This window comes from Gastrolobium bilobum, unplaced genomic scaffold (genome assembly GCF_033153095.1).
Source record: "Gastrolobium bilobum isolate Gb01-03AN ecotype WA unplaced genomic scaffold, APGP_CSIRO_Gbil_v1 utg40026, whole genome shotgun sequence".
In the NCBI taxonomy this organism is placed as follows: domain Eukaryota; kingdom Viridiplantae; phylum Streptophyta; class Magnoliopsida; order Fabales; family Fabaceae; genus Gastrolobium; species Gastrolobium bilobum.
The window spans coordinates 17,549-89,637 of NW_026899792.1; the positions used below are offsets into that span (position 1 = coordinate 17,549).

Here is a 72,089-nt window from a genome sequence, read left to right on the forward strand (position 1 = left end):
TTCTGTAATTTGGCAGCTCTAATCCTTGTTGTAAGTACAAAAATCAATGTCTGGAATATTCTTTCCAGTATTAGTAAATAACTAAATATGCTTTTAGCCTCTTTACTGTGACTGGGTACAAAGTGGTATTTTGGTTGTTATCATCTTAATGCAATTTCATAACTACAATTGTATGTTAAATTAATATTGGGCTACTGAGATTTGGTCTTATGTCTTCTGAACATAGTACTTTGATATGATAATTGCAGAATATTTCAGACCGAGGTGTACAATTTGTTGCTGAGAGTTATACAGAACTAGAGTCGCTGAACTTGACTAGGTATCTGCAGTGATTTATAACAGATTCCGTGAGATCTAGCACATATGTGATTGTAAATATCATTTCTCAAATAATGAATCATACAGTCATTTGTTAACAGATTTAACTTTTTTGCATTAGCAGTCAGAAAATGTTTAATTGGCAAGTAACTTTTGATGGCCATTATAAGTGGGGTATCAAAGATTTTTGTTTCTAGTTCAACGTTTTCGCTGAAATATAAGTTAAGATTCCAAACAGCAGTCTGTTAAGATGATGAAATTGAACATTGGGGTGAATTATACCTCTCTTCTGGTACTTATATCTCATAATTTGATGCTTAGGTGCATCAAGTTAACAGATGATGGGTTGAAGCAGTTATTGCACAAATGTCTATCTCTTCAGAGTTTGAATCTCTATGCATTGTCTAGGTATATTGAAACTCAACATATTTAAGTTCAAGTTGTCTTGCCCTGGAATTGGATTAATTCACATTACTCTTACTCAGTTTCACAGATGAAGCTTACAGGAAAATATGCCTTTTGACACGTCTAAAGTTTTTGGATCTCTGTGGTGCCCAGGTAAAATCTTGGGGTTCCAAAGATTTCTCTGCGAAATCCTATCTAATGCAGACTACTAATAGATAGAAGTTTGGCTTGCAGAATCTTTCAGATGAAGGACTTTCCTGTATTTCTAAATGCAAGAACCTTGTATCCCTCAACCTGACATGGTAAATTAATCATCAACCTGAATAAATATGTTCCTCATTGTATGAAAGTAAAGGGTCTGCATCTCATTTATTGTGATAGGTGTGTACGTGTGACTGATGAGGGGGTCATATCCATTGCACAGAATTGCACCTCTCTTGAATTTCTAAGGTATATCCTAATTTGAGAAGTTTGCACCTGTTTTACATATACGGTACTCGATGGTGCACTACTGACTTCAGAAAATATCTTGTTGGTGGCCTAGTCATATTACAAATAAATGTGCTTCTCAAGATATATGGTAGAATTTGAATGTTCACTTTTTTGTTTTCGCTAAGGGGCATTTGAATGTCTCTTACACCGTTTACAAGTTTGCATTCAATACTAGCACATGGCTTTCATTTTCCAGAGCACTTCCATTTTTCTATAATAGCCTCTGAACAGCTGGTTTCGAAACCTGTAGACTATCAGTCTTTCAGCTCAACTGAGCACAAGATACTCATTTAGCATCCAACATTTATTGAGGGAGCTTCCTGAGCTAAGACTAGATCTGGCTGAAGTTTGTTTATGTATTTGAGCCAAATGTCCTTACCGAAGTTGGTTTTAAATGGTGACATGGTCATGCAATGCATTGTTATTTATACATGGACACTTGCATACATAGATAGTTACTGTTAAGAGATCTAATAAAACCATTCTCGTGCCTTCACTCAAAGGAAGCTTCTGGAAAAGTTGGTTGTATAACATGGAATTAGAGCCTGTAAACAAATAATTTAGAGTTTGATCCTTGTCCACCCCATTCTTCTAATAAAAAAAACTAAAGTGAAGCACAAGGTAATAGAAAATAAAAAAGTAAAAAAATGGGTCAATATATTATCCACACTTCAAAGCCCATATTGCGTGAGGGTACATGTTAAGAGATATATATTTATAATAGGGAAAAATGTTTCTCCTACAACAGGAAATAAAATTATCTCCTGCAATCTTAAAATAATGTCATTTTGGGGTTCAAGAAAAAAAAAAACACAGGACATTTTGGAAATTTTACTTTTCTCTTGTATAATGAATTTTACTAAAATACAATGTATTTTTTTTTTCAAACCCCAAAATAACATCGTTTTGGAGTTGCAGTAGATAACTGTAGCTCTAGTTACAGGAGAAACGTTAATCCCTATATAATAAAACCATTATTGTGCCGTCACTGCAAGGCTTAAGCTTTAGGGAAAATTGGTTGCATAACCGTTACAAATCCTTTTCTGCATGAAGTGACCTTCTCTGCATTGATTGTTATCCTAAATTCACTTCTGTTGCTGATGGGTTGAAAGAACATATTTGCAGCTTGTTCGGAATAGTTGGTGTGACTGATAAATGTCTGGAGGCACTCTCAAAGTCCTGTTCCAACAAAATTACGACCCTTGATGTGAACGGATGTATTGGCATCAAGGCAAATTCCCACTTGAAACTAGCTCTATATATGTCACATATTACAAGTATTATTGGCTGGACCTGTTTTTCTAATAGTTCGTTTACTCCTTTGCAGAAACGAAGCCGTGAAGAATTGCTTCAGTTGTTTCCTTATGTGAAATGCTTTAAAGTGCATAGTTAATGTGTGGTTAGTGGAAGTTTGGAAATGAAAGCAGTCTTTTTGACAATGAGGCATATAACCTGTAAAAGTTGCAAATCCATTGTCAAGCAATTTCATTTTTTTTTATTTTTTTTTATTAATTTTTTAGCATTCCTTTCTGCCTGTGGTATATTTGTTATAATTTTACCAATTTGTTGTAAAACAAATTTGTGTTTCTTGGGCATTGAAAAAAACCTTGTAACCAATTATTCTGAATGATTATATATAGTTATCATTGGTGAGTTCAAATAGTCATCAAAGCAGATCTTTTGCCAATTAAGATGAGTATGAAAATGTATCAAAAAAAAAAAATATGGGTATGAAAAGCTGCACTTCGTCTCGTTTGACCGAAAATAACCGCATGAGATCAAAATAAAAATTAGATGTTTACAAATGCATAGGATAATATTCCTTAGTTATGAACTTATCTCCCAAGGTTCATGTTTTTGATTACTTTCAATTATAGACGTTTTGTTCTTGTTGGAAATCGACAATCACACAGAATCGAGAAAACAGAAAAAGAGATAAGAGTAGAGAGATTGACACGATGATTTACCCTGGTTCACCCAATATAGGCTACGTCCAGCTTGTCTGTACTATATTCACCTCACCGCTACTCGTTACAAGTCTCTCGGTTTACAAGGCAAATATAAATAGGATTACAAGAAACCCTAACAGCAGCTATTCATGGGCCCAAGCCCAAACTGCTAAGAAAATTACAATAGAAACAGAGGCCTAAACATTACCTAGCCTCTACGGGCCTGGGGGCGCTGCCCCCCGGACCCCCGCCCGCTCACCTGGGAGCGGGACCCCAGTTGCCTTTCTGCTGACCCCGACAATTAAGGCCAACATCATCATGTGAAGTATGAGTCATACCCAACATTCTCCCACTTGGTGAATGCTTCACATGTTTCTTCAATCCCAAAGCATCTGTACACCATTCAAACTTCTCCGAAGTCACTGCCTTGGTCAGAAAATCAGCATTGTTGACCTTTGTGTCAACCTTCTCCAGCAATACAACCTTGTCTTCAATCTTCTCTCTGATGAAGTGGTACTGTATGCCGATATGCTTGGTCCTCGCATGGAAACCTGGGTTCTTAGCCAAGAAAATGGCGCTCTGACTGTCACACCCAACGATCATCTCTCCTTGTGCAAAGCCAAGCTCTTTGCACAACCTCCGTAACCAAATAGCTTCCTTAACAGCATGTGTCAAGGCCATGTACTCAGCCTCTGTAGAAGATAAAGCAACAGTGCTCTGCCTCTTACTCATCCAACTGATAGCTCCGCCAAATGAAAAAACAACATATCCACTTGTAGATCTTCTACTATCAATGTCACCTCCCCAATCAGCATCCACAAAGCATCTCAGCTCTAACAATGTCTGTCCCCTTGAGCCCTTCACGCCTTCATAGCATAACCCAAGGTCAGACGTACCACGAAGATAGCGGAACACACGCTTCACAGCCGTCCAATGCTCATTTCCTGGCTTGGACATATACCTGCTCAATACTCCCACTGCTTGAGCAATATCAGGTCGAGTACAAATCATGGCATACATCATACTCCCTACTGCACTAGCATAAGGAACTGACGCCATCTCTTCTTTTTCTTCTTCAGTCTTGGGACACTGGTCAGCCGATAACTTAGAACCAGTAGACATGGGAGTCAACACAGGCTTGCGGTCAGTCATCTTGAATTTCTTCAGAACATCTTCTATGTACTTCTGCTGACTTAACCATAATCTTCGTTTGTCACGCTCCCTCTTAATCTGCATACCCAAGATCACATTTGCAGCGCCTAGATCTTTCATTTCAAACTGCTTTGCTAGCAGTCCTTTAACAGTGCTGATCATTTTCAAACTGTTTCCAACGAGTAACATGTCGTCAACATACAAAGTTAGAATAACAAAGTCACCTTCTAACCTTTTCACATAAACACAGTGATCAGCATCACAACGGTCAAAGCCAAGCTTCAGCACATAAGTGTCGAACTTCATGTACCACATCCTTGGGGACTGCTTCAGGCCATACAGAGATTTATTCAGCTTGCAGACTAGCTCCTCTTTGCCTCTTGCAATGAACCCCTCTGGTTGCTTCATGAAAATAACCTCCTCCAAATCACCATGAAGAAAAGCTGTCTTCACATCCAGCTGCTCCACCTCTAGGTCATATGCAGCTGCTACAGACAAAACGAGTCTTATGGAATTTAACTTTGCAACAGGTGAAAATACCTCACCATAATCAACCCCTTCTGTCTGTGAATATCCCTTTGCAACCAATCGAGCCTTGTAGCGTTCAATCTCCCCATTGGCACCAACCTTCTTCTTGAACACCCACTTGCAACCAATTGCTTTTCGGTCTGCAGGTAGATTCACCAAACTCCAAGTTTGGTTTTTCATCAGAGACTTCATCTCTTCTTTCATAGCTTCCTCCCACTGTTTGGCATCCTCCGAGCTCCTCGCATGTTTTACAGTGCTCGGATCATCACCTGTAATACTAAATGCACAAACATCATCACTAGCACACAGGATATAATTTTCAGGTGTATACCTCTCAGATGGTCTTCTTTCCCTCGTGGATCTCCTCAGCACTGGTGCTTCAACCTCAGCCTCAGTTTCAGAAAATTCATCCTCTACCTCATTATATTCAGCAGCTTCAGAATTCAAATTTTCCAATTCAATCTGTGAGTTTATTGTATCCTCTTTCAAACCCACATCCAACTCCACCGTCTGTGACTTTTCAGGAGCTTCAGGAAAAATCTGATTCAACTTAGATTCTTTGAATACAACGTCTCTGCTGTAAGTTACACTTCTAGTATCCGGATTCCACAACTTATAACCTTTGACGCCATCCTTGTACCCAATAAAGATACACTTTTCAGATTTACTGTCAAGCTTGTTTCTTTTCTCCTTGGGTACGTGCATATAAGCTTCACAGCCAAACACTCTGATATGAGATACGTCTGGCCTTTTTTTAAACAGTGCTTCATACAGAGTCTTCTCCTTCAAAGCTGATGTAGGAGATCTGTTCTTCAGATAACAAGCAGTAGCCACTGCCTCTGCCCAAAACTCAGTTGCCAAGCCTGCACCGCTCAGCATACTCCGTGCTTTCTCCATGAGAGATCGATTCAACCTCTCTGCCACCCCATTCTGTTGAGGTGAGTAGGTCGTAGTCTTCTGTCTTACAATCCCATTGCTCGCACAAAACTGGTCAAATTTTGTTGAACAGAACTCCCCTCCATTGTCAGTTCTCAGCACCTTGATTTTTTGATCAAATTGATTTTCCACCAAAGCCTTGAACTCGCAGAATTTATCGAACACTTCATCCTTGCTGCGCAAGAAATATAACCACACATATCTTGAAAAATCATCAGTAAAAGAAACATAATACCTTGATTTTCCATGTGATGCTACAGGTGTGGGGCCAAACACGTCGCTGTGTATCAAGTCCAGAACCCCCTCAGCTCTTCCTCCTATGGAATCAAAAGATACCCGATTTTGCTTCCCTTGCAGGCAATGCTCGCAAAATCCAAATCCCATAGAGCAGCTCGGAATTCCATCCACCAACTTCTTTGATGTTAGAGTCTCCAGACCTTTTCCTCCAATATGCCCCAGCCTCCTATGCCATAACATAGCAGTGTCCTCCTCCGCCTGTTCTGAAACATAGCTTTCACCACTGAATACTGTGCTACCCAGCAGTTTCCACAATTTACCATGACGCTCTCCTCTTGCAATAACCAAAGCTCCTCGAGTCAGCTTGCAAGAATACTTGTCACTGCTAAAATTAATACCAGCATCTGCCATACTACCAACGGAGATCAAATTTCTGGTAAGCCCCGGAATATGCATCACACCCGGCAGATTCTTGATTGTCCCGTCACTCATCTTCAGCTTTACCTTCCCACGCCCCACAATTGCATGAGTCGTGTCATCTCCCATTCTAACTGTACCGCCAGAATACGATTCATAGGTGCAGAACCACTCCCTATGAGGTGTCATATGAAACGATGCTCCAGTGTCAATAATCCAATCATTACAGTCATTATGACTGTCAAACGCCATGCACAGGTCCCCTGTACTATCATCATCATCCTTCTTTGTACCCGAAGCAGACGGTTGTGAATCATCCCGCTTCTCAGGACCTACACTTTTACTTCTGCAATTCCTTCTCAGATGTCCAACCTTTTTGCACCTCCAGCACCTCATTTCAGATTTATCAGATTTATCACGGGACTTTGATCGTCCCCTCGATCTTCCTCTGTGATCAGACTTTGATTTGTCATCACTCCTCCCTCTAGCAACCAGAGCCTCATTGTTGGTACCTTCAGAACCTACCCTTCTCATCTCCTCAGACAATAAGGAAGCAACAACCGTCTCAAACGACAGTTTATTAACACTAGTACCAATTGACACAATGATGTGCTCCCAAGAGTTGGGCAGTGAACACAACAAGGTGCAAGCTTTGTCTTCCTCGTCCAGGTTAATGTCTATAGACGAAAGTTGTGCACAAATAGTATTAAATTCATTTAAATGAGCAGAGAAAGAATCACCTTCGCTCATCCGCAGATTATACAGCCTCCTTCGCAGGAACAGCTTGTTCACGAGTGACTTGCTCTGATAGAGACTTCCCAGCTTCGTCCAGAGATCCTTCGCGGTCTTCTCAGAAGTTACGTTCACCAGAACGTTATCAGCCAGGCATAACCAGATCAGGCTTCGCGCCTTTCGATCGTCTCTAGTCCACGCCTTCAACTCCTTCGACTCGCCATCACCTGACGTTTCTTCACCGACAGGTTTTGTTGGTACGGACGGCTTATCATCTTCGATCACGTACCACACGTCCCTGTCAACGAGCAGAGCCTCCGTCTTCAGCTTCCATAACTCGAACCCTTTTCCTCCGAACTTTTCAACCTCGACCCGTGATTGGCCAGTCGACATCCTCTCCAGATCAATTTCGCAGTTTTATCTATGCCAAGAAAAAACCCTAAATCGCGAAACCCCAATCTGTCACAGGAACCCTGGTCGCAGAACCAAAGCTCTTGATACCAATTGTTGGAAATCGACAATCACACAGAATCGAGAAAACAGAAAAAGAGATAAGAGTAGAGAGATTGACACGATGATTTACCCTGGTTCACCCAATGTAGGCTACGTCCAGCTTGTCTGTACTATATTCACCTCACCGCCACTCGTTACAAGTCTCTCGGTTTACAAGGCAAATATAAATAGGATTACAAGAAACCCTAACAGCAGCTATTCATGGGCCCAAGCCCAAACTGCTAAGAAAATTACAATAGAAACAGAGGCCTAAACATTACCTAGCCTCTACGGGCCTGGGGGCGCTGCCCCCCGGACCCCCGCCCGCTCACCTAGGAGCGGGACCCCAGTTGCCTTTCTGCTGACCCCGACAATTAAGGCCAACATCATCATGTGAAGTATGAGCCATACCCAACAGTTCTCACTGTGTTCATTGCTTATTTCTTATTATCAGAGCGTGATTATTTCACAACTATCACCGGTTCAGACTACTGTTGCGACCAAAAGTAATTTAAAGCGTTTAGGCTTACCTAATAAACAAATTTATCGAGAAGAATTAGGGGTATAAATGAATTGGATTATACTAGATTTTAGTTTATATAGGTCAAATTGAATTAAGATATTTTAAGCCTGACCATTAACTTAATGCAGATTAAATTATAGATCCAGCCTAAACCTATTAGCTTATTTAAACCTACAAGACCTATCAAGAATAAAAAAAAAAAAAAATTGAAATTTATTATTTAAATAATTGTTTTATTTTATTTTATTTAAAATAAATAACATGACATAGGAAATATGTAAACTCATTAGGCAAATATCAACTTTATATATATATATATATATATATATATATATATATATATATATTTAAGATCAGATTTTGTTCCATTTTATTAAATTTACTAGGACAAGTCTCATCTGATATGTGGATGGAAAGAACGATTCCTAGTGATTGAACAATTAATTTGTTCTTTGTCCTCGATTCGACTGGTCCAATTGGCCAGCTCACTTTAAATACCGAAGTTGTTATTTGGTTCTCAATAAAGAAACTCCCTTTTCTTTCCCACAACAAATATCAAACAAAATAAAAAGTAGACATTTTTTACCACATTCGTTTTGTATGGATCAGAGACGACCGTATTTCGTATTCCATTTTAGATCTTTACTTGAACAAACAATTTATAACACCTCTTAGTTGCCTTTTCGTTGACGTTGGAAAAGAGGCTTTTCTAAAGAAGCATCCGTGAAAACTTTCATTGACGAAAATACTTAGAAGAATTTTGCACATAAGAACAAAAAAAAATTACGTTAAGAAATTAAAAAGTAAAACCAAATGCTATTTGATATTATATAAAAAATTTAGCTTAAAAATTCAAATTGAAAAGAAATTGTTTGCTAAATTAATAGGATATATAATTAGATACCTCTACATTATTTAGATAAATACAATTATGATAAAGAAAAATAAAAGACAAACTTATTAAAAAAATAATACTTATTTATCATTATATTCAAAATTAAAAACAAATTTATTAATATGAATAAAATTATACACTACAATATCAATATAAGAATATATTTAATATTTTTATTCATCAAACGATTATTTACATAAATAAACAATTTAAGAAAAAATTTAACATAACATTTTTAAAATACATACTTTTTAATATATTGATATTCCATTCACATCCATATCCTAAATTTTAAGAATCTGAATGTGTTATTCATATCCCTCTAGTTTCTTAACATTTTTTGGGTCCACATCAAACAATATTAAGTGAATAAAATTCTATTTATTGACCTTAAAAATTATGTATGGACGCATAAAATGATTCAAATCACGACTCTATGCTTTCTACTTGCCAAAGCTTCGTGATTAACTTAATTATTCATCATTTTACTCATTCATCTCATCCACACCTAACAACACTCTTTAACTAATTATTCTCATTTCTTTTTTTGGTAAGACAAAAATGTCCCGCTACATATCCTTTTGAGTGTAAATCCATTTCAATTGAGCCGTAAATCAATTATAATACACACCGTAAATCAATTAAGCCGCAAGTCTGCCCATATCAAGAAAACAACCCATTAATGGCAGGTCCTTTTCCAACTTTCAATGGATAGGCCTACAAGAATATTTAGGCACAAGATCCTAGTAATATGTGAAACATCTATTAGATTGCGTATCATTCAAATAATCAATTATAGGACACACCACAGTCCACATACATCCACAAATGGCTTAAACAAACAAAAAATTGAAGTTCGATGATTCTGGTGATAAACAGTGGCCAAAAAGTAAAAAAAGTGAAATCAAAATAGAGAATAATCCCAACAAATCAGTCTGCTAAAGCACTATATATGCATTTTATCACATTATACTTGGAAAACATCCAAATAATTTTCTAGTAACACATGGATTGAATGCTCACCTGCTACCAATATATTAAAAAGGGATAGCCAAAAAATCAAGTATTTGACTTGTCATGCCCATTTTTACAATAATTAGCAAGCATCTCTTCCTATGTTGTAACAAATGTGGCTACAGTCATGACCATGTTAAGCAACTCACCTCCCTATGGGGGCGAATTCTTCTACTTCATTATCAATTATGCCATTGCAAATTTGTCAAGTTTCTGACGATCAGAGCAAATTAAAAAGTTACCTAAGTTTGAAGATTATCACTACATATATAGGAGATATTAGAGCCCTAGGCTCAGCAGCCACTATGTCGGAAGGACTTGGTTGTTTGCTAGGAGGTATCGACCCAGTGTGCTTCTATGAAGAAAATTTTGACTTTTGGAAGGAAAAGGATTAGAAGAGGCGGGAAAAAGAAAAAGGTTGTGTAGGAGTGATAAAGAGGCAAGTTAATATGACACAATAATAATTTTTCTATGAGATAAAGGTGACACAATACAAAGCAGATCATTGCAAGGATCCCACATGGAGATACCTGGAAAAGATAGGCATGATCTACCATTCTTACAATTAATTACCAACCAAATGCTTCTTTCAGCCTTTTTCTTTACGTGTCTGTGGATCTGACCTACAAAAATTGACAACCATAATCAATACAGAATTAAACCATCCATACACAAAAACACAGACTCAAACTCAACTGATATTGTAGTGAAACAAAAGGTTACAAAGACAGGTACGAACAAAATAAATTTGTTCAATCAGCACTTCATTGATGTGTTGGTCAATAGGTCCGGTGAAATATAAACTTCAGGATTCTTTTATATACAACAACATCACCTTTATCTCAAACTTGAAGATTCTTTTATATAACCAAGTAAAAATTATCTTAGTTAAGATTTCATCAGCACACTGGTGTGAATAGTCACAGTCACAGTTGACAAATTATACCAAATGGTATATACTACTTCAAATTGTGACAGTTTCCATCAAGTGTTCATGTCAATTAACCTTTCTTTGCATGAGATTCTGAAACAGCTGGTACAAAATCATCTGCCCGTTGCTCATATTTAAAAAGTTCAACAAAAAGGAAGGAAAGTTTTCAAAGGCTTCCCCTAACATTCGAAATTTCTCAATGCCAGAGCAAAATCAGTATTTCAAGGAATCAGAGACGTTGCAGTTTTACATGGGTGATACATGAATTGTTCGAATTTTTTAGGATCCTGCAGTTTTTTTACTTTAATGGTACATGCTTTGTTTGAAAATTAGTACCAGTAACATGATTCCTATTTTGTAAATCAAAATCATAAGGCCCTACTTTAAGTACTTCCAAGTTGTGCAAACTCTCATTATTTTCATCTCTTACATCCTTAGTCTCACACTCTCTAAGTAATACAACCTTATCAAGTTCACCCTTTTTCTTCTAATAAATCTGACATAGCAATGCCCACCCTTTAATGGAAGCAACTCCAATAGAAAGATGAAGGAATAAGAAACCAAAACCAAAAACTTCAACGTATATGAATTTCCAACTACAGAGCACCAGAACTACATAAACCTTAAGCCATCCATAAATTGATAACAAAAGAAATGAAAATGCCTACAGCCATTCATCTCTCCATACAATGATTATTAAACAAGCTGACCTTTTAACAACATCCAACGACAACCAAGCCAAAAAAATTATGGGAAACGAAAGGGGGCAAAGATAGTGCCTACCATCAAGTGTCAACGCCTAGATTTATTCTTGCAGCAGCGAAACTCAGCTAAGAGAGCTATATGATCTGAGGACCATTCAGGTGAAGGAAGAGCAGTGTCCTTTCTCAAACTCTCTTCATCCAATAACTCCAATAATGATTCCACAACCAATGAATCCGCTGAAACCATAAGCCACATCACTTCATAAAAAAGTTACCGACATATTAAATTTATCAAAATGATATAACACTGCAAGACATCTCACCTGTGTAAAATATATAATCTAGAGTGCCAATAAAATCTCTAGTGACATTTGTAAATAAAGGTTCATTTGTTCCGCCATCCAGTCTCCTTTTATGCCGCTCAAATCCAAGGCCAACTGTTCTTGCAAAAGACGAGTATGCACTGACCTAAAATTTTAAGTTACACACAACCAATAATAAATTAACTTGGGCAAAATTTTAAGGAGAAAACTACAGAAATAAAATGAGTAAAAAATCATATTTTAAATAAGCTACTCCTTTAAGAGATGGACTTTAATGAATATATTACCAGTGGCAACTGATGAACCAACTTGCTGTGAGGGCGTAAAATACTAAGTGGGTCAACTGCTAAATCGGGGTGTGAGGGATCTACCTTTCCCATTGCAAGAAGTGCATGAGGAGCACTGCAACAAAGTTCAGAATAACCTTTATACACACAAATTACTGACACTAACACAAGACCCTAACCAAATAAAAATAATAATTTATTTTGAAAAAAAAAAAAAGAAGTCACCAAACCTTCCCGGAACTGAATTAAAATCTCCACAAACCAACATTGGAATGTCTGCACTTGCAGCTATTTTCTCCAACCCCTTTAAGAGAGTATGCACCTAAAGAAAGGGGAGAAATTAGTAACTGTTACATACAAAACATACTGTTCAATATAAACAAACCAAAGAAATGACTTACTTGCCAGAGTTTGACATCCTTTAAATCTTGGAGGACGTTTACGTGTGTATTTGCCTAAATCCACATCCAATATTTGAGTCAATAGTAGAATACCAAAAAAGCTGTTTTGACCTAAACCCAAAAACGGGTGCAGGGATAGGCAGAAACAGTCTATCTTTATTAGAGGAAGATCCAAATTATGGTTTTCAAAAAACACTGAAACCGCACATCTAGAAACATTTCACGCCAGATCAACAACCATCACCAAGATTAGAAGCCACAATAGTCACTGGGGAAAAAGTTCAAAACCTAAAACTGCTTTAATATATATTTATGCCCTTATCGGATACTTGACAATGAACACTAATGACAATGGAAAATTAAGAAATCAACATCCATGAAGCATGGCACTAGATAAGGCCCTAGTATTTAACAAATAATGCAACTAAAATCAGGGTACTGGGGACAATAAACAAAAGGTATAAACAACGAAAATTGAACAATAAATATAAAATACATATCGTAGATCGTGAAGACATGAACAGAGAAGGCCACCTAAAGGTCATAAACCATAGCAACACAAAAGAGCTTACCACACAAAGAAGCTGTCTTTTTCCAGGATTATCAACTGGCTGATTGTTAACTTTTGCTTCTAGAACGACTATTAGTGCAACATTATCCTAAGAATATAGAGACAACTTGGTAAGCAACATTTACACGAGACAATCATTTTTTCCAAAACACAAAATGTAAAATGTAGTCTTTGGAGAAATAAGGCCACCTTAACCAGTCGATTCAAGGCAGTTTTCTTCTGAGTGGTCGGAATCATAGCATCGGTTAAAGACTGTGCAGCCTTATTAAATTCAACCTGCATCCAAGCACATCATTCTAATTTGTTTACAGACATAATTGAACGGTATACACAAAAATCAATTCCCAACCTCATATTTCTTCACATGTGAAAATCTGTCTCTACGGAAAAATGTCGCACAACCATCAATTGTATTGGGGTTGCCAGTGTATACCTGCAAACCCGCAATAAACATGTTAACATCAAAAATAATTTTGTGAATTATGACCACAAAAACCAAAATATTGCAACAACCTCGTTTGTTTTTCTCTTGTAAAGCCCATAATAGCCATGTTTGTCCAGTTCAGGAGCAAAAAATTCATCATAATGGTCACTTTGAACCTAGAGGGAAAAGGTTGTGTTAGCTGATACAGAAGCTATTAGAATATAAGGTCAAATAATATGTTTCTCATTTACAACTGGTAGCAATTCAAGTTTCAAAATATTAGAATAAGCTACCAGTGACAGATATGCTTGGTGCCCCCAATTCCATAATCAAGTCTTTATAAAAATCAACTGTGATTTAACTTTAAAGATGACTTCAAAACTGTGAAATAAATAAAAAATTAATTTAACACCAATATGATAAGAAAAAGTCTGGAAATAATATTGAGAAGCCAAGTTATTTAATCAAATTTTTCAACCACAAAAATCACAACCAAGAACATGTTAATGTACCTCCTGAAGACAAATAATGTCAGCACGGTAGCCAACAATTTCTCTTAACAAATTTTGCCTGCGATATGGCCATGAAAGAGCCCATGATGGGCAGTAATTGTATAGTTCATTTGAGGCATATGAATCTGACAATACATTATATGATAGAACAGAAAAAGTTCCAGAAGATGTCACGCGCCCATCTGCATCTAAATGCCCAATCTTATCAACAGGTATCAGCCGGCGTGGAGGAGGCGAGGGAGCAGGAATGACACAAGAAGTTACTACAGTGTTAACATGCCCCACAGGCAGGTTTGTCTCTGCATCAACTACAACACACTCAAACTTAAGGACATGACCAATGTCATCAGCAGTTGGGGTATAAGTCTTAGATCGCCCAACTTCAAACCAAGTTTCACCACTTCTTTGTGTGATAGCAGCTGGATACAAAGGTGCTGCAGACCCATTCGTCAAGCTAGCACTTGATGCAGAGGCAGATAAGCTCGAAGTAACTACTCCAGACCCTGAACTATTAAATCGCCCAAATACCTCGTCCTCCTCCTTTCCATTTTCATTAGCAGCACTTGCAGCACGGTCGTGTAAGACACGATGATGCTGCCAGGCATCTGAAAAACACTTTGGAGTGCAATGGTAGCTTTTGGCAATGGGTATTTTGGCCTTAACACAACCTAGGCACTGCAATGTGGCCTGCTCAGATGGATGTATGCTACAGACAGCAACCTTTCTATCACTCTGTACACGATACCTGCCAAAAATGAGGGCCAAATGATATAGTGTGAAACAAAGTAAAAAGTCCAGTTTCTAATAGCATAGAGAAGTATATTAAAGCAGTATACTTGAGATCAAATTTGATATTTAATCTACTCGATATAACGATGAGCTAACGAATATGTGCATCATTAAAAAGTGACAAATTAAGAAATCCAGAACATACCATCTAACCCAAAACATGATACAAAGGGGTTACTACAATTACAGAACACATCCAAAGACAAAACCCCTGTCACAATACTGAAGTTATATATGTCTCCATTTAGGCATTGGATTGCATGCATCATGATAGAAAATGAGACACAAAAGAATTATCTATATAATACATTTATAAAAGCTGAGCAGCCTTTAATTATATAGTTTTTGCACAAAAGGACATATCCTAGCACCCAAAAGAACTCAAACTATCTAATACTGGTTTTGTCCCCAAACAGGTCCAACCAAGTATCAATACCAGTTATGTTAATAGGTAGTAACACAGTCTCCTAAACAAGAACAGACTTTATAATTTACATATATATAATTGTACACTTATGCATGAAGATCAGACGCGAAACATGTATATCTTAACTCACTATGCTACAAATCATGCTAAATCATGAGCTAAATACAAAGTTTATTTTGCACAAAATTTGCCACAAAAATAATAACCAGACTCGATGCTACATATGCAAGTTGGATACAACAATACTTCCCGCTTTGCTTCTTCAGAGGCAGTTGGTGTGTCCGCCTCTTCACATAAGACACCCCAATATCTTGGATGCTTATTTGAGATACAACAGGCCATATCATGGAAATTTTGGTTATCAAGGAATCCTGTGTTCTTGGATATTCTACGCATAGTTTTAAATACATCAAATTGCCACACCAGACATCAGGATTGAATAACAGAGAATACTCACATACCAGGATGAGGATGATGATCTACCAAATATCCACTTCACAATATATAATAGAAGTAGAATATCATCATTAACTTAAATTCTATGCAAATAATATAAATTTTAGTATGTTATTTTCACTATTAAACACAATTATCTGAAAAGACACGTTAGAGGAATATGTATCCCATAATCCAGGAAAAAAAGTTTACGAACAAAACATCAAATGTGGTGTGATAATATAACATTGCAAATTTGTGCACGAGAATATTGCCATAAAGGAGAAGACTGAATAAACAGGACATAAATCAATTATCAATGCAACCCAGTACTGGCGATTTACTGTCATGATAATACATGAATAATCACACGAATTAGTAACAATGAAACCGTTAAATAATTTACAAAAGAAAGAACATAAAATATCCTGATGCCTGAAAATGCAACCAAAACAGGACAATCAGGAGAGATTCTTAATGTTAACGGAACACTACATGCTCTTAGCACTTAATACTTCATTCAATTAAAAATGTGTGGCATGAGCTTTCCTCCTATCTTAAATTTGTTTCTCCTTAACCTTTATACACGAAAAGAGTTTTTTTAATCATTAGAATTATAAAGCAAAGGAACTTAACTTTCCAAGAATGAAACAAACAAATACTTTCAAGCTAATATGAAACACTAAATACATGAACTACAATTCATATATGTTCAAATACAAATTACATAAATCAGAACTAAAACACCCATTTTTTTCTTTTCAATAACAAAAAAAAAAAAAACAGAACCAACACTCATAAACTCGAAGATAACCAATTTCTTAAGCAAAGAAAAACAAAAATCGAAAAAAAAAAAAAAAAAGCAACGAACCACTTGTAACGCATGAAATGGCCATCTAAGGGGGCGGTCTCGGGAACATCATCGGTAGTAAGGTTCTTGTCGGGGCGGCGCAGGAGCACGTACGGCGTGAGCTCGCAGCCTACAATGGGAATATCAGAAGGAAGGTGCACCCGCAGCACGTTCAGCATGCTTCACTCTTCTTCTCTTCTTCTTCTTCGAAACAATAACAACAACAACAATAACAATCGTCACAGCACTGTAACCCTATCACTCTGCTTTGACGGAACATTTACTTGACCCGAATACCCGCCAGAACGGACCCGAATCGAACCCACCCGCGAGGAAATCGAAAGCTATGAGCCACCGGCGGATCTGCGGATTCGATTCAGCAATCGGAGATCGAAGCTTCTAGAAAGATAGAGAGAGAGATTCAGATTGTAGAGAGAGAAACGCCGAAGGGATCGATGATTAGGGTTTTAAACTACACAGAGGAAGTGGAAGTAATCGCTCCTTTGTGCTTTCATTTTTCATTTTCTATTCGTAAGAGAGAGAGAGAGAGAGAGAGAGAGAGATAGCGAGATAGAGAGAGGAGTGTGTATTTGTAATTATAATATACGAATACGGAATACTATACATACGACCCTGTAATGTGTATTTTGCCTTTGGTTTGCGTTTGGGAAGATTACAAAGATATTTTTATTGACGTTCTCTTGGATTATTTTTTTCGTGGCATGTGGTATAAATGTTTAAGTTATTAAAAATTTAAATAGAATTTAATGTATTTTATTAAGAAATAATTAAGATAATTAATAAATAATATTTTTATTTCTTAACTTGTGTTAATTTAAAAAAATTGATATGTGTTATCAAAAAAAAAAAAAAAAAAAATTGATATGGGTATCTTCAAAGAATATTACATTTTGATCTCATAAACAATCAATTTAAGTAATTGGTATAATTTATTTATTTATCCATCCACTAAATACCCGTTTATCCCAATATAACATCCTACTTAAAAACATTCCCTCATTTTAGATTAAAGTAATTTGTAATTTTTTATAAAATAAATTGGCAGCGGAGAGTGTACTAAAAAAAAAATCCCTCCTAACTTAAAAAATAACTTTTATATTACAAACAAGAAATTATCATCATAAAGAACATTTTTATGAAGTTAGTAATAAAACAGAGTTCCAATAAATCCTGACAATTTTAAATGAGAGATTAAACCATAATCATAATTTTGAATAATAATAATAATAATAATAATAACTACATCTAACAAATATAGGATACATGTAATAAATATTTCTATTTATGAAAAAAAATACCAAGATAAAATTTAATTTGATATCTTATCCCAAATTTTGAGGGGAAAAGATGATGAAGCTCTAAAAAAAGTATGAATAGGTAACAATTGATAACTCACACGTAGGGGTGCTAAACGAACCATGGGTCTTTGGCTCGGCTCGTGAAGGTAACTTACATGTTTAAAATTGGTTGTTGGCACTAGGCTTGAATTTGTATAAAAGCTCGTTTAATAAAAAGGCCTCAAGTTCCAATTCAAAAGCTCGACCTTAGAGCCTCTCAAACTGGCCTAATATATTATTATTTTTTATATTACTTGTAATAGCCTTCACTTTCTTCTCAATCCATTTCACCTCATTTTATTGGTTAAACAGAGTTTTTGAGTGATTTTATTCTATATTATGTTGTTTGGATATATTGAATTTATGAATATTTATAGAATTATTATTGTTGTTGATTGTATATTTTGTTTGGATAAATGTTTTTTTTAAACAGACTAAACTAGGCTTTTATTTTTTATAAATAAGTCAGGCTACGGGCCGATAATTATATTTATAACAGGTAACAGGCTTGATCAGGCAGATGTAACACCCCGTATATATCCGGTAATGTTATCATACTATCGTATTAAGCAGCGCTTAATTAAAAATGCGGAATATCTTTTTCTTTTCAATTATGATGTCATTAACATTACCAACTTGCTTATTATTCAATTAATAAAACATCGCCGGTATGTAATTGCATTAAAACAGCTAACTGAAAATACCTCATAACATATATAATAAAAGTGTGGCTCTAGTCACGGAACTACAACAACGTAGACCAGACTATCTAACAGTTTATACAACTCCAATCTAAAAGTACTAACATAAAGTGTCATGGACAATCCTCATGCTCACTCAAATAAGGCAACACGCCCAACATCAGTCTCAACAACAACATAATCATAAATAGCGGAAAACATAAACAGCATCCATATCCAGTCATGGCAGCAATACAGCATAATAACATCAACTAAGCTCTGGCCTCCTGCCGCAGAGGCATCAGTCACCAAACTACTGGAACCTGAAATAAGCATTCCCCAAACGTGGGGTGAGATCTCTAAATAAGAAATCTCAGTAAGACAAAGGGTCCTCAAGGATCTTCCACCACAAGCTCACTTACATGTGCAATATAAGTTTAAAAACAGATATCATCATCAGTTCTAAAATAGTGCAATGCAGCAGATAATCATGTCATGTGTGTCAATTCTATTCTACTGGCCAGAGAAATGCAGGATTTACATACGCCAAATACCCACACTAGTGCAAGACGCTACTTGCATCCACCCCGGATCACCGTCTTGTATGACGCTACATACTCAGGCTTACCGTCAAGATGGAACAACACATGCATATTAAAAGCCATTACACATAAAGCTCAACAGCATTTCGAATATTCAAAGCATGTAACACCGCATGCATAAAACCACACCCCCATGGGACATGGTGGAACCACAACATGGCTAAACCGAGGACACAAAAGCTTACCTTGCAAGCTAACACCCAAAGCCAAGAGTCCACAGCTCAAAGTCCAAACACAGCAGATTCACAATCTGTTATGGACCAATACTATATCAACAATAATGCACCACAAGCATATAATATTAAGACAACGCCTTTCCTTTACGTTTTACGTCTTAAGGCTCCATACCAAGCCATAAGCCCTTAATCATACGATTCTGACTTAGTTCATTAATTACAGAAGTTCAACTTCATCAATCTAGGGTCCACAAACCCCCAATAGCCTACTGTACACACAACACAACTATTGTTCTACGAAATCCCAGAATATCCAGATATTCTTCGGGACCATATCCGGATATGCTATATCCAGATATTTCACTGTACATATCCGGATATACAATATCCGGATATCCAGATTCCCATATCCGGATATCTAATATCCGGATGTCCAAATTCCATATCCGGATATCACATATCCGGATACTTCTCGGGCACATATCCGGATATTTGAATGCAGAAATTGCATTTCGTGAAGATATCCTTCCAAGGTTGGGTTTTTACCGATTTTAAACACCTAAACATGCATTTCTAGGTGTGTTTGACCAACCTCAACATTAAGTTATCATCTTTTAACCTTTACATGCATCAATGTTCCATTTTTAAGCTCAAAGACTCATGATCAAAGGTGATGAAGCTTACCAAAGCTCAAACTCAGAAAAAGGGTGCTCTTGGAGCTCACACAACAGCTTCAAGGTTCTGACTTCAAGGGTGCACGAAAATACCACCCAAGCAATGATCTTTCTTCACAAAGATTGCTCCTTGGAGCTCCAACAACCCAAGGAAGAAGCTCACACACTCACACAAGGCAGTTCAGACCCCAAACAGCCTCCACACAGTCACCACACTCAGGAAAAGAGCTCATTTCACACTCACAATGATCTCTCCCACTTACCCAAGGTACAAAGTGAAGAGAAAATGAAGAAGATAGGTCACAAGGCTCACAAAATGGTGGTTAAGCAATGGAACAGTGGAACCAGCAGCTGACCAGTCTCACACTCACGTAGAGAAACTGTTTTCTAGGGTTTTGTGCCCTTAATAAGGGTATTTATAGCCACTTACCCAATTAACACACAATATTAACTTTAATTGCTACACTTAGCATTTTAATCCCAAACTTTGGAATCTGAAACTACACATTTTTCCAAGAATTATCATATTTTTCTTATAATTTTCTTAGCACCTTTTCGATACGCGCTTTTCAAAGCCAATAGTGGTTTCTAGCACCAGTTCTCATTATTTGGACTTGAAACTCGTTTTACAAGTCCTACATATTATTCTTGTAATTATCATGCACTTATTATAATTTTTCGGGATACTTTTTCGCCACGCATTTATACCGACTAGCAGAACCGGTATCTGCACTTTTCTTCCGAAAAGCGACTTTCAGCATTATTACTCACTTGCTATAATTATTAAAGCCTCGTAATAATTATTAGGGTCAATTATGGAATCATTTCCTATTTTCTCATAATTTATTAATTAAAATCCTTAATTAACGGTGCGGGTTCTTACATTCACCCCACCTTTTTAGGATTTTGACCTCAAAATCAGAAACATACCTGGTCGAAACTCGGGGTACTGCCGGAGAAGCTCGTCCTCACGCTCCCAAGTACACTCCTCAGGAGTCCTTCCGTTCCACTGCACTTTGACCATCGGAATGATCTTGCTCCTCAGCTGCTTCTCGCCGCGATCGAGAATCTTTAGTGGTCCGACTGGAGTCTTTAGGTTCTCCCGAACCTCCACATCATCCGGTTGCACCACGTGCGACGGATCTGCTATGTACCTCCGAAGCTGAGACACGTGAAACACGTCGTGGATGTTAGCCAGGTTCGGAGGCAAGGCAAGCCGGTAGGCAACAGGTCCTACTCTACCAAGAATCTGGTATGGCCCAATAAACCGCGGGCTCAGCTTCCTCACTCCGAGTGCCCGTCCAACACCCGTGATAGGTGAAAGTCTCACAAACACGTGCTCACCCTCACTGAACTCCAGTGGACGATGCTTGACATCGTAGTAGCTCTTCTGGCGATCTCGCGAACATAAAGCTTGGCCAACTGCTCCGTAGTGAAGTTCACCTTCACTGGAAGAAAATGGGCAGACTTTGTCAATCTGTCCACAATGACCCATATCGAGTCACAGCCAACCTGAGTCTTCGGTAAACCCACAACGAAGTCCATGGAAATGCTCTCCCATTTCCACTCTGGAATCTCAAGAGGTTGAAGTTTACCAGACGGCCTCTGGTGTTCAATCTTCACCTTCTGGCAGATCAAACACTTGGACACATACACAGCTATGTCCTTCTTCATTCCTGGCCACCAGAAATTTCTCTTCAGGTCTTGGTACATCTTCGTAGCACCAGGATGAACAATAAACTGCCCCTTATGGCCCTCCGCCATAACCTCTTCGGTCAAGGGACCTCGAGGAATCACAACACGCTTCTGAAACAACAGAAGTCCATCCTCATTCCAAGACACACCGTCTTGGTTCTTCACGTAGTCGAGACACTCTCTCTGCACTTGCGCCTCTTGGATCTTCTCCATAAGCTCATTCCTGACTCTCACAGTCTCCGTCTCGAGAAGTGAACCCCCAAACAAGGTGGTCACCTTCAAATCTCGAAACTTCTCTATGAGGTCGAAGTCACCCATCGACAAACTGGATAGACTCACGGATTTCCGAATCAAAGCATCAGCTACCACATTGGCCTTTCTAGGATGGTACTTCAACTCAAAGTCGTAGTCCTTCAAAAACTCCATCCATCTTCTCTGCCTCATGTTTAGCTCTTTCTGATCAAACAGATACTTCAAGCTCTTGTGATCACTGAACACCGCAAACTGCATGCCAAACAGGTAGTGCCTCCAGATCTTGAAAGCAAACACAATCGCAGCCAACTCCAAATCATGATTCGGGTAGTTCTCCTCATGAGGCTTCAACTGCCTCGAAGCAAAAGCAACAGCTCTACCAGACTGCATCAACACACAGCCCAGCCCCTTTCCAGAAGCATCACAGTAAAGCTCAAACTGCTCCTCAGGATCAGGAAGGATCAACACAGGTGAAGAAGTCAATCTTTCCTTCAACTCCTGAAAGCACGCCTCACACTCGTGAGTCCACACAAATGGAGTCTCCTTTCGGGTAAGGCGAGTCAAAGGGAGAACCATCGTGGAGAAACCCTTGATGAACCTCCGATAGTAACCTGCCAAACCTAAGAAGCTCCTCACCTCCGTGACTATCTTGGGCCTCTCCCAATCCAGTACGGCCTCAATCTTGTTGGAATCCACTGCAACTCCATCAGCTGAAATCACATGCCCCAGGAACTTGACTGATTTGAGCCAAAACTCACACTTAGAAGGCTTAGCATAAAGCTTTTTCTCCTTCAGCACTTGCAGAATAATCCTCAGATGCTCTGCATGCTCCTCCTCAGTCTTGGAGTAGATCAGAATATCATCAATGAAGACAATCACAAACTGATCCAGATACGGTTGAAAAATCCTGTTCATATAATCCATGAACACTGTCGGCACATTGGTGAGTCCGAACGGGATAACCAAATACTCAAAGTGACCGTATCTCGAACGAAACACGGTCTTAGGGACATCCTCTGGCTTCACCCGAATCTGATGGTATCCGGACCAGAGATCAATCTTGGAATACACACAAGCACCCCTGAGCTGATCCAACAGATCATCAATCCGAGGAAGGGGATACTTGTTCTTGATTATCACCTTGTTCAACTGCCTGTAGTCGGTGCACAATCGCATTGTCCCATCCTTCTTCTTCACAAAAATGACCGGTGCTCCCCAAGGAGACACACTCGGCCTGATGAAATCTTTCGCTGAAAGATCCTCAATATGCTTCTTAAGCTCAGCTTACTCCGGTGGCGACATCCGATATGAAGCCAAAGAAATCGGCCCCACACCAGGCAACAAGTCAATGGAGAACTCTATCTCCTGCTGTGGCGGGAACTCAGGAATCTCCTCAGGAAACACCTCGAGGAACTCCCCCACCACAGGAATGCCAGTGATATCCTCATGTGTCCCACTCACCAAACCTCCCAACATGACATAACCAAATGCCCCTGCTCTCAAGGCCTTCCTAGCCTGCAGCAATGAAATATATGGCGAGGAACTAGCTGTGGAATCACACGGAGACATCACCACGCGCTTTGCACAACAATCAATCAGTGCACAGTTTCTAGACAACCAATCCATGCCCAGAATAATCTCAAGGTTGGCCATCGGCAATCCTATCAGATTTACCGAGAACTCACGACCATCCCACTGAAATGCTACATCGCGATGAATAGTGGTAGAAACACAAACTTCTCCGGTGGCGGTAGTCACCCGCAACGGTGGAGAAAGCACAGGCATGGGCAACTCAAGCCCCAAAGCAATCGGGGTAGCAACAAACGAATGCGTAGCCCCGGAGTCAAACAATGCATCAACAACAATACCACCAATAGACACAGTACCTCTAACAAGGTTCGGAGCGCGGTCCGACTGATGCCTATCCAAGGTATACACACGCCCAACAGAAGGTGGCACTGCAGGTGCCGAAGTAGAAGCCATCGGAACCATCTGCAAAGGAACTGCCTGAACAGCTGCAGCTCTCGCCGTTGACGACGGACAGTCTCTAGAGAAGTGGCCCTCCTTGCCATACTGGAAACAAACCAACTACCCCGAAGCACAACGTCCCTCATGCTCCTTTCCGCACCCCGCACATCTCGGAGTGGAAGGAGGCCTAGCAAAACTCCCCTGCTGTGAAGCAGTCCTCTTGAACTGACCAGGCGCCTGCCTAGTCGCCAACTGTTTACCCTTGCCCTTCCCAGCAAACCTCTTGTCCTTCCAGGACGTAGAAACATGAGTGGAACCAATAGTCCCCTTGGTCTCGTCGACCTTGGCCCTCTTGGCCTTACTCGCTATACAGACATCCTCAATGTCCTTACACTGCTGAACCAGTGTACCAAAGTCACTCGAAGCAGCTCCAGCTAAATGCTCAACAATCACCTCACTAAGTCCCCTACGGAACTTAGCAGCCAGAAACATCGGAGTAGGAGGAACCATCCTGAAGTGTGCAAACTTCACCAGCTCATTAAACTTGGCCAAGTATTCGTCAACAGACATCGAGCCCTGAACCAATCTATCAAACTCTCCCTGCTTCCTCTCCTGCGCATCATAGGGAAAGTATCTGCCCAAGAAACACTCCTCGAAGTATGGCCATGTCAAAACACGACCTTGCATCTCATAAGCACGAGAGGTGTTCGTCCACTACTCATGGGCATCGCCCTCCATCATGTAAGTCGAGAACATCAGCTTCTGCAGATCTGTACACTGCATGACCCGAAATATCTTGTCCAGCGACTCCAGCCATCTAGCAGCAACAATAGGATCCAAAGACCCCTCAAACACAGGTGGCTTATGCTTCCTGAAAGCATTCAGCCGGCGGTCTATCACATCACGATCCTCAGCAGGCTCTACAAGAGTATCCCTCATCTCAGCGACATGAGCAGCACTGCCAATGTGACTCAGGCTCTCATCCTGAACACTAGGTGGAGGCGGCGGCGGTGGCGGTGGTGCATGGCCTACAGCAGGACCAACCCTCATCTCCTCCAACATGACTCTCATCATCGTCATGTTCGCCATCCTGTTCGCCTCGAGGACATCCTCAGTGGTCCTCCGGTTCGCTTCACGAACCTCTTCTGCGGCTATCCGGTTCGCCTTGCGAGCCGCGTTGGCCAATCTAGTGGCCTCCGGATCAGCTAACCTAGCCGCCTGCATCTCAGCCAATGCAGTCAGGATAAGATCGGGTTGATCCTCAAAAGTCTCTCGTGTTCTCCCGGACCTTACCATGACTCTGCACAAGTTACACAAATTATGAGTTGATCAGGCCCACGCAGTGTGATTACATATGCATTATCATAATAAAATTCGACGGAGTAAACACACAAGACAGACACAACCAAACATCCTAACTATTGCAATACATACAAGCTTTTCCCTCGAACCATTGCTCTGATACCATAAATGTAACACCCCGTATATATCCGGTAATGTTATCATATTATCGTATTAAGCAGCGCTTAATTAAAAATGCGGAATATCTTTTTCTTTTCAATTATGATGTCATTAACATTACCAACTTGCTTATTATTCAATTAATAAAACATCTCCTGTATGTAATTGCATTAAAATAGCTAACTGAAAATACCTCATAACATATATAATAAAAGTGTGGCTCTAGTCACGGAACTACAACAACGTAGATCGGGCCATCTAACAGTTTATACAACTCCAATCTAAAAGTACTAACATAAAGTGTCATGGACAATCCCCATGCTCACTCAAATAAGGCAACACGCCCATCATCAGTCTCAACAACAACATAATCATAAATAGCGGAAAACATAAAAAGCATCCATATCCAGTCATGGCAGCAATACAGCATAATAACATCAACTAAGCTCTGGCCTCCTGCCGCCAGAGGCATCAGTCACCAAACTACCGGAACCTGAAATAAGCATTCCCCAACGTGGGGTGAGATCTCTAAACAAGAAATCTCAGTAACACAAGGGGTCCTCAAGGATCTTCCACCCCAAGCTCACTTACATGTGCAATATAAGTTTAAAAGCAGATATCATCATCAGTTCTAAAATAGTGCAATGCAGCAGATAATCATGTCATGTGTGTCAATTCTATTCTACTGGCCAGAGAAATGCAGGATTTACATATGCCAAATACCCACACTAGTGCAAGACGCTACTTGCATCCACCCCGGATCACCGTCTTGTATGACGCTACATACTCAGGCTTACCGTCAAGATGGAACAACACATGCATATTAAAAGCCATTACACATAAAGCTCAACAGCATTTCGAATATTCAAAGCATGTAACACCGCATGCATAAAACCACAACCCCATGGGACATGGTGGAACCACAACATGGCTAAACCGAGGACACGAAAGCTTACCTTGCAAGCTAACACCCAAAGCCAAGAGTCCACAGCTCAAAGTCCAAACACAACAGATTCACAATCTGTTATGGACCAATACTATATCAATAATAATGCACCACAAGCATATAATATTAAGACAACGCCTTTCCTTTACGTTTTACGTCTTAAGGCTCCATACCAAGCCATAAGCCCTTAATCATACGATTCTGACTTAGTTCATTAATTACAGAAGTTCAACTTCATCAATCTAGGGTCCACAAACCCCCCAATAGCCTACTGTACACACAGCACAGCTACTGTTCTACGAAATCCCACAATATCCGAATATTCCTCGGGACCATATCCGGATATGCTATATCCGGATATTTCACTGTACATATCCGGATATACAATATCCGGATATCCAGATTCCCATATCCGGATATCTAATATCCGAATGTCCAAATTCCATATCCGGATATCACATATCCGGATACTTCTCGGGCACATATCCGGATATTTCACGACAGAATGCAGAAACTGCATTTCGTGAAGATATCCTTCCAAGGTTGGGTTTTTACCGATTTTAAACACCTAAACATGCATTTCTAGGTGTGTTTGACCAACCCCAACATTAAGTTATCATCTTTTAACCTTTACATGCATCAAGGTTCCATTTTTAAGCTCAAAGACTCATGATCAAAGGTGATGAAGCTTACCAAAGCTCAAACTCAGAAAAAGGGTGCTCTTGGAGCTCACACAACAACTTCAAGGTTCTGACTTCAAGGGTGCACGAAAATACCACCCAAGCAATGATCTTTCTTCACAAAGATTGCTCCTTGGAGCTCCAACAACCCAAGGAAGAAGCTCACACACTCACACAAGGCAGTTCAGACCCCAAACAGCCTCCACACAGTCACCACACTCAGGAAAAGAGCTCCTTTCACACTCACAATGATCTCTCCCACTCACCCAAGGTACAAAGTGAAGAGAAAATGAAGAAGAGAGGTCACAAGGCTCACAAAATGGTGGTGAAGCAATGGAACAGTGGAACCAACAGCTGACCAGTCCCACACTCACGTAGAGAAACTGTTTTCTAGGGTTTTGTGCCTTAATAAGGGTATTTATAGCCACTTACCCAATTAACACACAGTATTAACTTTAATTGCTACGCTTAGCATTTTAATCCAAAACTTTGGAATCTGAAACTACACATTTTTCCAAGAATTATCATATTTTTCTTATAATTTTTTGAGCACCTTTTCGATACGCGCTTTTCAAAGCCAGTACCGGTTTCTAGCACCAGTTCTCATTATTTGGACTTGAAACTCGTTTTACAAGTCCTACATATTATTCTAGTAATTATCATGCACTTATTATAATTTTCTGGGATACTTTTTCGGCACGCATTTATACTGACTAGCAGAACCGGTATCTGCACTTTTCTTCCGAAAAGCGACTTTCAGCATTATTAGTCACTTACTATAATTATTAAAGCCTCGTAATAATTATTAGGGTCAATTATGGAATCATTTCCTATTTTCTCAGAATTTATTAATTAAAATCTTTAATTAACGGTGCGGGTTCTTACAGCTGACACATTTAAACACATGCTTAACCTTTTAAGACCAAAGCTCGGCTCAGCTCGGCTCAGCTCGTTAACACCCCTACTCACACGCCTAATTGTCAAGGAGTTTAAGTGAGAATGACATAAGTCATTAATGATACTTCAACATGTCCACAAAATGAAAAATTGTGAATGACTCGCACATTCATCTCTCTATTAATAAAAGAAGTGAATGACATAAGTCGTTAATGATACTTCAATATGTCCGCAAAATGAAAGATTGTGAATGACTCTCGTATTCACCTCTCTAACAATAAAAAAATGAATCACGATAGAAAAATTCATTTGGTTCCCCTCAAGCTATACTATAGTGAAAAACCACTTTTACCTTCCCGCTTTTTACAAGTTGAAATATTGGATGCTTTCTAGGTGAAAAGTTGCGCCAACAATAAGAGGCTTAAGAGACCAGAGGAGAGGGGTAAAACACCTTGCCTTTAGAGGCAATACTAAGTGTAAAACTCTCTTCATGTTTCTTTATGATTGAATGATGTGAATGATGTGAATGTGAAGTTGGTGTAATAATTGTATATAACGTCATGTTATTTGTGAATGTATGCAGAGGCGGATGGAGGTTGAAGAGAAAGGGGGCAAGTGACCACCCTTAAATTATGATGCAAAAATACAAAAATACTCTTTTCTTAAAATTCAAATTTTTTCAATTTAATTTCAGAGTAGGATATTGTAACAACTAATTAGGGTTACTACAATTAGGGTTATTACCAATCAATTTCACCGTTAGATCGATTATGTTGATCCAACAGTTATATTTATTTTCAACTTTGTATGGTTATGATTCCCCATATTTAATACTTTATATTTATTTTCACCTTTGTCTGATTATGATTTTTCATATTTAATACTTTTACATTAAATATGAGGATCATAACTGTACAAAGATTTTTCATATTTAGTAACCCTAATTGGTTGTTATGATATCTTACTCCTTTAATTTTCCTCATTCCATTTTATTTTTCCGTGAATTTCTTTTCTCCTCCATCTTTATTATCCAAACCTAACAGCTGGGAGCTTTATTCGACACCCATTATTTGCATCTACGTATTGATTCATCTCTTCTCAAACCTCAATCTCCGTTATTAGAAGTTGGAACATTTGCTTCTTCCTCCATCATTGGTCTAGTTGAGTCGCAATCTGTACAGATCTAGATCTAAACCAGACTCAGCCAGTCGGCAGCTGCTCGCAAGTAGCATTTCAGACAGACCTTATTGAGTGGTGCCCACCCTTCATTAATTTCTTGGATCCGCCACTGAATGTATGGGAGTTTAATTACTATTGTAACCTGCTTAGTCTAAAACTTTATCTACTAAATTTATATACATAACATGGGACAATCTTGAAATAAAATAAGGAGCTTGAAGTTTACTATAATGTATGGGAGTTTAATTACTATTGTAGCCTGCTTAGTCTAAAACTTTATCTACTAAATTTATATACATAACATGGACCAATCTTGAAATAAAATAAGGAGCTTGAAGTTTACTATGTAATGACTCTTGTAAGTCATTATAAGTAATAGCTAAAGGCAAAAGTTTGATATGAATGTTATGATGATGTTAAGAATCTTGGAGATTGTATATAAGTTGGTGACATATATTATTAGAGTACTAACATGGAATGGTGCTCATTGTAACACCATGTGTGCACCCGGTGTATTATCATCAATTATGGTATTAAACACAACTATATTTCATTTAATATAAGCAAAAACACGAATAAACTTTTTACTTTTTCTCTATAAATTAGTTTTGAATCCTTTTACGTTTATTCCCTTTATTATTATTCATACATTAGCTAGGAATGTCCTACATTAGCCTACAATCACCTAAAATTTGGCTCACATAGGCCAAGAGGGGTAAAACTCAATACTAAAGTGCAGGGTCAGCGTGCTTTAGCGCGCTCCTGCATGTGGAATTTTCTCTATTTAGCACACTGTAGTGCATTGTAGCGTGCACAACAAGTATTCTATCACTCAATTAGCACATTGTAGCGTGCTCCCAACGCGCTTTAGCTTGCTAAGAGAGTTGTTAACTATCTTAGATTCTCAAAGCGCATTTTAGCGCCCTCGAACACGTTGTAGCGCACTCGAGTGAGCATTTTCTAATTCCCCTAGCATGCTTTAGCACGCTCAACCAGAAGAAACACGTTTTAATACTCCCTATATCGCTTTAGCGCACTCACCAATGGTTGGGTATTGCCTCAGACATTTCGAGCGCATTTTAGTGCGCTCTCCAGGACATGGAAAGATTCATTTGAGGAGTTGGACCTCCCTTTTCAAGCCATAAACCTTCTCAAGGACACCTAATTGATCACTATCTCAATATTTCCCATGATTTTGCATCAAGTATAATAATTCCATTGTTCATGACATAATTTTGTTAATCTACCCTTCATTACACATTCACATTGGAATTTATATAGCCATAGTCATTGTTTACATCAAATTTGGTCTCATGCCACATATATGCTACCATGACCAATTTCGCAATTCCAACAATCAAACATCTATACAAGCATTATATACTTGGTCCAATATTCTTTGGCTTAAAGCCATCATTTATATAACCAAACCATAGCTTGTCATTACTTGTGCCAAAAAGTCAATATTAATAACACATTTGGCTTTGTTTTACATGTATAACAATATAACCAAATTTTACAATCATGAACTATGGTATCAAAATACACATGTCTTCTCCCGGGTAATAACTTGAGCCAATATATACATGTATATCAATATAACCAATATATATATATATATATATATATATATATATATATATATATATATATATATATATATATATATAGTATCAAAGCCATTCCATTGGCCAACTTGCCAAACACAAGAATGCTCATATAGTACTTCCAAGAAAAGTCCCTACTGCTCATTCTCTCAAATTTTAACCACAAGGAATTTTCTCCACGTAACTCTAGTTCCAAGGGAAGTTCATATCTCATATTCTCCTTGCCAAGGAACCTCTGTCATGTATTCATACAAGCATATATTATCATATTATGCATCACTACTCAATTTAACACACAATGCATATCAATCCATAATACAATCACTCCTAATGGAGTATAGTGGAACAACAAAGGGAATTAACCACAAGGTCCAAAAGTTTACCTTTCAAGCTATATCCTCTAACTTCTCTTGACCCAAGTAATTCAACACCAACAAAATCACCAACACCACCTATTTCAAGTGAGTGGTTCCAATCAATACATATGTATATACATTAAAATCAATTCACATCCTTAAATATTAACAAAACATAGGTTTAGTAGCTTACCACAATTTCTTGAAATCTTAAAGACCAAAACCATAGTCCAATGGATGTTCAAATCTACTTTAAACACAACCCATAACACTCCTACACATCATAAATATATACCAACTTCCATCAAACTCATCATTCCACATTATAATCCAAAAACCCCTCATTTCCTTGAAACCCTAGGAAATGAAACTCTTAGGAATTCAAAGAAAATTAACTTCCTTACCTGAAAGCTTCACTTTAGGAGATTCCCAAGCTTCCAAGAGCTCAAAAACTCCTCTCCTTGGCTACCCACTAGTGACCTTTGAAAATGGGTTTTTAAGAAGAGAAAATGTTGGGTTCCTTTCTTGATTTCTAGCTTGGGATGAGTAGAGGGTTTAGTAACTATGAAGGAATTAAAGAAGGTGAGTTGAGTTCTTAGCTTAGTGAGGTTCCTTGAATAAGCAAGAATGAAAGCTACAATGGAGGTAGGAAGAGAGGGGAGGGGCGACGGTGGAGAGGGAAAACAAGAAAGAGATAGGTGAGAGACAGAAAGGGTTTAGATATTTTTTTAAATGTCTAACCCACACAATTACCATGAAGCCCATATCTTTATTTCCTTTTTACAACACATACCCTCATCCGTTAGATTTAATTAGAATGAGTTGATTCCTAATAGGGTGTGTCATGCACTTGATTCATTTTGGGTCTCACACACTTTGTGTATTTTACCTCATTAGTTCCACACTTTAATTATTTACACATTTGCCCTAAAAGGTGATTTAACTCTAAATTAGACTTTCCATCTAATTAATCCTCTAATTATATATTAATCTCTAATTACTGTAGTTTAATTATCGGGGTTATTACATTCATGATATCTGTTGTTGTGCTATAGTCATATAGGAAGAAGAGAAGTGTATTTATATGTAAGATATATGAAAACGTTAAGAATTATGAGGATTAACACTAACCTTCCATATTCATCTATGTTGTAAAAAACATTAATTTTGCAAAATGATTTTTGCATAGAAAAAAGTATGAATTATATGTTCAAGTAAATCTAGAGAATGGAAAATAATAGGTGAATTACTCTACTTTTGCAGTTTTGAAGAAGCTTAAGAGATATTTCGATGCCCCTCTCTAGGTTTGGCAATTCCCTACATGACCCATTAGCACGATACAATATCTACGTGTTTGGGTTGACCCACACACATTCACTTTGTGTTCACGTTGACAAAAAATGGGTCAACCTGCAAACATTATACTTGTAAAACCTTAGGGTACATAAAAGGTAAAAGTTTGAGTTTTAATGAATAACAAAGCACAATTAGCTATAGAAGATACGAAGCAAAAGTGCAATAAGTTGCAATAAGACCCAAATGATATTACAAAATCAGGCAACATGCAAAAAACCAAGAAAAAATCATCCACAATGTCCAAGCTTAAAAAAATAAAAAAAGGCCAAAAGGTGCAATTGTTGAAAATTAATGACTTATAGCCAAGATGAAGACTTATATAATTAGATTACATTGTCTTAGAATTAGAACATTCCAAACTCAGAGATTAACATTCCAAGTAGAACATACAAATTTAGAACATCAATTAATCTATACATGTATACAGTCATACAGAGATTAACATTCCAAACTCAGCATTCAGAAGCATCAATTTCTCGTAAGGTAGTCAAGTCAAAATTTAATTAGTCATTCATTAATCTAATGCTTTTGTGACTAAAACATAAGATGATCATTCAAGTAAATCAAAGCAAAATTATAGTCGTTATCAATTGGTTTGAAACGATCTACAATATCTTCAAGCATTATATGCAAGTATTATTTCATATACCATTATCTGATTCATTTGTTCCAACATAGTTCTTTTATTACTTAACAAGGGTTGTCCATTCAAATTATAAATTCTACCATATGTTTGTAGGTTTAAAACAGAACGACCTATACAAACTTCATATTAACATACAAAATCAAGCATTTACAATCTCATTACATCTCAACACAAATAGTGATTAAGCATCCGTAACACATTACGAAGGTCTCCTGATAGCAACGAACCATGGCTCAGTTTTCTAGATTAGGAACAATATCTACATTGCTTGTATTTACAATTTGCAGCCCACAAAGGGGTGAGGATAATTCCCAATAAAACCACAAAAAAATTTATCACTATTCCAAGTTTTTAGAGTAAGTACAATGTTGAACCTTTCTCAAAAGTTTCATTTCCTAATCCTATACCAAATTAGCCAAAAGTAACATGGGGAGGATTATATTTACAAATTTTTTATTTATAAACTCTTACAAACTACACTATGTACACTCAGAAATACATTAGGTTACACTATGTACTTTTGGGAGTAAGTAGTGTAATTTGCAAAAATTTATAAACAAAATTTGTAAACGAATCCTTCCCCAAATAACATTTATAACCATGCATACTAAACCGTATGAAATTCTCAATATCAACCAAGGCATAAACTCATATGTTGCACAAAATAATCACTTTTCACCATCATTCGTATGTGTTTGGGGGTCAACTCTCTCAAACATCGTCACATGTCAATAACAATCATAGCAATTCATAAACCAATCAGCACATCAAATCATTGACAATCTTTAGAATTTTACATAACTTTCTTATGATCACCAAATTATTATGCTCACAAGTTTAGAGTCCTCGGTTAATGACGTCAAAGAACCAAATAACAATATCATCTGGTCATAATTTGGTTCTATCATAATCATAAGCAATTTCATATGTAGTCAAATTCTAAAACATTCACATAACATGTTCATTATGAATGTCAAGAAGGAAACATGAGGTTTGTTCGTGAAAACAACATTCATTTTCATCTCTAAAAATGAATGGTCATTCCCACCCAATGTGCGTCCTATTATGTTATTTTGATAAAAAAAAATTAGTTTTGCATTATTTTTGATAATTTTTTTAAAAAACTTGCATTAAAATGATTAAAATACCGAATTTAATTGTGAATTTCTAAATGGAGGAATCATGATATAAAGTAGTGAAGGCTAAAGTTGTGTGGGTAAACTCTCAATATATATATATATATATATATATATATATTTATAGGGCTTATCGTTTCTCAAGTTACTTGAGATAACTGTATCTCCGGCTACTAAATCATAACCGTACAAAGATAGATCAACGGTTATAAAGAAAGAGAGAGAGAAATATTCTCTTAACCATTCAAAGGTGAATCAATTAACATAAGAAAATAAATAAATAAAATGACGTAATTTTAGAGTAACCGGAGATAAAAATATCTCAAACAACTTGATAAATATTTGTCTTATATATATAATTCTTCAAATAAGGTATCCGTGGATGAAATAGAAGGAATACCAATTTAATACCAAGGGCCCGTTTGGGTGGCCTTTTTTTTCTTCCAAAGTTACTTTTTTTCGAGAAAAAAAAGCACTTCTCATTTTAAGTTCGTTTGGATGTCTGCTTTTAAAAAAAGCAGAAGTCATAAAAAAAGCTAAAAATTTACTTTTTTTATAAGCTAAAAATTTAACTTCCAAAAGAAAAATAGAAGTCAAAAGCCAAATATTTTTATAAAAATATAAATAGCTTCAACTTTTATAAAAAAATACATTTAAAATAAGGAAGAGATAACAATTACTTTTTCTGGAAGGTGAAACAAACGTACTCGGTCCGTTTGGATGGGCTTTTGAGAAAATGTCTTTTTTAAAAGAACTTTTTGTAAAAGTTAAAGTTATTTTATGTTTGGATGCAATATTAAAAAAGTGCTCTTTAGTAAAAATATCATTTAGATATTCAAATAAAAAGCATTTTTTAACTATAAAATTACCGTTGTACCCTTTCATCTCTTTTTGGTATTCTACATCTTTAGGGAGGAACCCACTAGTCGCCGGCATAGGAGGCCAGTCACTGGTGGCTTCCCTCTCCAACTCACCGGCAACTCCAGTTGCAGCTACTCTAGTTTCATCACCGGTCCAAGCCCCTTCCAAACCAACATCACCAGCTCCTATTGCTTCTCCCAAATTAGCTCCTCCAGCTTCATCTCCGACCAATGCTGCAGCGCATGCTCCGGCGACAACACCTCTGGCATCGTCTCCATCGGCGGCGACACCAGTGAGCTCGCCACCAGCACAAGTTCCAGTCAGTTCTCCACTTGCTAAATCTCCCCCTGCACCCGCGCCAACAACTTCTCTAGTGAGTGCTCCTCCAGCACCCGTGGTGGTGCCAACCACCCCTGAGGCTCCAGCTCCGAGAAAATCAAAGAAGAGCAAGAAGGGTAAGAAACACGGTGCACCAGCAGCATCACCATTGCAAGGAGGGGTCACCATGGTCATTCAGTTGATTTTGACTTCTACTTTTCTCAAAAATTAAAAATTTTAGCTTTTGGAAAAAGTTGAATTTTAGCTTTTCATTTACTTTTAATTTTTCTTAGGTCAACATCCAAATAATCAAATAACTCTAAAAGAACTTTTTTTTTTTTAAAAAAAAGCAGCTTCTTCGAAAGTAGAAGCCAATCCAAACGAATACTAAGTCTTCAACTCACTTAGAATTTAGTTTGCAACTAGGTGCAGGATAATTCTAAATATTGCTTTTCTGCCCCAAACTAATTTTTTATTTGTTTATACACTATTTTTTTAACCCAAAAATCCACACGTAACTTGACCTATGACTTGTATTAAAAAAAAACTTGACCTATGACAAGTTAGGTGTTATAACTTTGAGAATTTTTTTTTTGAAAATCTGTAACTTTGAACTTCCATATCACGTTGTTCCACTCAAAAACAAAAGTAGAAACAAATAATGTATCCCTAAAGTACAACAAAGAATTTTTTTTTCACACGAGAAGTTCGAGATCCAACTTGAAAATGAGTAAGACATAAATAAATATAAAAGTGCGAGACCCTTGAAATTATCTTATTTTGAGCACAAGCTTATCTAATGTAATAACTAAGATATCAAAATCGTGGAAGTGTGAAGGCTAGCCAAACTAAATAATTTGACTAAACATGTGGATTGACTAATAAAATTGAACTAAAAAATTCCACACACAAAAATTTGAACTAAAAAATATTTTGGTTTGACCGAATTCAACTCCATGATGGTAATAGGCCAAGTTTGTTCACAAGCATTAAAAGAATTTAAATTATCAATTTTACCTTTGTAAAGCATATCTAAATATTATTTTAAAATAAATATCGATATATTTTTAGTACTCAGAATATACTTCATTTTACTATTTTTACATTCTATTATCTTAATTCTTTATTTTGTTTATTTAGCATTGCCACCTATTACTTAGTTTTGCCACCTCACCAATAGTTGTAACCGCTTGGCACATTCTAGCACCTCTTGTGCATTCTGTTAGAGGTTGCTGATATATTCCTTTTTGCATTGCACTTTTGTAATTAGAATTTTACACACAGTAATGAAAAGGTTTTCTTCTTTCTTTCTCCTTTGGTATTCGATGTCTAATATGGTATCAGAAGGCATTTTTTAACCTCAGCTATGGCTCGAGGTAATAAGGCCTCTTCTCATTCTTCCACTGCTGCTGCCTCCAACACTATTCCTTCCTCTGCTTCCATGGAGGATATTTCTAGTCCCTACTATCTCCACAATGGCGATCATCCAGGCATTATTATTGTCCCTCACACTCTTCTTGAGACTAATTATAACTTTTGGTGCAGAGCCATGTTAATAGCACTCACTGCTAAAAATAAGGTCTCTTTCGTTGATGGCTCTCTTCTTCGCCCACCATCGGATGATCTTCTATTTTCTTCCTGGAATCGTTGCAATTCCATGGTCACCTCCTGGCTTCTCAACTCTATTTCTAAGGATATTGCAGATAGCTTGATGTACTTCATTACAACCTATGATCTTTGGGCTAATCTTCATGCGCATTTTCATCAGACGAACGGACCTCGCATCTTTCAGCTGAAACAACAAATCTCATCCCTTCACCAAGGCACCTTGGACATCAACAATTATTAAACGAAACTCAAAATCCTCTTGGATGAACTTCAGGATTTTCCCCCAACTTTTCAATGCACCTGTGGTGGCCTAAGTTCCTTTCATGCTTCGCAACAACAAGGACATGCTCTTCAATTTCTCATGGGGCTGAACGATTCCCATTCCTCCATTCATACTCAGATTTTGCTTATGGAGCCTATACCAAATTTATCACGAGTTTTCTCCCTCGTTTTGCAAGAAGGACGTCAAAGGTAGATATCTACTCTGATGTCTATCTCTCCGAAAATGTCGTTGCTTAATTTCGTCACAACTTTCGGTGTTCTTGGTTCTGCTCCTACCGTTTCCTCTATCGTGGCTACTGCCGTCTCCAACCCTCACCTTAATCGTCCATTTTGCACCCACTGTAACATCCCCAATCACAATAAGGACAAATGCTTCAAGATCCATGGCTTCCCATCGGGTTACAAGCCAAGAACCCTTAGGCAGTCTTCTCCTTCACCTTCGGCCCAAGCCCACATGACTATTAACCCTCCAAATCCTAGGCCCAATGACCCCAACCTTCCTTTTCCCCAATTAACTTCGGCCCAATATGCCTAATTGCTCTATCTGCTTCAATCCAACCCTAATCCCTCTTCACCGTCGTCATCTTCCCCATCCCCTCCAACTGATATCTCTTCTCACACTATTGCAAGCTTTACTGGTATGTGTTATTCCTCCTTACCTCATATTTCCTGGATCATAGACACTGGGGCAACACATCACGTTGCTTTTTCACCTGAAATGTTCACTTCTTCTTCTGATTCTTGTTCCACTGTGTCTCTACCCACTGGTTCCTCTGTTTTGGTTGTTTCTAAGGGCTCTGTTTCCCTTCTTCCGTCCCTCACCCTACACAATATTTTACTTGTTCCATCTTTTTTCGTTTAACCTTCTCTCTGTTAGTGCTCTTACTCGTGATTCCTCCATCACTGCCCATTTTTACTCTTCTCATTATTTTTTATAGGACCGTGCTTCTCGCTAGACGATTGGGATTACTAGTTGGCTCGGTGACCTTTACGTCTTAGAAACTGTTTCTTTTTTCCCCAAAGTTGATGTTCCCCCTCCCCTTTGCCTCAATGTTTCCAAGCAATCTTTTCGTTTATTGCACTCTCGGTTAGGCCATCTTGCTATACCGATTTTACATCATTTACAAAACACTTTGCATTTTACTGATACTGATTGTTCATCTTTTCATTGTGATATATGTCCTTTGGCTAAACAGAAAAGATTACCTTTTATATTAGATCCTAAACTTTCATCTTCTTCTTTTGATTTATTACATTGTGATATTTGGGGTCTTTTTACCCTTATTTCTGTGGATGGTTTTCGATATTTCTTGACTGTGGTTAATGATGCCACTAGATTCACATGGGTTTATTTTCTCCAAAACAAAAAAGATTTCTCCTCCGTGTTTCCTTGTTTCTATTCTCTCATTTTACCCAGTATAACAAACCCATCAAGGCTCTTCGTTGTGACAAAGCTCCTAAGTTCTGCTTGACTGATTTTTTTGAAACAAAGGAAATCCAAATTTTTCATTCTTGTGTCGAAATACCACAACAAAATTCAGTTGTGGTACACAAACACCAGCATATTTTGAATGTTGCCAGAGCACTTCATTTTCAATCTCAGGTTCCTTTAGATTAACGGCATGATTGTATTCAAACGATTGTATACCTGATCAATCGTACTCCCTCTCCCTTCCTTTCCCACAAAACACCTTTTGAATTATTGTCTAACAAAATCCCTTGCTACACACACTTGAGAGTTTTTGGTTGTCTCTGTTACCCATCAACTCTTCATCGTGGTCGTCATAAATTCTCTCCTCGGGCTCTTCCAGCAGTGTTTCTGGGTTATCCTTCTGGTTACAAAGGTTACAAATTGCTTGACCTTTCCACCAATCGTGTTATTATATCCAGAGATGTTGTGTTTCACGAATCCATTTTTCCTTTCGCCTCTGGTTCTCTATCTCACACTCCTATACCTTCAACTCTTTCAACACATACCAATGAAGCTGCTACACACCTTCCCTCACGATCTTCTCGAATTAGGAAACCTCCTCCTCATCTCCTAGATTATGTTTGTTCTTCTACTGCCCATCCCATATCTGAGTTCCTTTCTTATCAAAACCTTTCTCCATCTCTCCATGCCTTTGTCAATGCCATTTCTTCCCACTTTGAACCTTCTACCTTCTCTGAAGCATCCCAGCTTCCCGAGTGGTGTGCAGCCATGGCTGCTGAAATTTCGGCTTTGGAGCATAACAACACTTGGAAGATTGTTTCTTTACCTCCAGGTAAGAGACCCATTGGTTGTAAATGGGTATATAGAGTTAAATACAACTCTGATGGCAGCCTTGAACGATACAAGGTCCGCCTAGTTGCCAAAGGCTTCTCTCAGCATGAGGGTATTGATATTATAGAGACCTTCTTTCCTGTTGCAAAAATTGCAAAAATCACTAATGTTCGTGTTCTGCTCTCTCTTGCTGCTATTAACAATTGGCATTTAATTAAACTTGACGTCAATAATGCTTTTTTGCATGGTGACCTTCTTGAGGAGGTGTATATGTCCTTGCCTTTGGGTTTCTGGAAAGGGGGAGTCTCTTCCTCCGAATATTGTGTGCCATCTCCAGAAGTCACTTTATGGGCTAAAACAAGCCTCACGTCAGTGGTTTGCAAAATTCTCCAGCACCTTACTTTCTATTGGATTCACTCATTCTTCATCTGATCATTCTTTATTTACTCATTTTATTGCAACACATTTCATTGATGTTTTGGTATACGTTGATGAAATCATTCTTGCTTCTAATGATTCTCATGCTCTGGATCGTCTTGCTGTCTCATTAAATGGAAAATTCAGACTAAAAAATTTGGGAGCACTCAAATACTTCTTTGGCCTTGAGGTAGCCAGATCACATCGCGACATTTTTTTAAATCAAAGACAATATGCTTTGACAATTTTGCAGGATTCTGGTACTCTCGGTTGTAAGCCTCAGTCCACCCCAATGGAGGCTAACTTAAAGCTCTTTGCTGATTCTGGGTATCTTCTTCCTGATCCTACCCCTTATAGACGTTTGATTGGAAAACTTCTTTATTTGACTATAACTAGGCATGATCTTTCCTTTGCCATCGATAGGCTTAGTCAATTTATGTATGCTCCTCAGCTCCCTTATGTGCAAGCTGCTCATCGGATCCTTTCTTATTTGAAGCGCATTGCTGGTCAAGGTCTCCTATTTTCTGCTACCTCCTCTGTTTAATTGAATGCATTTTCTGATTCTATCTAGGCTGCATGCCTCGACAATCAAAGATCAGTTACTGGTTACTGTATCTTCGTTGGTGATTCACTCATTTCCTGGAAGTCCAAGAAAAAAGGTACCATCTCCCATTCATCTGCTGAGGTTGAATATAGAGCCATGGCCAATGTCACTTGTGAACTTCTTTGGCTATTTTCCTTACTTCAAGACGTGTGAGTTGTTCATGCTACACCTGCTCATTTATTTTGTGATAATCGTGCTGCCCTTCACATTGCTTCTAATTCGATTTTCCATGAATGGACGAAACACATTGAAATCGATTGTCACATTGTTCGTGATCAAGTAACCAAAGGCATTATTCAGACTTTTGTTGTTCTCTCTTCACAACAACTTGCTGATATTCTCACCAATGCTCTTCCTGCTGGACTCTTCTTCTCCATCATCTCCAAGATGGAGTTCTCAACATACACACTCCATCTTGAGGGGGAGTTTTAGAATATACTTCATTTTACTATTTTTACATTCTATTATCTTAATTCTTTATTTTGTTTATTTAGCATTGCCACCTCTTACTTAGTTTTGCCACCTCACCAATAGTTGTAACCGCTTGGCACATACTAGCACCTCTTGTGCATTCTGTTAGAGGTTACTGATATATTCCTTTTTGCATTTCACTTTTGTAATTAGAATTTCACACACAATAATGAAAAGGTTTTCTTCTTTCTTTCTCCTCTGGTATTCGATGTCTAATAAGTACTAATTTCAAATTTTTAATACAAATTAATATAAGTCTTTTAATGAAATCTAATTAAATGTATTAATTAAACTAATATTTTTAAACTATAATAATATAAATAAATAAAATCTAGAGCAGCGACCAACGAGTCAACCTGAATAATTACAGTTTGAATTGGTGAGGATAACCAATAACTGATATAACTTGGCACATATTTAGCTAAGTCGTCGCAGACTAGCTTATCTATCCAAATTGACAATTCTTATAATTTATATGTTTATATATATTTAGTTATTAAGTTAGTACTGGTATATAAGTAATGAAATATTAAATAGTTGGTAAAATGTCATGGGTTTAAACTTACATACTATTATTATAAAAAAAGTTAATTCAATCTAATTTATAATATTTATATTCTAAAACCTTTATGTTCTAAATGTATCAGTTAATCTGTTGGAATAATAATTCCTCTTAACCTTATGGTGATAACCATCACCAACAAACCAAGATCCATCATACCAAATCATAAAGGAATATTAACATAAAAGTGGAGGCATACCTGTCTCCATAGCAGCGGAATAACTTAGATCTTCTCCTTCGGGGTATACGATCTTTGATGGGACGTAAATTCGTTCCCATCTAAGCCCATTTTGATGGCAAAATACCATATGTTCCCTCATTTGATGAGCAACTTCAGCATGAAAATCACTTGTTTTACACATTTGTGACAAAAACACAGTGGGGGGACAGATGGTAACGTATTCCTTTAAAATATATTAAAAGGGGAACGGACTGAGACGCATTTAATGCACCTGCTCCATTCATTTAATGCTTCTGTACACTTTGCAGGTAACGTAGAGTTAAAGACTTCTAAAAAGCAAGGCGGTGCACCAACTGAGCAGCTAGAAACGTGAAGAGCAGGGAATCAAGGGTTCCCATTGGCTGAAAAAAGAAGCAAAACATGAGAATGCCTGCAAACTACGGCTAATCATCACCAAACCTTGTTCCATCCAGCAATTTGCGCAGCTTCCATACTCTGCTGCCACCGTCCTGTCCCCTCATTCAAGCAACTTGCTCCAAAGGATTTACAAGCTTGCCATTCTCCTTCCATCTATAAATAGGACCACCCTCATACAAAAACATCATCAGATTCTGGAGGGATTAAAGTCCAGAAGGAAGAAGATCACCTAGTAGTAGTAGTTAGTAACTTAGTTTAATTTTCGGTTGTAACTATAGTTAAGCGACAACCCCTCTTCCCTTCTCTGTAAACAACCATCAAGACTCTTCACGAACAAATACCCATTTTTCTCCATTTTCTGTTTATTTTTGTAAATTGTCTTTTAAATTAATATAAGTGTTTTTCTCTTCGTTCCAATCGTTATCTCTTGACTGAATCTCGGGTCTATGTAATCTCAGTTGAGAATAATTATGTTTAAACTATCAGCCATGAGCTGGACTATCTGTGGAACGGGTAAACTGTGAAACTTTTAAAGAACTGTTTTCAAAACTCTTGTCCGAAGCTTTTTGTATTTCTTTGGCTAAGTAAGCTATATTCATTGTGCGCCAATGGAAATTGGGTACATACTGAGAAAGGAACTTCCATAAGGAAGGGATTTCAGACAGCTTAGCCATTGGGGAAGGTAGTTGTCATGGCAAAAACGCTACTGGTCACCTGAGGAATAAGGGGCCAACTCGTCCATTTTAAGGTTCTGAACTAAGTACCTGTTGGAGTCAAGGGAGCCATAGGAATATGGAAACTTGTGAGCCATCTAGACCATGAGCTGAGGAATCAGAGTTGGCAGGCAAAGAAACTGGGACAAAGCCAAAAGGTACTAAGTCTTGAGCAGAGAAAACAGCCCCTTTAAGAGTGAAGCAGTGAATCCGTTCCTTCTGTTAAACTGTTTTAACCACCACCCCGTTGTCTCTTGATTATAGTTATTTCTGTTTTAGTAGTTTTATTTTATTTCATTTAGTACTTATAAAAACTCCAATGATTATTGTCTCACCTTCTTCTAAACAGGAATGATCACATACATAACGCAGCGAGCAACTGTTTGCCATCAGATTGAACCTACTGTTCTTGAGGAACGTTGTCAAGACAGTAGGGAACGTTTGAACCGACAGTTCATTTACTAACTTTTCTTCTCATTTTCACTCTTTATAAACAGCGATAAAATAATAATTAGCACTCTATCCTCGTGGGAACTATAATTTGGGCATTAATACTCCCTTTATTACTTGATGCGTGCACTTGCGCACTTGGGTTGGAACTAAGGGACGAATCTGTGTTCTGCAAGAACAGAGGAACGTCCCCTATCAGAACTTATAGTTTTCCACCATCAGCAAACCACCCAACAAGTTTTTGGCTGAAAATATGGCTGATCACAATAATAACAATGAAGAGGTTCCCCCTAAACAGAACTTCAGAACTTTGGCTGCTCCTTTTAGGAACAGACCAGGCAGGGGAGTAATCCTCCCTCCTGTAGCACCCAATTTTGAACTAAAACCTATCATATTTCACATGATTAGGGAAACAGGGGTCTTCAATGGACTCCTTGCAGAAGATCCTTACACACACCTCACCACATTCCAAGATATCTGTGACAATTTTAAAGCTGAGGGTGTAACAGAAGAGAGCATGAGAATGAAGTTGTTCCCTCACTCCTTGGGCTTAAAAGCTAAAACATGGATGAAAACTCTCACCCCTGGGTTAATCCACACATGGGAAGAACTCTCTAACAAGTTCATAGAGAGGTTTCTCCCAATGTCTCGACAAGCAGATGTTAGAGCAGAAATCTCTAACTTCAGAATGTTTTATGGAGAAAATCTCTATGAAGCATGGGAGAGATACAAGGACATCATAAGAAAATGTCCAAACCATAGGGTAGAAAGATGGGGAGTGTTACAGTCTTTCCATAAAGGACTTGATCATACTTCTCAGTCTCACTTAGATTTTGCTGCAGGAGGATATTTTTTTTACAGGAACACTTGAATCAAGATATGAAATCATAGAAGGGACTGCTGAAAGATGTCTCCAATGGCCAATAGACAGAGTGAGCCCAGTGAGGAAGCCAGGCATGCTAGAACTAGATAAAAAAACTGCCATGGAAGCCCAGCTACCATCACTCATGAATGAAGTGAAGAACCTAAAAGCCGACCAAGAAGCACCAAGGATGGAAGTCTTACAACTCACAGCAACTGAAACAGAACCATGCTCAGCCTGTGGTGACCTTCATGACTCAACAGACTGCCCATCCACTGCATTGGTGTGTTATGCAGAAAATTTTGGCAATAGGAACTTCATCAGAGACAATCAACAAGCAGGACGAAATACACATTCAAGCCCTGGAGGAACTATCATTAAGGATCAGAACCACAACACCCAATGGAGGCCACCCATTAACCAGAGACCATTCAACAACAATCAACAGCAGTATCAGCAAGGTAGCAGGAGTGGGACGTCTGAACAAAGAAGAAACAACTACGTTCCATTCCACAGAGATGACCAACGCATCAACACCCTGGAAAATTATGTCAAGAAATATGTCACCAGGAATGATGCAGTGGTCAGGAACATTGAGTCCCATCTGGGGCAAATTGCTGCCAGCCTTCAAACCAGAACACCAGGATCACTACCAGGGGACACTGAGGTCCCCTCAACCATTTCTGAAACACCTTGAGAGGTAAGTACCATGTCTAGCTAAAGACATTAAACTAACCGCTGACTGGGAGGCAACCCAGTAGATACATTTGCTCTCTGACAAAGAGCAAAGTTTTGGGGTGGTTATCCATAACCACACAGCTCCCAAAAAGGAGGGAATGTCTGATGTTCCTCTCCAAAATGTCCAAATAAAGTGCGTTACGTTCCAGAAACGTAGTTTTGGGGTGGTCCCTGACCACACAATACCAAAAAAAAAACATATATATATATATATATACATATAGATATAATTAAATGTTTTGTTACATGTTAAATTAGATTTATTAAATAATAGGTGATAGGTTAGTACGTTCCCTTTTCCTTATTTAGTACTCACAGTTGCATGTTTTCTTATTATTTATTTCAGTTAGTTATTTATTTATTAGTTAGGAAAAGACAAAGGGAACGTTCCTTGGGTTAGGAGATAAGAGTGACTGGGACACCTGTCCCTGCTGAGTCACTTAAAAAGATACGCAGCCATATCCAATTTTCATTCATTGCAATTCTTGGAAACGCGCGCAGAAAAAGCAACCGTCTCCTCAACCATTAAGACAACTGCACCCTTTCCTTTTCCCTCTCTCCCACGTCTTGACCTAAACCGTTCCATCTTCTCACACTCATCCCATCAGTAACTGGTCACCTACTGCTGACCACTTGTTCTGTAACGTCCCCATTCCACTACCTCTTCAACCTCCTCTCCTTAACCTCCACGTCCCAGAAACCTTTCATTTTCTCCCCCACAGTCTATTTAAACTCGGTCTCTGATTTCTTCAAGTTCTACTACTTCCATTCAACTCAGAACCCTTTTATCCCTCCTGCATTTGTGCCCTAACTCCCTTTCTGAACAAAATGACTAAGCTTTCATTTAAAGTGACCTCTGTAGCCAACTACGGCGAAGAACCAAAGCTCACTGAACCCACCATCATTCTGTACCCAGAAAGGAACATTTCTCTTCATCAGGACAAAATGGTTCTGCCTTCATTTGTGAAGGAATCACTGGACAAACTTCTGTTCCTGAGGAACGTTGTCAAGACAGTAGGGAACGTTTGACCCGACAGTTCATTTACTAACTCTTCTTCTCATTTTCACTCTTTATAAACAGCGATAAAACAATAATTAGCACTCTATCCTCGTGGGAATGATAATTTGGGCATTAATACTCCCTTTATTACTTGATGCATGCACTTGCGCACTTAGGTTGGAACTAAGGGACGAATCTGTGTTCTACAAGAACTTATATTTTTCCACCATTAGCAAACCACCCAACAATCTTCCTTTGTCGAATAACCTTAATCCTGATTCTTTAGTATGATTTTCTCTTTATGGGGTATGTGATCTTCCTCAGTCAAATAGTCATAATCCTTATTCTTTAGTGTGCTGTCTCTCTCTTGATGGGGAAGAGAAACTAGGGTCGTTATTTGACATATTGGGAACCATAACCTTTTATAGTGTTTTTCTATATTGTTGGACCAGTAAGCTCCCATTATACCTAGTTGGTCCAACACTGGTATCCACCCATTTGTTTCACAGTTACTTAGGAATCTATTTGGGTATCTTTATTTGATCACTTTAATTTATCCAATAAATATTAAATAGCATAATATAATTATTTACACTATGTAGCCCACAAACACATTAGGAAATATAATTTCCTAACAATCTCCCACTTGGGCTACACATTGACCTGAGATAATTATATCATATATCCTTAGTGTACAATTGTATGCTATTTGTCCTTAGATTCTTCCTTAGATACAATCTGGTCCATCTCCTATATTAAAATGAAATCATGCCAGCTTTTGTCACTATCAAGCGTAACTAAACCTTCCATGATCATTACACCAATATATTCAATGACATAGATCAAGTATGGCTGAGTGGCATGGAAATTATATGTAATGTGATCTCTACCATGCCTATTTCCTACTGGTCCTACTTTAGTGCTTATGAGACCAGTCCTTAATTTTCTACATACACAAAGCAGAAACACAAGCACAAAATATACACATTCAGAGGGAAAATAACATCAAAATCTTTATTCCACAGAAAACAAACATATAAATGTTTTTACATAGAACACCAACATAAAGAACTCCCACTAAACCATAGTATTATCAAACAAAATAACACCCATATGAGCAGTATGCTCGTGAAAGACCTTAGGCACTAAGCCTTTAGTAAGCAGATCCGTAAGCATGAGTTCGTCCCTATGTGTTATATGGAAATCTGACCACTCTGAACTCTTTCTTTAACAACCAAAAACTTTATATTGATGTGCTTCGATTTTGAAGAGCTTCTTTATTGTTGGAGTACAACACAGCTGACTTATTGTCACAATAAATCTTTAGTGGCTTTTCAATGCCACTTACTATACGCAACCTTGTGACAAAATTTCGCAGCCATACCTTATGGTTGAACGCCTCAAAACAAGCTACAAATTCAGCGACCATAGTAGAGGAAGCTACAAGTGTCTGCTTAGCACTCTTCCAAGAAAGCTCCTCCAGCTAACATGTAGACATAACCAGACATGGACTTTTTTACTGTCTTGGCATCTAGCAAAATCGAAGTCAGAATATCGAATGATCTCTAATTCATCTGACCTCCGATATGTGAGCATGCAATCTTTTGTTCTCTTTAAATACTGCATAACCCTTTTGGCTGCTTTCCAATGATCCACTTATGGATTGCTCAAGTATCTACCTAATACTCGCATTGTAAATGCTATACAAGGTCGAGTACTATCCTAGGTATATATAAGGCTTTCTACTGCCGAAGCATAAGGTACCTTTGTCATTTCCATCATCTTAAGCTTACCTTTGAGGCATTGACCGAGGCTAAATTTGTCTCCCTTAGATATGGGCGTATCTCCTGATGTGATAACCAAATCTATCCATAATCTTTTCAATATAGGCCTTTTGTGATAACCATAGGATATCTTGAGAGCGGTCTCTAAATATCTGTATTCCTAAGACAAAAGATGCATCGCCAAGATCCTTCATCTCAAAATTTTTAGTGAAAAATTTCTTGGTTTCATGTAATAAGCCTATATCGCTGTTGGCAAGTAATATATCATCAACATATAGTATCAGGAATATGAACTTACTCCCAGTGAGCTTGTGGTACACACAATCTTCTACCAAGTTCACCTCAAAGTCATAAGAGATGATAACCTGATGAAATTTGTGACACCATTGACGAGAAGCTTGCTTAAGGCCATAGATAGATTTCTTTAATTTGCAAACTATAGACTTTGAATCTCCAAATACAAATTTTTCTGGTTGCACCATATAAATGGTCTCATCAATGTTACCATTGAAAAACATTGTTTTTAAATCCATCTGATGTAGCTCAAAATCCAAATGAGTCACAAGTGCCATTATTGTCCTAAAATAGTCCTTCGTAGAAGCTGAAGAGAAGGTCTCTTTATAGTCTATGCCTTCCTTCTAAGTGAAACCTCTAGCAACTAGACGTGCCTTATATCTTTTGATATTGCCCTTGGAATCCCTTTTGGTTTTAAATATACATTTACAACTAATGGGTTGTGCACCTTTAGGTAGCTCGACAAGATACCAAATGTCATTATCTTTCATAGACTTCATCTCATCTTTCATGGCATCAATCCATTTATTAGCATCGGAGCTTTCTAAGACTTGTTGGAAGTTGATTGGATCATCTTCCTTCAAGCCTAAAATATTTTCATGCTCTTAAAGAAACACAATATAATCATCTGGAATTGCATTTCTCCTTTCTCTAATGGATCTCCTCAATGGCACTTCTTGGGTTTGTTGAGTTTGATCTTCATGTGGCAAAAGAGGTGGTTTATTGTTGTCTTGACCCAAAGTAATGTCAGGAAACGAAACCTGTTCCATAACAATGTCATGATCAGGTACTTGATCATTAATTGTTTGTACCAGAATTGCATCTTGAATGACGACAATATTAGGAAGAGAAATATAATTTTCTTTGTCATCAAAGGCAACGTTCCTTACTTTATCTTCCCCCCAAACTCAACATCCTCCAGGAATCTGGCATTTCCCGTCTCAAAAAAAGATCTTGTAGTGGGATTATAAAACTTAAAGCCCCGAGAGTGTTCAACATATCCAACAAAGTAATAGCTGATTGTTCTTGAGTCCAACTTTCTTTCATTGGGCCTATAAGGCCTTGTTTCAGCTGGATAACCCCAAATGTGTAAATGCCTTATGCTAGGCTTCTTGCCAGTTCATAGCTCATAAGAGATTTTTGTCATTGTTTTGCTTGGAACCCTGTTAAGTATATAAACTGCAGTCTTTAGTGCTTCTCCCAAAGTGATTCTGGTAATGAATAATGACTAAGCATACTCCTCACCATGTCCTTAAAAGTTCAGTTTTCCCTTTCTGCAACACTATTCATGCTTGGTTTGCCTGTCATTGTGTATTGTGGGATGATTCCACATTTCTTTAGGAAGAAAGGGCCCTGGACATTGTTCACCTGATCCATCAGATCTACTATAGTATTCACCACCACGATAAGATCTTATGGCCTTAATTTTCTTACCTAGTTGAAGTTCAACTTCAGCCTTAAATTCTTTGAACACGTCCAATGATCATGATTTCTCACTAATCAAATATAGGTAGCCAAATCTTGAATAGTCATCTATGAACGTGATAAAGTATTGTTGATCATTCTAAGAAGCTGTAAGGACTGGTCCACAGATATTCGTATGAATCAATTCTAAGACGTTTGATGCCCTGTTGGAACCTATTTTCCTTATGTTTGTCTGTTTTCCCTTTATGCATTCAATGTGTAACACCCCATGTATACCCGGTTTGTTAACATGTCATCGTATTAAGCCACACTAATTAAAAATGCGGAATAACTTTTTACTTTCAATTATGACGTCATTATCATTACTAAGTTGAATTACTTAATTCATTTCTAAAACATTGCCTGTATGATTGCAAATACAAAACTATCTACACTCAATGACCTCATATATAAATACGTGAGTATCTAAGTCACGGAACTACAACACGTAGTACAGACAATATCCTGATACATTATTACAACTCGAATCGAAATAAGACAAAGTCAAACAATGTGGCATGTACAATCCCCATGCTCACCAAATAAGGCAACCCACCTAACATAGTCTCAACAACAACAACATAATAATAACTAACAGTATATCAGCATCCAGAAATATCATCATATAAATCAGCTAAGCTCTGACCTCCTGTGGCTAGAGGTCTCAACCCCCGCATTACCTGAACCTGAAAATGGTGCCCCAAACGTGGGGTGAGATCTCTAAACAGAAATCTCAGTAAGACAAGGGGTCCTCAAGGATCTTCCACCCCAAGCTCACTTACATGTGCAATATAAGTTCAAAAGTAGTTAACAATATAAGTTCCAAAAACAGTGCAATGCAACAGATAATCATGCCATGTGTGTTGTAACTATTCTAGTGGCTAGAGAAATGCAGGACATACGTCTACAACCCCACAATAGTACAAGGAACACCGCTTGCACCTCACCCACAACCTCACTATCTTGTATGTCGCCACATACTCAGGCTTACCGTATAGGTGGAACACCACATGCATACCATAAGCACTTGCACATAACAACTCAATAGCATTTATATAAATCAGTATATCATGAAAACACATCATGCATATAAACCATCCCCACATGGGACATGGTGGAACCAACAATGGCTAAACCGAGGACACGAAAGCTTACCTTGCAAGCTAACTATCCAAGCCAAGAGTCCAACCAGCTCAAAGTCCACACACAGCACAATCACAATCTGTGTGGACCAATAATCATATCAATAATCATACTCTACAATCATATGACATAAAGACAACGCCTTTCCTTAACTTTTCATGTCTCTAGGCTTCTCACAAAGCCAAAAGCCCTTAATCACTTTGATTCTGACTTAAGTAATCATTACAGAGATTTAACTCAGCCAATCCAGGGTCCACAAACCCATAACTCAATTCTGTCTGAACAGCACAAACACTGTCCTCGAAAACCCAGAATATCCGAATATATGTCGGGGCCATATCCGGATATCCATATCCGGATATCTACAGACCCCATATCCGAATATCAATATTCGGATACCATATCCGGATATTTCACGACAGAATGCAGTTTCTGCATTTCGCGTGATATCACTTCCAAGGATCCATTTTTAAGACTTCTATACGTTAAAGCATGCATCTTTAAGCCCCTTAAGACCAGTTATCCCGTTGGTTACTTGTTCATATTATTAACATGTTAAGACTTAACATTTAGACAAAGAAAACTCATGATCTAAGGTGATGAAGCTTACCCAAGCTTAAAACAGAACAACAATGACTCTTGGCGATCTCACAACAGCTCCTCAAGTTGACTTTCAAGGCAAATGAAAATGGCACGCCAAAGGTTGGTTCTTTGCACAAAAGATGACTCCTTGGCACCACAAATGCCAAGCAAATGGTTCACACACTCTCCAAACTCAGAGGCAGCAACAACAACCCCTCACACAACAACCCCAACTCAGCAAGAAGTACCCTTAATCCTCTCAATCACATACCCAGGTGTTTGCTCATCAATGGAGAAGGGAATCCACAAGAAAGGAGGAGTTTTGTTGGGTTTTCTCTCAAGGAAAAGGGTGGAAAGGATGAGAGTGTCAAACTCAGCAATGGAGGCACGTAGAGTGAGAGATTTCTGACCTAGAAATAAGTGCCAAGGCCTTATATAGGTCACTTAAGTTTTAATCGCACTCTATTAGCGCTAATAGCTATGCTTAGCATATTAATCCCAAACTTAGGATTCTGAACCTACTCATTTTTCTAAGATTTTTCATATTTTTATTTTATTTTTCGCAGCACTTTTACGGTATGCGTTTTTTCATAGCCAGTATCAGTTCTGGCACCAGTTCTCATTATTTCGACTTGAAACTTGTTTTACTAGTCTTACATATTATTCTAGGAATATTTCCACACTTATTATAATTTTCCGGGATACTTTACCGGTACGCATTTATACAGTGAGGCAGAACCGGTATCTGCACTTTTCGTCAGAAAAGTGACTTTTAATATTATCTCACACTTACTATAATTATTTAAGCCTTCTCATATTTATTAGTGTCAATTATGGAATTATTTCCTAATTCTCATATTTATTTAATTAATTTCCTAAATTAACGTTGCGGGTTCTTACATTCACCCCACCTTTACAGGATTTTGCCCTCAAAATCAGAAATATACCTGTCTCGAAACTCGGGGTACTGCCGAAGAAGCTTGTCCTCTCGCTCCCAAGTACACTCCTCAGGAGTTCTTCCAGTCCATTACACTTTGACCATCGGAATGATCTTGTTCCTCAGCTTCTTCTCGCCACGATCGAGAATCTTGAGTGGTCCGACGGGAGTCTTTAGGTTCTCCTGAACCTCCACATCATCAGGTTGCACCACGTGCGAAGGATCCGCTACGTATTTTCGAAGCTGAGACACGTGAAACACGTCGTGGATGTTGGTCAAGTTCAGAGGCAAGACAAGTCGGTAGGCAACAGGTCCTACTCTACCAAGTATCTGGTGTGGCCCAATGAATCGCGGGCTCAGCTTCCTCACTCCGAGTGCCCAACCAATACCGGTGACAGGTGATAGTCTCACAAACACGTGTTCATCCTCACTGAACTCCAGTGGACGATGCTTAACATCATAATAGCTCTTCTGGCGATTCTGCGCCTACTTCAGCTTCTCTTTGATCATATGGTTTTGTTGGGTAGTATCTTGGACAAAGTCTAAGCCAAATAACTCCTTATCTCCCACCGCAGACCAACAGGTAGGGGTCCGACACCTCCTACCATACAGTGCCTCGTAGGGTGCCATGCCCAGGCTAGCATGGAAACTGTTGTTGTAAGAAAACTCAACCAATGGCAGGTACCTATCCCATGCTGAACCCTGCTCCAATATGCAAGCCCTCAACATGTCCTCCAATGTCTGGATGGTCCGCTCAGTCTGTCCATCAGTCTGAGGGTGATAGGCTGTACTCAGTCTCAACTGTGTACCAAAAGCTCCCTGCAATGCCTCCCAAAACCGAGATGTGAACTTCGGGTCCCTATCACTGATGATACTCTCAGGCACCCTGTGAAGCCTCACAATCTCGCGAACATATAGTCTGGCCAACTGCTCAGTAGTGAAGCTCACCTTAACTGGAAGAAAATGGGCAGACTTCGTCAATCTGTCCTCAATGACCTAGATAGAGTCACAACCAGCCTGAGTCTTTGGCAAACCCACCACGAAGTCCATGGAAATGCTATCCCATTTCCATTCCAGAATCTCAAGAGGTTGAAGCTTACCAGATGGCTTCTGGTGTTCTATCTTCAACTTATGGCAAATCAAACACTTGGACACATAAACAATTATGTCCTTCTTCATGTCCGGCCACCAGTAATTTCTCTTCAAGTCCTGATACATCTTTGTAGCACCAGGGTGGACAGTAAACTGGCCCTTATGAGCCTCTGTCATCACCTCCTCAGTCAAAAGACCTCGAGGAACAACAATCCTCTTTTGGAATGTCAACAGTCCATTCTCATTCAGAGACACACCATCTTGGTTCTTCACATAATCCTGGCACCCTCTCTGTACTTGCGCCTCTTTAATCTTTTCCATAAGCTCATTCTCAACTTGTACGATTTTCATTTTGAGAAGTACACCCCCAAACAAAGAGATCACCGTTAGATCTCGAAACTGCTCAATGATATCGTAATCACCAAACAGATAATGCCTCCAAATCTAGAAAGCAAAAATAATGGCAGCCAACCCCAAATCATGAGTCGGGTAGTTCTCTTCATGAGGCTTCAACTGCCTCGAAGCATAGGCAATCACCTTGCCCAACTGCATCAACACACAACCCAGCCCCTTTCCGAAGGCGTCCGTGTAAAGCTCAATCTCCTCAGCAGGATCAGGTAGGACCAACACAGGTGCCGTAGTCAGTCTCTCCTTCAACTCCTGAAAGCATTCTTCACACTCATGAGTCCATACAAATGGAGTCTCCTTCCGAGTAAGGCGAGTCAATGGTAGAACCAACATGGAGAATCCCTTGATGAACCTCTGGTAGTAACCTGCCAAACCCAGAAAGCTTCTCACCTCAATAACCGTCTTGGGCCTCTCCCAATCTAGCACAGCCTCAATCTTGTTCGGGTCAACTGCAACTTATTCTGCAGAAATAACATGCCCAAGAAACTTCACGGACTTGAGCCAAAACTCACATTTCGAATGCTTAGCATAAAGCTTTTTCTCCTTCAGCACTTGCAACATAATCCTCAAGTGCTCCGCATGTTTCTTCTCGGTCTTGGAGTAAATCAAAATATCGTCGATGAAGACGATCACAAACTGATCTAGGTACGACTGGAAAATCCTGTTCATGTAATTCATGAACACTGCAGGTGCATTGGTGAGTCCAAACGAAATCACCAAATACTCATAGTGACCGTTTATGAAGCACCGACACTTCAAAAATCCTGACGTATCGTGTCTGACACTTCTCGACACTCTACGACACTCCCCGACACTCCAACACGCGTTATAAAAATTCAAAAAAAGATTCAAAGGTTGCACTGCGTGAGTTTTTTGTTCCAACTATTAGATTCGTTGGATTACTATTACTATTTTATTGAGTTTAATATAAATATTTGGGATATCTTATATTTCTTTGCAAAATTGATTAATATTATAAGTTTAGTTTCATTTTTTGTTAAATTATTGAAAATTAAATATAATATACACTACATAAATCAAAAATATTATTTAATATCATAACGTGTCCTAACGTGTCGAAATCTAACATTTTTTAAAATTAACGTGTCAGAGTGTCGTGTCGTATCGTGTCACGTGTCCGTATCAGTGCTACATAGGTGACCGTATCTCGAACGAAATGCGGTCTTCGGGACATCCTCCGGCTTCACCCGAATCTGTTGGTATCCGGACTGGAGATCAATCTTTGAGTACACACAAGCTCCCTTAAGTTGATCCAATAGATCATCAATACGAGGAAGGGGATACTTGTTCTTGATTGTCACCTTGTTCAGCTGTCTGTAGTTGGTGCAAAATCGCATGGACCCATCTTTCTTTTTCACAAAAATGACCGGTGCTCCCCATGGAGACACACTTGGCCGAATAAAGCCTTTCACCGAAAGGTCCTCAATATGCTTCTTCAGCTCTGCCAACTTTGGTGGCGACATCCGATATGGAGCTAATGAAATAGGCCCCACACCAGGCAACAAATCAATGAAGAATTTTATCTCCTGCTGTGGCGGAAACTCAGGAATCTTCTCAGGGAACACTTCGAGGAATTCACTCACCACAGGAATGCAAGTGATATCCTCATGTACCCCACTCACCAAACCTCCCAACATGACATAACCAAATGCCCCTGCACTCAAGGCTCTCCTAGCCTGCAGTAATGATATATAAGGCGAAGAACTGACTGTGGAGTCACACGGAGAACTCACCACGCGCTTTGCACAATAATCAATCAATGCATAATTTCTGGACAACCAATCCATGCCCAGAATGATCTCCAAGTTAGCCATCGGCATTCTTATCAGATCTACCGAGTAATCACGGCCATCCCACTGAAACACGACATCTCGATGTACAATGGTAGTATCACACTTTTCTCCGGTGGTGGTAGTCACCCGCAACGGTGGAGAAAGAACAGACATGGGCAACTCAAGCCCCACAGCAATCGGGGTTGCAATAAAGGAATGCGTAGCCCCGAAATCAAACAATACATCAACAATAATTCCAGCAATGGAAACAGTACCTCTGACTAGGTTCGGAGCTCGGTCTGACTGCTGCCGATCCAAAGTGTAAACTCACCCAGTGGCAGGTGGCACAACAGGTGTCGCTGTAGGCGGAAGAGGAACCATCTGAAGTGGAACTGCCTGAACCACTGTAGCTCTCGCCGGCGACCACGGACAATCTCTGGAGTAATGGCCCTCCTTGCCACACTAGAAACAAATCAACTGGCCGGTAGCTGTTGCGAACTCGACAAGTATACCGATCGTTCCAAGTAATAAAGTGATAAGAAAAGTATCGTTCCCACGAGGATTGAGGCACCAAGTACTAGTTTAACTATTCCCTTTAATTTGGAACAGAAGAATTGTTTGTGTTGTGAAATAATTGAGTTGGAAAATCCAAAACAAAATTTAAAGTAATTAAATTTAAAAACAGAATTTAAATAACAATGGAATTTGAACACATGCAAGAAAAGATCAAGAACGCGAAGAGAATATTGATGAAAAATTCGTAAGAAAATTGTAGCCAGGATATACTTTACCTCCGATCCTCCCTTATATTCCTATATTGTATTTTATAAATAATTAATTCGTTTGTTCAGACAATTCATTATTTCCTTATAAATTAGTTGAACTCTAATGTCTTAGTGATTTCAACCTTTTAACCCAATTAGAATCCTAATGTCTTAGTAATCCCTCTTGAATTAAGCACCGAGAAAATGAATTAAAAGTCTGCAATCCATATAAGCCTATGTCTAGGTCATGCACAAATTGTTATTCTATCCTTGTCCAGATTAAAACCCCAATATGTCTATTGTGAGTCCTAACCCTCAAAGCCCTATAATTTAAAGTGATCAGTTCTAAACAGGATATGAAAAAATTAACACAGGTAGAATAAAATAATCTAACTAATTAAATTACAAAATATCAATACAGAAAATATAAAAAGATTCACATCGGGTCCGTGATCCCAACTACATAAAGAAATTAGCCAGACATGTTCATGTCTGACTTAAACAAATAAAAAGAAAAATTGTTCATAAACTATAAAGAAAAGAAGAAGAAGAATAAAAACTCAATGTCTTCAGCCTTCAACTTCCGTGGAATCCTGATCTTCAGCGCGAGTCTCCAAGAATTCTCTCAATTCTCTGATCCTCGCAATTTGCTCCAGCCAAAGATTATTGTTTCTGGGAGTCTAAGCCTCTATTTATAGACTGTGTCTTGCTCAGATATCTTGATTAAATCTTCGTCGTAAATCTCAGTGTGATCTTTCTCTGATTCGGAACAGGATTGACTGTTGATTTGTCCGCATCTCCCACGCTACTAGCGTGGTTCCCACGCTGATGGCGTGGGAGTTTTGTTCACAATACTGGAGTTCCACGCAACTGGCGTGGTTCCCACGCTGTGAGCGTGAGTTACAGGAAAGTATGGCGCTACTAGCGTGAGTTCCACGCTAGTAGGGTTGATATCTCGGAATGATTTTGAATTCTGGCGCTACTAGCGTGAGTTCCACGCTAGTAGCGTGGTTGTCTCTGTCTGAAAAGTCTTCTTCACACTGCCAGCGCCACACCCACACTATCAGCGTGGGCCTTCAGTTTGGTAATTTCCAATTTTGCTCCAGTTTGTCTGTTTTTCCTATGAAATCAAAAGAAAATCAGTATCACAATCTTTGATTGAGATTTTAACAAATCAACAGTAAATACCGCCTTTTTATTCAAGGTTATTCAATATTCTTTCTCTTTTTTGCTTATATTTATATATATGCTGGAGGCATATCAAACAATTCCCAGATTTGAACGTCGCTGTCCTCAACAATGTAATAGATTAAAGTTAGAAGCAGAGATTAATTCTGAGAAAACATGGAACACAAACATCTTAAGAAATCAGACTGCTATGCATGTATAACTCCCTGTTTAAAAACTTCAAACAATGCTTTTCAGTTATATCAAGAATTCAAATCCTAGCTTGAACATTCCTCACCAGATAAATGTACTTTCTTCACTCTCAGTGTTTGAGGGTTCATACTTATTCAATCAGTGTAGTAGTAATTCCATAGGCTTGAACATATTCTCAATTCCTAAGATTGAGGAATCCATTTGACATGCATAGACTGATCAAAAGGTCTTTGATAGGTTATAACTTGGCCTTGCTTGGGGGTGAGAATCTTTTGGACAGAGGCTGATTTAATTTGAGAGACTGAAACACTGAGCTTTTGACCATACTTCCTTCTCATTCTTTTAATTCTGCCTCATTTTATCAATTTGGGATTCTTTTCCCTTTTTCACTACCTTTTTCTTTTCTTTCCTTGTTTGCAGATGTTTTCTTTCTTTTCTCTTTGAGCTGCATTTTTGCAGAGTGTTCTTCTTTTCCTTTTTCAAATTGCTTAACGTTCCTTTGAGAAGGGCCTTGACCTTTTCCTTTGATCAACATTCAATCTCTCTCAAGGTGTGTCAAGGGAAACCTGGTTAAGTAATTTTCATAGGGTTTTGAATGAACTGGCTCAAGGCTCAAAGGGCTAATCAATGGAAATTCTTATAGGTAGGCAGTTTGGCTCTATGTTATCTAGAATAAACATGTCTTTATCATGTCAGTAATGCATGCAAGCCAGAGAAACAGTTCAAGTTCTAGAAAACTACTACAGCGAGGCCTCTCTGAAAAAATATTTCTGTTTAGGCTCAAATCCTTACAATTATAATTCAAACTAGAATCTCAATTCAAAGTTTCACATCAAGCATTATCTAAAATTTTTCACCAAAACAGTTATACAAACGAGCAGTCATCATTCTTATATAAAAACAATTAATTGCTCCACATATTTTATGCTTCTGATAATTCAATCTAATTACTTAATGAGTAAGCTTACAAAAATCTAAGACTGCTTGTTCAGGAATTCTCTATTTTTGGGTTTTTTAAATTTATTTTTGTAAAGATATTAATAATTGAATTACTTAGTTAAATGAAAAAAAATTAAAAAAAAATTGAAGGTTAAGTGATGGGACGTAAATTCGTTCCCAACTAAGCCCATTTTGATGGCAAAATACCATACGTTCCCTCATCTGATGAGCAACTTCAGCAAGAAAATCACTTGTTTTACACATTTGTGACAAAAACACAGTGGGGAAACGGATGGTAACGTATTCCTTTAAAATATATTAAAAGGGGAACAGACTGAGACGCATTTAATGCACCTCCTCCATTCATTTAATGCTTCTGTACACTTTGCAGGTAACGTAGAGTTAAAGACTTCTAAAAAGAAAGGCGGTGCACCAACTGAGCAGCTGGAAACGTGAAGAGCAGAGAATCAAGAGTTCTCATTGGCTGAAAACAGAAGCAAAGCATGGGAAGGTCTGCAAACAATGGCTAATCATCACCAAATCTTGTTCCATCCAGCAATTCACGCAAGCTTCACACTCTGCTGCCACAGTCCTGTCCCCTCATTCAAGCAACTAGCTCCAAAGGAATTACAGTCTTGCCACTCCTCTTCCAGCGATAAATAAGAACACCCTCACACAAAAACATCATCGAATCCTGGAGGGTTTGTAGTCCGAAAGGAAGAGATCACTTAGTAGTAGTTAGTAACTTAGTTTAATTTTAAGTTGTAACTGTAGTTAAATGACAACCCCTCTTCTCTTCTCTGTAAACAACCATCAAGACTCCTCACGAGCAAATACCCATCTTTCTCTATTTTCTGTTTCTTTTTGTAAACTGTCTTTCAAATTAATATAAGTGTTTTTCTCTTCGTTCCAATCGTTATCTCTTGACTGAATCTCGGGTCTATGTGATCTCAGTTGAGAATAATTATGTTTAAACTATCAGCCATGAGCTGAACTATCTGTGGAATGGGTAAACTGTGAAACTCTTAAAGAACTGTTTTCAAAACTCTTGACCGAAGCTTTTTGTATTTCTTTGGCTAAGTAAGATATATTCATTGTGCGCCAATGGAAATTGGGTACATACTGAAAAAGGAACTTCCATAAGGAAGGGATTTCATACAGCTTAGCCATTGGGGGAAGGTAGATGTCATGGCAAAAACGCTACTGGTCACCTTAGGAATAAGGGGCCAACTCGTCCATTTTAAGGTTCTGAACTAAGTACCTGTTGGAGTCAAGGGAGCCATAGGAATATGGAAACTTGTGAGCCATCTAGACTATGAGCTGAGGAATCAGAGTTGGCAGGGAAAGAAACTGGGACAAAGCCAAAAGGTGCTAAGTCTTGAGCAGAGAAAACAGCCCCTTTAAGAGTGAAGCAGTGAATCCGTTCCTTCTGTTAAACTGTTTTAACCACCACCCTGTTGTCTCTTGATTATAGTTATTTATGTTTTAGTAGTTTTTATTTTATTTAGTACTTATAAAAACTCCAATGATTATTATCTTACCTTCTTCTAAACAGGAAGGATCACATACATAACGCAGCGAGCAATTGTTTGCCATCAGATTGAACCACTGTTCCTGAGGAACGTTGTCAAGACAGTAGGGAATGTTTGACCAGACAGTTCATTTACTAACTTTTCTTCTCATTTTCATTCTATATAAACAGTGATAAAACAATAATTAGCACTCTATCCTCGTGGGAACGATAATTTGGGCATTAATACTCCCTTTATTACTTGATGCGTGCACTTGCGCACTTGGGTTGGAACTAAGGGACGAATCTGTGTTCTGCAAGAACAGAGGAACGTCCCCTATCAGAACTTATATTTTCCACCATCAGCAAACCACCCAACATTAAGATATCTCCCCCTTTTCAGAATTTTTTTCTTCTTTTTAAACGTCCTTTCTGTTGTGTAGTTCCGCAGTTAGCAGGTCTCGCATACAGCATGTGACCAATTTCCAGATTTAGAACTTAGTTGTCCTCAGCAACAAACTATACTAGTCGAAGAAGCTAATTCTGCCAGGTGGAACACACACACACGCACACACATACACACATACTTGTTAATCAGTAAAATAGAATAATCATCAAAGTGTACTGAATAGAAAGGAAATAATCCAACCATAACATCCAAACAAAATACTCAAAAAAGCAAAAGAAAATGCTAAAGTGAATATAATGGTGAAGTGAGTGATATGTGATGCAATGCAAAATAATCAAGAGTCGGCCATAGCGGCATCTGCATCATGATCAGCATCGTCAGCGGGAGCTACGTGTGGCTCATCCTGCTCAGGAGGTGGTGGAAACTGTGGCCGGAAACTCGCAGTATCAATCCCTCAATCACTGCATAGCCTCTCCATCATGCTCATCATATACTGGTTCTGGATCATCATCTGTTGCGTCCGGCGATCCAAGGTCTGGAGAAGGAGAGAATCAGCAGAGGGAACGACGGCTGCTTCTGCTGGTGCTGTCTTGTCATCCGGCTCTAGAGATGCTGGAGGTAATGGTGGTGGTGGAGCTCCATCAGGTCCATGAGACGCTTTCCATAGTGCCTGCCTGATTGACTCATTCCTCATGGCAATAAAATGGCTCTAGGTCATTTCCCGCTTAATCTTTACATCACGGGGTTCCTCCTCATATATCTCCACTCCAGCCTGCAAACATAGTTGTTCAATCAATGAGCTATGTGCTAGGTGAATTTCTTGCTTCCCTTGAGTGATGACATATACTATCCTATCAGAAAAGATAACGCCAATGTTGAGATTCTCCTCCCCCACGAGGGTATATAGCAATACCGCTCTCTCAACATTGACATCACTCAGATTTGTGGAGGCTAGGACAGTAGAGTTAATGAAAGAATGCCAGAAAATGGCCTCCTCATTAAGATCTAGCCTATCCAACTTCTCTGGTACATCTGGTTGCCCACTCTTTGACTTCCAAGCAGAATATGGTTGAGTGATGGCAATCCTGACTCTCTCAGCAATGTCTGGCATGTCCTCTCTATATAGTCCTTCAGTAGGTTGTAGCTTGTTAAAAGTGTCAGCGAAATGGCATCTCTTTTTAGGGTCATATGTGGTTTGAAGGAATCTCTCTATGGTGACTGCTGTGAAAGAGACTTCCTTCCCTCTCACCCAACTCTTCCGAGCCTCATTCACCGTCTCCTTGTCAGCATTAGCACAAAACTCTTACAGTATTGTGCTGGAGCTGGCTGCAGGGATCTCACCAATGTGTCCTATTTTCTTCGCAAAATCGTTCGCCTCACTGGACAATCTTTTTTTAGGAAATCACTTATTGGCCTCTTTGATATAATTTTCTCGGGTATAAACCATTTGTAGTACCGGTCCTGGGTATCAGGTGTCAGGAACCGGCTGCTGTCAAATTCAGATGCAGAAGAGGCCCTGGGCCTCTTTGTGCCAGAGGTACTGCTTCCTCCTTTCTTTTTGCCTCCTGTAGTCCCCTTTTTTGGTGTTGTTAGCCTGTTTGCCCTGCATTCAGAAAAGTACCAATACAGTAGAATCATCAGTGTGAGAACTTGGCAGTTAAAAAAGGATCATGGAATTCCCAGATTGAACTCTTCATAATCATCAGTTAAATGCAGTGCATGATATTTCAAATAAGCACAATGAGAGTTACTGCACCATAACAATTCCATCCTTTGAATTCTGTCATGTAAACATTCACATGATTATACCTTATCAACAAAACAACCCGAAAGCATAGCAAATCAGAAGCATTGGTCAAATAATTAGATCAACATGGTACTACAACCCAATATCAAATTATCACTTTGCAGTCTAAATCAACAACCATTCAATTATCATGTGGTATGCAATCGTCCTTTCCTCACATTCCTCAAAACTGCTACTCAGTGTTCTGTTTTCACAGAGTGTCATAACAAATCAGTCAATTTATCCACACAATTGGTCATCAATGTCCTAATATGTTGTCTATGTGCCATATATAATGTTGCAATAAATTTCATGGCAGCTTTGTACATATGCAGATTATCTTAGGCATGCAATGTTCTTGTAATAGTTTGCCTAATTAGCTAATCAGGACCACAATCTGCAGTTTCATACCCATTGCATCATATGTTCAATATAACATTCTAATGATTAACAGAACAATGAGTCATTTTAGCAGAATAAGCATGCAGCATTAATCAACTAATTAATTCATATATGTGTTCAAGAGTGTGTAGAGAGATACCATTTGACAGTCATTTGTGTGCCAGTGTACTCCTGTGGAGTTAATGATTGATTTGAAGCATAGTTGTCAACAGTCCACATTAGTGAGGGGAATCATAAATTCCTAATCATTCTAAGTTGGTATGGAATTTTGTATCAACTGGAATGCAATCAATCTTGTGATCATTCAAGTTTTCAGAATTGGATAAAGCACTTAAACAAAACACTAGGGATACATGCCTCCCTTGCACACACCCGAACATATACTATTGCATATTATATCAACCAAAATATCTGCAAGCAATTTAACATTCAGAGGTATAACATATAATTGTTCTTACTTAAGCCTATAATCCAGTATCAATATACGATCATCAAATACTCTAATATGTCTGTTCCTCTATCTTGTGCCATTGGGACCAAGTATCAAACATTTATCGTGCCTGTCTAAACACAAGATACTAATTCCCCATCATGCATTGAGCATCAGTCCCTCTAATTATCTATCATGACAAGTAATAATCCAAGCATCCAAGAACTCAATTACAATCATAAAGTCTAATCAGAATGGAAGAAAAAAAATTCTTGCATGAACCAATAGAGAACAGAGATGAAGCAATCGTACCTTGTCTCCGGCCATAATTTGAGATTGCAAATAGAAATTCTAAGGTGCAGTGGCTCTGATGAATGCCCCAAACTTGAAGAAATTTTTTAACCCTAATGGTTATCTCCTCGATGGTGAACGCGTAGCTGGGATGACACGGGGTTAAAGGTGGGTCCTGTGGTGGTTAGAGGGTGGTAACCGATGAAGAGGTTTGTTGGTTTTGTAAGGTGACCGGTGAATGTGGTGGTCGGGTTTGGGAGAAGAAAGGGGATGAAGAAGGGTGATGTGTATTGGGTGGTTCGATGAGGGTTTGGGAGTGGAAGAATGGTCGTGGGCCGCGGTGGTTAAGGAAGGTTATGGTGGTTTGGGTGTGAGGGAAAGAATATGATGGTGGATGGTGGTAGGACGGCGGTTTGTGGCTGAGGATGGTGGTTGTTGGGTGAAGGAAGCAGATGAGAGAGATAGAGAGAGATGGGAGAACGACTACGAAGAAATTAGGTTAGGGGGAGGGAAAGGAAAATTAGGGTTTTAATTTTAAAATCTGATTTTGGGTTTGGCGCTCAGAGCGTGGGATTCACGCTGTGAGCGCGGATCTCTCTGTGAGTTTTTGGCCCTTTGGTGCTCTCAGCGTGGATTTCACGCTGGTAGCGTGCGTTCTTCGTGAGTTTATGACGCTGTCAGCGTGGGATTCACACTGTGGGTGTGGAACTCACGAGAACTTTGGGACCATTTGTGCTGATAGCGCTATTCCCACGCTGATGGCATGGCTTTCCTTTCAAATTTCTCACGCTTTCAGCGCCACCATGACGCTGTTAGCGTGAAACTCGCTGCATCAATATGCTTTATGGCGCTACTAGCGTGGATCTGACGCTAGTAGCGCCAGTTCCCAGATTTTTCTTGTTTGCTTTTTATCACTCATGTTCACCATTATTTTTTTTATTTTTGTTTTTATCTAACCTAGAATAAAATTAAAACAAGAAAAAAAAATTAACTTTTGCTACTGGGTTTCCTCCCAATGAGCGCTTGTTTAACGTCACAAGCCTAACATGGACAGTTTAAGACTCAGGTGAAGTCAGAGGGACAGAAATTTTATCTCGATTCACCTGCCCTCCATAGTATAATTTCAGCCTACAACCATTAACTTTGAAAGAATTATCAGTATTTATAGGAGAAATTTCTACTGTGCCATAAGGGTATACCTTTTTCACAACAAAGGGACCTGACCAGCGGGATTTATGTTTACCTGGAAACAATCTCAGTCGAGAATTGTACAATAATACCTGCTGTCCCGGCTCAAATTCCTTTGGAGTTATCTTCTTGTCATGCTACCTTTTTGTCTTTTCCTTGTAGATCCTGGCATTCTCATAAACAGCTAACCTGAACTCATCTAACTCATGTAATTGCAGTATTCTTTTTTCATTAGCTTTAGTTGGTTCAAAGTTCATATATTTAGTTGCCCAGATAGTCTTATGTTCTAACTCAACAGGGAGATGACAGGACTTACCGTACACCAATTGGAATACATACCTATGGGAGTCTTAAAGGCTGTTCTGTATGCCCAGAGTGCATCGTCAAGTCGCTTTGCTCAATCCTTTCTTGTATGGCTCACAGTCTTTTCCAGGATTCGCTTCAACTCTCTGTTGGAAATTTCCACTTGTCCGCTTGTCTGAGGATGATATGGTGTGGCCACTTTGTGTGTGACTCCATACTTCTTGAGAAGACCCTCAAATTGTTTGTTGCAGAAATGGGTTCCTCCATCGCTGATGATGGCTCTTGGAACTCCGAATCGGGTGAAGATGTTTCTATGTAGGAAGGCCACGACTACCCGAGCATCGTTTGTCGATAAGGCCACTGCTTCTACCCACTTGGACACGTAGTCCACAGCAACCAATATGTATTGGTTGGAGTATGACAAAAGGAAAGGTCCCATGAAGTCAATGCCCCATACATCAAAGATTTCCACTTCCAGTATGCAATTTAGCAGTATCTCATCCTTCTGGGATATGTTTCCCGACCTCTGGCATCTGTCACACTTCTCCACAAACTCCTTTGAGTCCTTGAAGATCGTGGGCCAATAGAATCCACTTTGTAGGACCTTCTGTGCGGTTCTATTTCCACCAAAGTGTCCTCCATAATCTGAAGCATGACAATGCCACAAAATCTTTGGAATTTCCATCTCACCTGCACACCTGCGAATAATCCCATTAACACATTGAAAATATAAGTAAGGGTTATCCCAGTAATACTGCTTTGCATCATGCATGAACTTCTTTTTTTGTTGCCATGTGAGTTCTTCAGGAATTGATCCTATAGCCTTATAATTCGCAAATTCTGCAAACCATGGCGCGAATCGAATTGCCATTACTTGTTCATCAGGGAAAGATTATTTTATTTCAATCTCAGGTCCATCTTGCAGTTCTTTGACTTGAAACCTTGACAAGTGATTTGCCACTTTGTTTTCAACTCCCTTCTTTTCTCTAATCTCCAGATCAAATTCTTGGAAAAGAAGCATCCAACGTAGCAGTCGTGGCTTTGCATCCTGTTTACTCATGAGATACTTCAATGCAGAGTGGTCAGTAAAAACAATAAATTTAGATCCTATTAGGTAAGGTCTAAATTTATCTAATGCATATACTACAGCTAGCATTTCTTTTTCAGTTGTGGCATAATTCACTTGTGCCTTATTTAGAACCTTGCTAGCATAGTAAATCACATGTAATAACTTATCCTTACGCTGACCGAGGACTGCTCCTATTACGTACGCACTTGCATCACATATGAGCTCAAAAGGGAGGTTCCAATCAGGCGCCATCAGGACAGGCGCGGTTGTCAGCTTTTCCTTCAGCAGGTTAAAGGACTTCAGGCATTCTTCATTCCTCAATGGTTTCGCAATCTTGGAGAAGTCCTTGATGAATCGTCTGTAAGTACCTGCATGTCTTAAGAAGCTTTGAACACCATTCACATTAGAAGGAGGGGGAAGTTTTTCAATCAATAACAGTTTAGCTTTATCAACTTCTATCCCTTTTTCAGAAATCTTATTGCCTAATACTATTCCATCCTTTACCATAAAATGACACTTTTCCCAGTTTAAAACCAAATTTGTTTCTTGACAACGCCTCAAGAACTTAGCTAAATTAACTAAGCAAGAATTAAAACAAGAACAAAATATAGAAAAGTCATCCATAAATACCTCCAATGATTTTTCAATCATATCAGAAAAGATGGAAAGCATGCACCTTTGAAAAGTAGCAGGCGCATTGTAAAGGCCGAATGGCATCCTTCTGTAAGCGAACACTCCAAAGGGACAAGTGAAAGCTGTCTTCTCTTGATCCTCTGGTGCAACAAGTATCTGGTTGTAGCCGGAGTAACCATCTAGGAAACAATAATATGCATGTCCAGACAACCGTTCCAGCATCTCATCAATGAAAGGGAGAGGAAAGTGATCTTTTCATGTGGCATCATTTAGTCTTCTGTAGTCCACACACATCCTCCACCCTGTTATGGTTCTGGTGGGGATCAGTTCATTGCTCTCGTTCTTGATCACTGTAACTCCGCCTTTCTTGGACACTATTTGGATAGGACTTACCCATGCAGTGTCTGAGATTGGGTAGATCATGCCGGCATCAAGGAGCTTTACCACTTCCTTCCGAACCACCTCTTTTATGGTACAATTTAGTCTTCTCTGAGGTTGTCTCACAGGTTTGATGTCATCTTCTATTAGTATTTTGTGAGTGCAGAAGGAATGATTGATTCCTTTTAGATCGGAGATGGACCATCCAATGGCTGTTTGATGGTCTTTGAGCACTTTCATCAACTTTGATTCTCCAGTCTCATACAGCTCTTTGTTGATGATGACAGGATACATTTATTCATCTCCTAAAAAAACGTATTTTAGATTGGATGGAAGCTCTTTTAGCTCCACCTCAGGTGCTTCTTTTATTGTGTCTGACTCTTTCTTTTTTCAACTCCTCTGTCGGAATTTCAGCATCTTCCTTCGGAGGGTTTTCATCAAAGAATTCTTTCTCTTCTTCAAGAGTATGATCATCTTCTTTTTCAAGGAGGAGTGCTTCAAGAATGTCTACCCAAAAACAGTCACCATTATCTCTTGCATGCTTCATAACTTTGAACACATCAATGGTGACTTTTTCATCGTCCATTCTCAATTCTAGCTTTCTGTTTTCCACATCTATCAAGGATCTTGCTGTAGCAAGGAATGACCTACCAAACAAAAGAGGCATTTCTCCTCCTTCATCCATGTCAAGGGCTACGAAGTCAGTAAGGAAGATGAACTTGTCCACTTTGACAAGTACGTCTTCAATTACTTCGTTCGGTCTTCTCAGCGTTCTGTCAACAAGTTGGAGCGATAGTGTTGATGCTTGCTCCAAGATCGCATAATGCCCGGCCAACATCAATGTTGCCTATCGCAATCGGGATGTTGAAACTCCCTGGATCTTGAAGCTTTGGGGGAAACTTCTTCTGGATTATGGCACTACACTCTTCGGTGAGAGCAACTGTTTCACATTCATGCAACTTATGCTTTCTAGACAAGAGTTATTTCATAAACTTAGCATAGTTAGGCATGTTAGCTAAAGCTTCAGCAAAGGGAATATTAATTTGCAACTTTTTAAATATTTCTAAAAACCTGGCTTGTTGTTGCTTCTGTGCTTGCCTTGACTTTATGGGATAAGGTGGTTTCTCAAAGTGAGAGAAATTCCATTGCTTCTTTGGAGTCTCGACAGCTTTCCACTTTGCTTCCTCTTTGTCTTCCTTTGTAGGTGCTTTCTCTTCTTTTTCTATCACCGGCTCAAGAACTGGTTCGTCTGCTTTCTTTTGCTGAACCACCTTCGGTTTTTCTTGAGGAGTGATGACAATTCCGCTTCTTGTAACAATTGATTTGCAATCTTCTCGCAGATTGATTATTGTGTTACTTGGAAACTACCCTTTAGTCCTTTCTTCAAGCTGCTTTGTCAATTGGCCCATCTGGTTTTCCAAGTTTCTCATAGATGCATCTTGGTTTTTGTGATGAGCCCTTATCTCATTCATGAATGTGTCAGTATTTTTCGTCAACTGTATCAGTGCTCTCTCCAGTTCAGATATTTGAGTTTGTGGGACTGGTGGAGGTTGCAAATAGTTGTTGAATTTGTAATCCAAACCTGTTCCTTGCATTCTCCTTTGGAAGTTGTTCCCTGGAGCACTGTTCTGGTTTCTTCCATAATTCTGCTGTGGTTTTGGTTCGTACCAGATTCCATTGACTTGTAAAGCATTTGATCCTACCAATGTTGGGCAAATGTTAGTATCATGCTTCTCTTGACAATACTCGCAGTTGACCGAGTCAATTTGAGCTGTAGAGAGTTGCAACTTGTGTAACTTAGCATTCATAATTGCTATTTGTTGAGATAGGATCTTTTGTTCTGCAAGTGATGGATTATTGTTTCCCAACTGCAGAATTCCCTTTCTTGGTTGAATTGGTTGAACAGGTGGAATTGTCATTGATGCATTATCAGCTCTTGCCTTGAAGTCAATTGACTCTATAGTTTGAGGTGATGTCTTCTTTTCTATGGTCCCTCCAGCTGCACCATTGACCACCATTCTGGATTCTGGCGTCATTTCGTTATAGAAGACTCTGACCTTCTTTCCGTTCGACAAGTCGTACTGGGGACACTTCCTGATCAATTCTTGGAACCTGGTCCAAGCTGCATATAAAGTTTCTCCCGGATGTTGAGTGAAGTTGGTGATCTCATTCACCAACTTGTTGTATTTCTCCCTGGAGAAGTGCTCTGCAAAGAATTTAGTAGCCAATTCATCCCACGTTGTGATGCTGTTGGGGGCTTGTCTATCCAACTATCTCAGAGTTTTCCCTGTCACAACAAAAGGGAATAGTCTGAGCCTAATTGCATCATCGGACACCCCATTATGCTTGGTTGCGTCACAGATTCTCAGAAATCTGTCCATGAAATCATAGGGGTCTTCATAGTCTTCTCCGCCAAATGGATTTTTCTCAACCAAGTTTATCAGTGCTGGCTAGATGACAAAATTATTGGCGTTGACTGGTGGTCTGATGATGCTTGAATTTGGCCTTGTAAACATTGGAGCCAAGATTGACTCCATCAATTCCTCCATAGGAGGTTGTTGATTATTAGTGGCCATCTCAGGTTCGGCTTTCGGCACTGAACTCGAGGATTCCTCTATCTTTCTTACTCTGGTTTGCTTCCGATTCCTCTTAGCAGTCTTCTCGATTTCTGGATCAAACTGTAAAAGTTCCTTGTTAGCTTTACTTCGCATAAAAAGAAAAAAAAAACTTTTAGTAACAAAAATAAAAAGAAAAATTCCAATCTCTAAGATCGAAAGTTAAAACTAATATTGGCGTATTCAATCCCCGGCAACGACGCCAAAAACTTGTTGCGAACTCGGCAAATATACCGATCGTTCCAAGTAATAAAGTGATAAGAAAAGTATCATTCCCACGAGGATTGAGGCACCAAGTACTAGTTTAATTATTCTCTTTAATTTGGAACAGAAAAATTGTTTGTGTTGTGAAATAATTGAGTTGGAAAATCCAAAATAGAATTTAAAATAATTAAATTTAAAAACAGAATTTAAATAACAGTTGAATTTGAACGCATGCAAGAAAAGATCAAGAACAAGAAGAGAATATTGATGAAAAATTCGTAAGAATATTTTAGCCAGGATACACTTTACCTTTGATCCTCCCTTATATTCCTATATTGTATTTTATAAATAATTAATTCGTTTGTTCAGACAAATCATTATTTCCCTATAAATTAGTCGAACCCTAATGTCTTAGTGATTTCAACCCTTTAACCCAATTAGAACCCTAATGTCTTAGTTATCCTTCTTGAATTAAGCATTAAGCAAATGAATTATGAGTCTACAATTTATGTAAGCCTATGTCTAGATCATACACAAATTGTTATTCTACCCCTGTCCAGGTTAAAACCCCAATATGCCTACTGTGAATTCTAATCCTCAAAGCACTATAATTTAGAGTGGCCTATTCTAAACAAGATATAGAAAAATTAAACCAGGTAGAATAAAACAAACTAACTAATTAAATTATAAAATATCAATACATAAAATATAAAAGGATTCACATCGGGTCCGTGATCCCAACTACATAAAGAAATTAGCCAGACATGTTCATGTCTGACTTAAACAAATAAAAAGGAAAATTGTTCATAAACTATAAAGAAGAGAAGAAGAAGAATAAAAACTCAATGTCTTCAGCCTTCAACTTCCGTGGAATCCTGATCTTCAGCGCGAGTCTCCAAGAATTCTCTCAATTTTCTGATCCTCGCAATTTGCTCCAGCCAAAGATTATTGTTTCTGGGAGTCTAAGCCTCTATTTATAGACTTTGTGTCTTGCTTTGATATCTTGATTAAATCTTCGTCGTAAATCTCAGTGTGATTTTTCTCTGATTCAAAACAGGATTGACTGATGATTTGTCCGCATCTCCCACGCTACTAGCGTGGTTCCCACGCTGATGGTGTGGGAGTTTTGTTCACAATACTGGAGTTCCACGCAACTAGCGTGGTTCCCACGCTGTGAGCGTGAGTTGCAGGAAAGTATGGCGCTACTAGCGTGAGTTCCCCGCTAGTAGCGTGGATATCTCGGAATGATTTTGAATTCTGGCGCTACTAGCGTGAGTTCCACGCTAGTAGCGTGGTTGTGTCTGTCTGAAAAGTCTTCTTCATGCTGCCAGCGCTACACTCACGCTATCAGCGTGGGCCTTCAGTTTGGTAATTTCCAATTTGGCTCTAGTTTGTCTGTCTTCCTATGAAATCAAAAGAAAATCAGTATCACAATCTTTGATTGAGATTTTAACAAATCAACAGTAAATACTGTCTTTTTATTCAAGGTTATTCAATATTCTTTCTCTTTTTTGCTTAGATTTATATATATGTTGGAGGCATATCAGTAGCACACGGCCCCACATGAACCTTCCCACAACCAGAACATCTGGGAGAAGGAGGTCTCGCTGTACTCCCCTGAGTAGTAGTATTCTTGAACTGATTTGGCGCTTCCCTAGCCGCCAACTGCTTCCCTTACCTTTTCCCCCAAACTTCCTGTCTCTCCAAGAAATGGAACTACCAGCTCCCTTGGTCTCAGCAATCTTGGCCCTCTTGGCCTTACTCACGATACAGACATCCTCGATGTCCCGACACTGCTGAACCAAAGTGCCGAAGTCTCTAGATGTCGCACCAGCAATACGATCAGCTATCTCCTCATTAAGTCCCCTATGGAACTTAACAGCCAAGAAGGTCGGAGTAGGCATAGCCATCCGAAAGTGTGCAAACTTCACCAGCTCATTAAACTTAGCCAGGTACTCGTCAACAGACATCGAGCCCTGCACTAATCTGTCAAACTCACCCTGCTTCCTTTCCTGCGCATCGTAGGGAAAGTACCGCCAAAGGAAACAGTCATCAAAGAATGGCCACGTCATAACATGACCCTGCATCTCATAAGCGTGAGAGGTGTTCATCCACCACTCATGAGCATAGC

The 72,089-nt window shown here is 38.7% G+C and overlaps 2 protein-coding genes, 1 long non-coding RNA gene and 2 other non-coding genes across 6 annotated transcripts in view; 2 read left to right on the forward strand and 3 right to left on the reverse strand.

The window, feature by feature from the left end:
* Nucleotides 1–2,803, forward strand: part of LOC133293521 (F-box protein At3g58530) — a 5,465-nt gene extending 2,662 nt beyond the window's left edge. The window contains exons 6-12 of the mRNA XM_061492095.1: nucleotides 249–319; nucleotides 640–726; nucleotides 804–876; nucleotides 958–1,025; nucleotides 1,105–1,173; nucleotides 2,341–2,446; nucleotides 2,543–2,803. Of these exons, the coding sequence (XP_061348079.1) occupies nucleotides 249–319; nucleotides 640–726; nucleotides 804–876; nucleotides 958–1,025; nucleotides 1,105–1,173; nucleotides 2,341–2,446; nucleotides 2,543–2,608 (540 nt within the window). The 3' untranslated portion in view covers nucleotides 2,609–2,803. The remainder of the gene's footprint in view (nucleotides 1–248; nucleotides 320–639; nucleotides 727–803; nucleotides 877–957; nucleotides 1,026–1,104; nucleotides 1,174–2,340; nucleotides 2,447–2,542) is intronic.
* A 7,021-nt stretch (nucleotides 2,804–9,824) lies between these two features.
* Nucleotides 9,825–17,286, reverse strand: LOC133293519 (carbon catabolite repressor protein 4 homolog 2-like). Of its 2 annotated transcripts, none has more exons than XM_061492094.1 (12): nucleotides 16,766–17,286; nucleotides 14,244–14,988; nucleotides 13,821–13,907; nucleotides 13,657–13,740; nucleotides 13,497–13,583; nucleotides 13,309–13,395; nucleotides 12,737–12,790; nucleotides 12,566–12,657; nucleotides 12,336–12,450; nucleotides 12,049–12,193; nucleotides 11,805–11,962; nucleotides 9,825–10,708 (listed from the first exon to the last, which is right to left on the reverse strand). In XM_061492094.1, exons 1-11 carry the CDS (start codon nucleotides 16,921–16,923, stop codon nucleotides 11,814–11,816), a joined length of 1,803 nt encoding a protein of 600 aa, XP_061348078.1. In that variant the 5' UTR covers nucleotides 16,924–17,286; the 3' UTR covers nucleotides 9,825–10,708; nucleotides 11,805–11,813. The 2 variants fall into 2 exon arrangements, with proteins under 2 accessions (XP_061348078.1, XP_061348077.1); XM_061492093.1 differs by having other exon boundaries at nucleotides 9,825–10,713; nucleotides 16,766–17,285.
* A 14,030-nt stretch (nucleotides 17,287–31,316) lies between these two features.
* Nucleotides 31,317–31,700, reverse strand: LOC133293520 (uncharacterized). The gene is made up of 3 exons (XR_009749068.1): nucleotides 31,680–31,700; nucleotides 31,469–31,549; nucleotides 31,317–31,371 (listed from the first exon to the last, which is right to left on the reverse strand). It is a non-coding gene; the product is annotated as an uncharacterized LOC133293520 (long non-coding RNA).
* A 12,518-nt stretch (nucleotides 31,701–44,218) lies between these two features.
* LOC133293523 (small nucleolar RNA R71) lies at nucleotides 44,219–44,325 on the reverse strand. The gene has a single exon (XR_009749069.1). It is a non-coding gene; the product is annotated as a small nucleolar RNA R71 (small nucleolar RNA).
* Nucleotides 44,326–69,212: 24,887 nt separating this feature from the next.
* On the forward strand, nucleotides 69,213–69,319 carry LOC133293524 (small nucleolar RNA R71). Its single transcript, XR_009749070.1, has one exon. It is a non-coding gene; the product is annotated as a small nucleolar RNA R71 (small nucleolar RNA).
* Nucleotides 69,320–72,089: the final 2,770 nt, after the last annotated feature.

What these genes read in the sequence shown, in the direction of transcription:
- LOC133293519 (XM_061492094.1), bottom strand. Translation starts at nt 16,923, where the DNA reads ATGCTGAACGTGCTGCGGGTGCACCTTCCTTCTGATATTCCCATTGTA. An exon ending in CATTTCATGCGTTACAAGTG is followed by an intron (nt 14,989 to 16,765) that starts GTTCGTTGCTTT and finishes CATTTTTGGCAG; the next exon opens with GTATCGTGTACAGAGTGATA. An exon ending in CACATGTGAAGAAATATGAG is followed by an intron (nt 13,584 to 13,656) that starts GTTGGGAATTGA and finishes GCTTGGATGCAG; the next exon opens with GTTGAATTTAATAAGGCTGC.